This window comes from Triturus cristatus, chromosome 1_1 (assembly GCF_964204655.1).
Source record: "Triturus cristatus chromosome 1_1, aTriCri1.1, whole genome shotgun sequence".
NCBI lineage: Eukaryota > Metazoa > Chordata > Amphibia > Caudata > Salamandridae > Triturus > Triturus cristatus.
Genome location: NC_140579.1, coordinates 21,722,239 through 21,793,240, shown reverse-complemented (window position 1 = coordinate 21,793,240; position 71,002 = coordinate 21,722,239).

Here is a 71,002-nt window from a genome sequence, read left to right as displayed (position 1 = left end):
TTTCCACTCATGCTGAAGTAGTGCAGAGGATTAAGATGCTTGCTGCAAAGAACATGTCCTTGAGTGTTCATAAATTTTCAGGCGACAATAAAAATGTAAAGGTAACTTTGGCGATTAAAGTTGCTGTTGGAGAGAGATGGGAGTTTTATCTAGAGCCTGTTTCTACCTGCTGCAAAGAACATGCTCTTGTGTGTTCAGAGGTTTTCAGGCAACAATAAAAATGTAAAGAAATCTTTAGCGATTAAGGTGCCTGCAGGACGGAAAAGGAAGATTTATCTCGTGGCTGTTTCCACTGATGCTAAAGGATTACAGAGGATTAAGATGCCTGCTGCAAAGAACATGTCCTTGTGTATCAAGAGGCTATTAGGCAACAATAAAAATGTAAAGGTAGTTTTGGCGATTAATGGTCCTGCTCTTGAGTGATGGCAGGTTTATCTAGTGGCTGTTTCCACTCATGTTAAAGTAGCGCAGAGGATTAAGGTGCCTGCTGCAAAGAACATGCTCTTGTGTGTTCAGAGGTTTTAAGACAATAATAAAAATGTAAAGGTAACCTTGGCGATTAAAGTTCCTGTTGGAGAGAAATGGAAGTTTTATCCAGTGGCTGTTTCCACTCATGCTGAAGTAGTGCAGAGGATTAAGATGTCTGCTGCAAAGAACATGTCCTTGAGTGTTCATAAGTTTTCAGGTGACAATGAAAATGTAAAGGTAACTTTGGCGATTCAAGTTGCTGTTGGAGAGAGATGGGAGTTTTATCTACAGCCTAATACCTGCTGCAAAGAACATGCTCTTGTGTGTTCAGAGGTTTTCAGGCAACAATAAAAATGTAAAGGTAACTTTGGGGATTAAAGTTCGTGCGCGAAAGAGATGGAAGTTTTATCTAGTGGCTGTTTCCACTCATGCTGAAGTAGCACAGAGGATTAAGATGCCTGCTGCAAAGAACATGTCCTTGTGTGTTCAGAGGTTTTCAAGCAACAATAAAAATGTATAAGTAACTTTGGCGATTAAAGTTCCTGGGGGAAAGAGATGGAAGTTTTATCTAGTGGCTGTTTCCACTCATGCTGAAGTAGCGCAGAGGATTAAGATACCTGCTACAAAGAACATGCTCTTGTGTGTTCAGAGGTTAACAGGCAACAATAAAAATGTAAAGGTATCTTTAGCGATTAAGGTGCCTGCAGGACGGAAAAGGAAGATTTATCTCGTGGCTGTATCCACTGATGCTAAAGGATCACAGAGGATTAAGATGCCTGCTGCAAAGAATATGTCCTTGTGTATCAAGAAGATTTCAGGCTACAATAAAAATGTAATGGTAGTTTTGGCGAATAAAGTTCCTGCAGGGAAGAGATGGAAGTTGTATCTAGTGGCTGTTTCCACTCATGTTAAAGTACCGCAGAGGATTAAGGTGCCTGCTGCAAAGAACATGCTCTTGTGTGTTCATAAGTTTTCAGGCGACAATAAAAATGTAAGGAGAACTTTGGCGATTAATGTTCCTGCTGGAGAGAGATGGGAGTTTAATTTAATGCCTGTTTCCAGTGATTCTAAAGTAACGCAGAGGATTAAGATGCCTGCAGCAAAGAACATGTCCTTGTGTGTTCAGAGGTTTTCAGGCAACAATAAAAATGTAAAGGCAACTTTGGCGATTAAAGTTCCTGGGGGAAAGAGATGGAAGTTTTATCTAGTGGCTGTTTCCACTCATGCTGAAGGAGCGTAGAGGATTAAGCTACCTGCTGCAAAGAACATGCTCTTGTGTGTTCAGAGGTTTACAGGCAACAATAAAAATGTAAAGGTAACTTTGGCGATTAAAGTTCCTAGGGGAAAGAGAAGGAAGTTTTATCTCGTGGCTGTTTCCACTGATGCTAAAGGATCACAGAGGATTAAGGTGCCTGCTGCAAAGAACATGTCCTTGTGTACCAAGAGGTTTTCAGGCGATAATAAAAATGGAAAGGTAACCTTGGCAATTAATGTTTCTGTGGGAGAGAGATCGGAAGTTTTATCTAGTGGCTGTTCCACTCATGCTAAAGTAACACAGAGGATTAAGATGCCTGCTGCAAAGAACATGCCCTTATGTGTTCAGAGGTTTTCAGGCAACAATAAAAATGTAAAGGTAGTTTTGGCGATTAATGTTCCTGCTGGAGACAGATGGGAGTTTTACCTAGTGGCTGTTTCCACTCATGTTAAAGTAGTGCAGAGGATTAAGGTGCCTGCTGCAAAGAACATGTCCTTGTGTGTTCAGAGGTATTCAGGCAACAATAAAAATGTAACGGTAACTTTAGCGATTAATGTTACTGCTGGAGACAGATGGGAGTTTTATCTAGTGGCAGCTTCCACTCATGCTAAAGTAGCGCTGAGGATTAATGTGCCTGCTGCAAAGAACCTTGTGTGTCTGTAAGTTTTTAGGCAACAATAAAAATGGAAAGGTAGCGTTGGCGATTTATGTTCCTGCTGGAGAGAGATGGAAATTTTATCTAGTGGCTGTTTCCACTCATGCTGAAGTAGCGCAGAGGATTAAGATGCCTGCTGCAAAGAACATGCTGTTGTGTATTCAGAGGTTTTCAGGCAACAGTAAAAATGTAAAGGTAACTTTGGCGATTAAGGTTCCTGCAGGACGGAAATGGAGGTTTTATCTTGTGGCTGTTATCACTGATGCTAAAGGATCCCAGAGGATTAAGATGCCTGCTGCAAAGAACATGTCCTTGTGTATAGAGAGGTTTTCAGGCAACAATAAAAATGTAAAGGTAACTTTTGCGATTAATGTTCCTGCTGGAGAAAGATGGGAGTTTTATCTAGTGGCTGTTTCCACTCATGCTGAAGTAGCGCAGAGGATTAACATGCCTGCTGCAAAGAACATGTCCTTGTGTATAGAGAGGTTTTCAGGCAACAATAAAAATGTAAAGGTAACGTTTGCGATTAATGTTCCTACTGGAGAAAGATGGGAGTTTTATCTAATGGCTGTTTCCACTCACGTTACAGTAGCGCAGAGGATTAAGGTGCCTGCTGCAAAGAACCTTGTGTGTCTGCAAGTTTTTAGGCAACAATAAAAATGTAAAGGTAACTTTGGCGATTAATGTTCCTGCTGGAGAGAGATGGAAGTTTTATCTAGTGGCTGTTACCACTCATGCTAAAGTAGTGCAGAGGATTAAGATACCTGCTGCAAAGAACATGTCCTTCTCTGTTCATACGTTTTCAGGTGACAAAAAAAATGTAAGAGGAACTTTGGCGATTAATGTTTCTGTTTTAGAGAGATAGAAGTTTTATCTAGTGGCTGTTTCCACTCATGCAGAAGTAGCACAGAGGATTAAGATGCCTGCTGCATAGAAAATGAATTTGTGTGTTCAGAGTTTTTCAGGCAACAATAATAATTTAAAGGTAACTTTGGCGATTAAAGTTCCTGTTCGAGAGAGATAGAAGTTTTATCTAGTGGCTGTTTCCACTCATGCTGAAGTAGCGCAGAGGATTAAGATGCCTGCTGCGAAGAACATGCTCTTGTGTGTTCAGAGGTTTTCAGGCAACTGTAAAAATGTAAAGGTAACATTGGCGATTAAGGTTCCTGCAGGACGGAAAAGGAAGTTTTATTTCGTGGCTGTTTCCACTGATGCTAAAGGATCACAGAGGATTAAGATGCCTGCTGCAAAGAACATGTCCTTATGCATCAAGATGTTTTCAGGCGCCAATAAAAATGTAAAGGTAACCATGGCAATTAATGTTTCTGTGGGAGAGAGATCGGAAGTTTATCTAGTGGCTGATTCCACTCATGCTAAAGTAGCGCAGAGGATTAAGATGCCTGCTGCAAAGAACATGTCCTTGTGTGTTCAGAGGTTTTCAGACAACAATAAAAATGTCAAGGTAACTTTGGCAATTAATGTTCCTGCTGGAGAGAGATGGGAGTTTTATCTAGTGGCGGTTTCCACTGATGCTAAAGGATCACAGAGGATTAAGGTGCCTGCTGCAAAGAACATGTCCTTGTGTATCAAGAAGTTTTCAGGCGACAATAAAAATGTAATGCTAGTTTTGGCGATTAATGGTCCTGCTCTTGAGTGATGGCAGGTTTATCTAGTGGCTGTTTCCACTCATGTTAAAGTACCTCAGAGGATTAAGGTGCCTGCTGCAAAGAACATGCGCCTGTGTGTTCATAAGTTTTCAGGCAATAATAAAAATGTAAAGGTAACTTTGGCAAAGAAAGTTCCTGCGGGAAAGAGATGGAAGTTTTATCTAGTGGCTGTTTCCACTCATGCTGAAGTAGTTTAGAGGATTAAGATGCTTGCTGCAAAGCACATGTCTTTGAGTGTTCATACGTTTTCAGGCGACAATAAAAATGTCAAGGTAACTTTGACGATTAATGTTCCTGCTGGAGAGAGATGGGAGTTTTATCTAGTGGCTGTTTCCACTCACGTTAAAGTAGCACAGAGGAATAAAATGCCTGCTGCAAATAACATTCTCTTGTGTGTTCAGAGGTTTTCAGGCAATAGTAAAAATGTAAAGATAACATTGGCGATTAAGGTTCCTGCAGGACGGAAAAATTGAAGTTTTATCTCGTGGCTGTTTCCACTGATGCTAAAGGATCACAGAGGATTAAGATACCTCCTGCAAAGAACATGCTCTTGTGTGCTCAGAGGTTTGCAGGCGACAATAAAAATGTAAAGGTAGCCTCGGCAATTAATGTTTCTGTGGGAGAGAGATCGGAAGTTTTATCTAGTGGCTGTTCCACTCATGCTAAAGTAACACAGCGGATTAAGAAGACTGCTGCAAAGAACATGTCCTTATGTATTCAGAGGTTTTCAGGCAACAGTAAAAATGTAAAGGTAACTTTAGCGATTAAAGTTCCTGTTGGAGAGAGATGGGAGTTTTATCTAGAGCCTGTTTCCACTCATGCTGAAGTAGTGCAGAGGATTAAGATGCCTGCTGCAAAGAACATGCTCTTGTGTGTTCAGAGGTTTTCAGGCAACAGTAAAAACTGTAATGGTAACTTTGGCGATTAAGGTTCCTGCAGGACGGAAATGGAGGTTTTATCTTGTGGCTGTTTCCACTGATGCTAAAGGATCACAGAGGATTAAGATGCCTGCTGCAAAGAACATGTCCTTGTGTATAGAGAGGTTTTCAGGCGACAAAGAAAATGTAACGGTAACCTCGGCTATTAATGTTTCTGTGGGAGAGAGATCGAAAGTTTTATCTAGTGGCTGTTTCCACTCATGATAAAGTAGCGCAGAGGATTAAGATGCCTGCTGCAAAGAAGATAGTCTTGTGTGTTCAGAGGTTTTCAGGCAACAATAAAAATGTAAAGGTAACTTTGGCGATTAAAGTTCCTGGGGGAAAGAGATGGAAGTTTTGTCTAGTGGCTGTTTCCACTCATGCTGAAGTAGCGCAGAGAATTAAGATGCCTGCTGCAAAGAACATGTCCTTGTGTATAGAGAGGTTTTCAGGCGACAAAGAAAATGTAAAGGTAACCTCGGCTATTAATGTTTCTGTGGGTGAGAGATCGGAAGTTTTACCTAGTGGCTGTTTCCACTCATGTAAAAGTAGCGCAGAGAATTAAGATGCCTGCTGCAAAGAACATTTCTTAGTGTGTTCAGAGGTTTTCAGGCGACAAAAAAATGTAAAGATATCTTTGGCGATTAATGTTCCTGCTGGAGAAAGATGGGAGTTTTATCCAGTGGCTGTTTCCACTCACGTTAAAGTAGCGCAGAGGATTAAGGTGCCTGCTGCAAAGAAGCTTGTGTGTCTGCAAGTTTTTAGGCAACAATAAAAATGTAAAGGTAACTTTGGCAATTAATGTTCCTGCTGGAGAGAGGTGGCAGTTTTATCTAGTGGCTTTTACCACTCATGCTAAAGTAGTGCAGAGGATTAAGATGCCTGCTGCAAAGAACATGTCCTTCTGTGTTCATACGTTTTCAGGTGACAATAAAAATGTAAGAGGAACTTTGGCGATTAATGTTCCTGTTGGAGAGAGATAGAAGTTTTATCTAGTGGCTGCTTCCACTCATGCTGAAGTAGCGCAGAGGATTCAGATGCCTGCTGCATAGAACATGAATTTGTGTGTTCAGAGTTTTTCAGGCAACAATAAAAATGTAAAGATATCTTTGGCGATTAATGTTCCTGCTGGAGAGAGATGGGAGTTTTATCTAGTGGCTGTTTCCACTCATGTTAAAGTAGCGCAGAGGATTACGGTGCCTGCTGCAAAGAACATGTCCTTGTGTATCTGTAAGTTTTTAGGCAACAATAAAAATGTAAAGGTAACTTTGGCGATTAATGTTCCTGCAGCAGACAGATAGTTGTTTTATTCAGTGGCTGTTTCCACTGAAGCTAAAGTTTCGCAGAAGATTAAAATGCCTGTTGCAAAGACCATTTCCTTGTGTGTTCAGAGGTTTTCATGCGACATCAAAAATGTAAAGGGCACTTTGGCGATTAATGTTCCTGCTGGAGAGACATGGGAGTTTAATTTACTGGCTGTTTCCAGTGATGCTAAAGTAGAGCAGAGGATTAGGATGCATGTCTGCTGCAAAGAACATGTCCTCGTCTGTTCAGAGACTTTCAGGCAACAATAAAAATGTAAAGGTAACTTTGGCAATTAAAGTTCCTGTCGGAGAGAGATGGGAGTTTTATCTAGAGCCTGTTTCCACTCATGCTGAAGTAGCACAGAGGATTAAGATACCTGCTGCAAAGAACATGCTATTGTGTGTTCAGAGGTTTTCAGGCAACAATAAAAATGTAAAGGTATCTTTAGCGATTAAGGTTCCTGCAGGACGGAAATGTAAGTTTTATCTCATGGCTGTTTCCACTGATGCTAAAGGATCACAGAGGATTAAGACGCCTGCTGCAAAGAACATGTCCTTGTGTATCAAGAGGTTTTCAGGCGACAATAAAAATGGAAAGGTAAACTCGGCAATTAATGTTTCTGTGGGAGAGAGATCGGAAGTTTTAACTAGAGCCTGTTTCCACTCATGCTAAAGTAGCGCAGAGGATTAAGGTGCCTGCTGCATAGAACATGTCCTTATGTGTCTGTAAGTTTTTAGGCAACAATAAAAATGTCAAGGTAACTTTGGCGATTAATGTTCCTGCTGGAGAGAAATGGAAGTTTTATCTAGTGGCTGTTTCCACTCATGCTGATGTAGCGCAGAGGATTAAGATGCCTGCTGCAAAGAACATGCTCTTGTGTGTTCAGAGGTTTTCAGGCAATAATAAAAATGTAAAGGTAACTTTGGCGATTAAAGTTCCTGCGCGAAAGAGATAGAAGTTTTATCTAGTGGCTGTTTCTACTCATGCTGAAGTAGCAGAGAGGATTAAGATGCCTGCTGCAAAGAACATGTCCTTGTGTGTTCAGAGGTTTTCAGGCAACAATAAAAATGTAAAGGTAACTTTGGCGATTAATGTTCCTGCTGGAGAGAAATGGGAGTTTTATCTAGTGGCTGTTTCCACTCACGTTAAAGTAGCCCAGAGGATTAAAATGCCTGCTGCAAAGAACATGCTCCTTTGTGTTCGGAGGTTTTCAGGCAACAGTAAAAATGTAAAGATAACATTGGCGATTAAGGTGCCTGCAGGACAGAAATTGAAGTTTTATCTCGTGGCTGTTTCCACTGATGCTAAAGGATCACGGAGGATTAACATGCCTGCTGCAAAGAACATGCTCTTGTGTGTTCAGAGGTTTTCAGACAACAATAAAAATGTAAAGGTAACTTCGGCAATTAATGTTTTTGTGGGAGAGAGATCAGAAGTTTTATCTAGTGGCTGATTCCACTCATGCTAAAGTAACACAGAGGATTAAGATGCCTGCTGCAAAGAACATGTCCTTGTGTGTTCAGAGGTTTTCAGGCAACAGTAAAAATGTAAAGGTAACTTTGGCGATTAATGTTCCTGCTGGAGAGAGATGGGAGTTTTATCTAGTGGCTGTTTCCACTCAGTTTAAAGTAGCGCAGAGGATTAAGGTGCCTGCTGCGAAGAACATGCTCTTGTGTGTTCAGAGGTTTTCAGGCAACAATAAAAATATGAAGGTAACTTTGGCGATTAAAGTTCCAGTTGGAGAGAGATGGAAGTTTTATCTAGTGGCTGTTTCCACTCATGCTGATGTAGCGCAGAGGATTAAGATGCTTGCTGCAAAGAACATGCTCTTGTGTGTTCAGAGGTTTTCAGGTAATAATAAAAATGTAAAGGTAACTTTGGCGATTAAAGTTCCTGTTGGAGAGCTCGTTTCCACTCATGCTGAAGTAGTGCAGAGGATTTAGATGACTGCTGCAAAGAACATGTCCTTGTGTGTTCAGAGGTTTTCAGGCAACAATAAAAATGTAAAGGTAACTTTGGCGATTAAAGTTCCTGGGGGAAAGAGATGGAAGTTTTGTCTAGTGGCTGTTTCCACTCATGCTGAAGTAGCGCAGAGAATGAAGATGCCTGCTGCAAAGAACATGTCCTTGTGTATAGAGAGGTTTTCAGGCGACAAAGAAAATGTAAAGGTAACCTCGGCTATTAATGTTTCTGTGGGGGAGAGATCGGAAGTTTTACCTAGTGGCTGTTTCCACTCATGCTAAAGTAGCGCAGAGGATTAAGATGCCTGCTGCAAAGAACCTTGTGTACTGTAAGTTTTAGGCAACAATAAAAATGCAAATGTAGCTTTGGCGATTTATGTTCCATGCTGGAGAGAGATGGAAATTTTATCTAGTGGCTGTTTCCACTCATGCTGAAGTAGCGCAGAGGATTAAGATGTCTGCTGCAAAGAACATGCTCTTGTGTGTTCAGAGGTTTTCAGGCAACAGTAAAAATGTATAGGTAACTTTGGCGATTAAAGTTCCTGTTGGAGAGAGATGGAAGTTTTATCTAGTGGCTGTTTCCACTCATGCTGATGTAGTGCAGAGGATTAAGATGCCTGCTGCAAAGTACATGTCCTTGTGTGTTCAGAGGTTTTCAGGCAACAATAAAAATGTAAAGGTAACTTTGGCGATTAAAGTTCCTGGGGGAAAGAGACGGAAGTTTTGTCTAGTGGTTGTTTCCACTCATGCTGAAGTAGCGCAGAGGATTAAGATGCCTGCTGCAAACGACATGTCCTTGTGTATAGAGAGGTTTTCAGTAGGCCTGGGCGAATCACTACGCTACGCTCGCGTAGTTTGCGAAGTTCGCGCTACTTCGCACTACGCGAACTGCACGTAGTACAGTGCGAACACGCGTAGCGTAGTGTTGCGTAGTGCTGCGGTCATTTTTTGCTTGCTCGCGGTCCTCAACGTCAAGTTGGCGACCGCGAGCAAGCAAAATGACATCCTGGCGAGACTTTTTCCCTGTTCGCGATCGCAAGCATGGAAAATAAACCTCCCGGCGAGATTCCCAACGCGAGGAGGTCAGGTTTCTCATTGCGAGGGGTCACGTATGCTCGCGACCGCTCGCGATGAGAAACTACCAGTTCGCGTTGAGAAAGCTGCCGCTCGAGTAAAAATCTACTCGAGCAGCAGAAAACTACAGCTCGCACTGTGCAAGATGCCATTTTCAATGATTGCACAGTGCCGGTTGCTTGTCCGCACTGTGCAATCATTGAAAACAACATCTTGCACAGTGCGAACATGTTACTACGCAGTTCGCGAAGTGCTACGCGTAGCTCGCGTGGTGCGAACTTCACTTTGCGTAGCTTCGCGAAGTGCTACTTCGCGAACTACGCCCACCCTTAGTTTTCAGTCGACTATTAATGTTTCTGTGGGGGAGAGATCGGAAGTTTTACCTAGTGGCTGTTTCCACTCATGCTAAAGTAGTGCAGAGGATTAAGAAGCCTGCTGCAAAGAACATGCTCTTGTGTGTTCAGAGGTTTTCAGGCAACCGTAAAAACTGTAAAAGTAACTTTTGCGATTAAGGTTCCTGCTGGAGAAAGATGGGAGTTTTATCTATTGGCTATTTCCACTCATGCTGAAGTAGCGCAGAGGATTAAGGTGCCTGCTGCAAAGAATCTTGTGTGTCTGCAAGTTTTTAGGCAACAATAAAAATTGTAAAGGTAACTTTGGCGATTAATTTTCCTGCTGGAGAGAGATGGCAGTTTTATCTAGTGGCTTTTCCCACTCATGCTAAAGTAGTGCAGAGGATTAAGATGCCTGCTGCAAAGAACATGTCCTTCTCTGTTCATACAGTTTCAGGTGACAATAAAAATGTAAGAGGAACTTTGGTGATTAATGTTCCTGTTAGAGAGAGATAGAAGTGTTATCTAGTGGCTGTTTCCACTCATGCTGAAGTAGCGCAGAGGATTAAGATGCCTGCTGCATAGAACATGAATTTGTGTGTTCAGAGTTTTTCAGGCAACAATAAAAATATAAAGGCAACTTTGGCGATTAAAGTTCCTGTTGGAGAGAGATAGAAGTTTTATCTAGTGGCTGTTTCCACTCATGCTGAAGCAACGCAGAGGATTAAGATGCCTGCTGTGAAGAACATGTCCTTGTGTGTCTCTAGGTTTTCAGGCAAAAATATAAATATAAAGGTAACTTTGTAAATTAATGTTCCTGCAGGAGACAGATGGGAGTTTTATCTATTGGCTGTTTCCACTCATGTTAAAGTAGCGCAGAGAATTAAGATGCCTGCTGCAAAGTACATTTCTTAGTGTGTTCAGAGGTTTTCAGGCGACAATAAAAATGTAAAGATATCTTTGGTGATTAATGTTCCTGCTGGAGAGAGATGAGAGTTTTATCTAGTGGCTGTTTCCACTCATGTTAAAGTAGCGCAGAGGATTACGGTGCCTGCTGCAAAGAACATGTCCTTGTGTATCTGTAAATTTTTAGGCAACCATAAAAATGTAAAGGTAACTTTGGCGATTAATGTTCCTGCAGGAGACAGATAGGAGTTTTATTCAGTGGCTATTTCCACTGAAGCTAAAGTTTCACAGAGGATTAAGATGCCTGTTGCAAAGACCATTTCCTTGTGTGTTCAGAGGTTTTCAGGCGACAACAAAAATGTAAAGGGCACTTTGGCGATTAATGTTCCTGCTGGAGAGAGATGGGAGTTTAATTTAGTGGCTGTTTCCAGTGATGCTGAAGTAGAGCAGAGGATTAGGATGCATGTCTGCTGCAAAGAACATGTTCTCGTCTGTTCAGAGACTTTCAGGCAACAATAAAAATGTAAAGGTAACTTTGGCAATTAAAGTTCCTGTCGGAGAGAGATGGGAGTTTTATCTAGAGCCTGTTTCCACTCATGCTGAAGTAGTGCAGAGGATTAAGATGTCTGCTGCAAAGAACATGTCCTTGTGTGTTCAGAGGTTTTCAGGCAACAATAAAAATGTAAAGGTAACTTTGGCGATTAAAGTTCCTGCAGGACGGAAATGTAAGTTTTATCTCGTGGCTGTTTCCACTGATGCTAAAGGAACACAGAGGATTAAGACGCCTGCTGCAAAGAACATGTCCTTGTGTACCAAGAGGTTTTCAGGCGACAATAAAAATGTAAAGGTAAACACGGCAATTAATGTTTCTGTGGGAGAGAGATCAGAAGTTTTAACTAGAGCCTGTTTCCACTCATGCTAAAGTAGCTCAGAGGATTAAGGTGCCTGCTGCAAAGAACATGCTCTTGTGTGTTCAGAGGTTTTCAGGCAATAATAAAAATGTAAAGGTAACTTTGGCGATTAAAGTTCCTGCGCGAAAGAGATAGAAGTTTTATCTAGTGGCTGTTTCTACTCATGCTGAAGTAGCACAGAGGATTAAGATGCCTGCTGCAAAGAACATGTCCTTGTGTGTTCAGAGGTTTTCAGGAAACAATAAAAATGTAAAGGTAACTTTGGCGATTAATGTTCCTGCTGGAGAGAAATGAGAGTTTTATCTAGTGGCTGTTTCCACTCACGTTAAAGTAGCCCAGAGGATTAAAATGCCTGCTGCAAAGAACATGCTCTTTTGTGTTCAGAGGTTTTCAGGCAACAGTAAAAATGTAAAGATAACATTGGCGATTAAGTTTCCTGCAGGACGGAAATTGAAGTTTTAGCTCGTGGCTGTTTCCACTGATGCTAAAGGATCACGGAGGATTAACATGCCTGCTGCAAAGAACATGCTCCTGTGTGTTCAGAGGTTTTCAGGCGACAATAAAAATGTAAAGGTAACCTCGGCAATTAATGTTTTTGTGGGAGAGAGATCAGAAGATTTATCTAGTGGCTGTTTCTACTCATGCTAATGTGGCGCAGATGATTAAGATGCCTGCTGCAAAGAACATGTCCTTGTGTGTTCAGAGGTTTTCAGGCAACAGTAAAAATGTAAAGGTAACTTTGGCGATTAATGTTCCTGCTGGAGAGAGATGGGAGTTTTATCTAGTGGCTGTTTCCACTCACGTTAAAGTAGCGCAGAGGATTAAGGTACCTGCTGCAAAGAACATGCTCTTGTGCGTTCAGAGGTTTTCAGGCAACAATAAAAATATGAAGGTAACTTTGGCGATTAAAGTTCCTGTTGGAGAGAGATGGAAGTTTTATCTAGTGGCTGTTTCCACTCATGCTCAGGTAGCACAGAGGATTAAGATGCCTGCTTCAAAGAACATGCTCTTGTGTGTTCAGAGGTTTTCAGGCAACAGTAAAAATGTAAAGGTAACTTTGGCGAATAAAGTTCCTGCGGGAAAGAGATGGAAGTATTATCTAGTGACTGTTTCCACTCATGCTGAAGTAGTGCAGAGTATTAAGATGCCTGCTGCAAAGAACATGTCCTTGTGTGTTCAGAGGTTTTCAAGCAACAATAAAAATGTATAGGTAACTTTGGCGATTAAAGTTCCTGTTGGAGAGCTTGTTTCCACTCATGCTGAAGTAGTGCAGAGGATTAAGATGCCTGCTGCAAAGAACATGTCCTTGTGTGTTCAGAGGTTTTCAGGCAACAATAAAAATGTAAAGGTAACCTCGGCTATTAATGTTTCTGTGGGGGAGAGATCGGAAGTTTTACCTAGTGGCTGTTTCCACTCATGCTAAAGTAGCGCAGAGGATTAAGATGCCTGCTGCAAAGAACCTTGTGTGTCTGTAAGTTTTAGGCAACAATAAAAATGCAAAGGTAGCTTTGGCGATTTATGTTCCATGCTGGAGAGAGATGGAAATTTTATCTAGTGGCTGTTTCCACTCATGCTGAAGTAGCGCAGAGGATTAAGATGCCTGCTGCAAAGAAGATAGTCTTGTGTATTCAGAGGTTTTCAGGCAACAATAAAAATGTAAAGGTAACTTTTGCGATTAATGTTCCTGCTGGAGAAAGATGGGAGTTTTATCTATTGGCTGTTTCCACTCATGCTGAAGTAGCGCAGAGGATTAAGGTGCCTGCTGCAAAGAAGCTTGTGTGTCTGCAAGTTTTTAGGCAACAATAAAAATGTAAAGGTAACTTTGGCGATAAATGTTCCTGCTGGAGAGAGATGGAAGTTTTATCTAGTGGCTTTTACCACTCATGCTAAAGTAGTGCAGAGGATTAAGATGCCTGCTGCAAAGAACATGTCCTTCTGTGTTCATACGTTTTCAGGTGACAATAAAAATGTAAGAGGAACTTTGGCGATTAATGTTCCTGTTAGAGAGAGATAGAAGTTTTATCTAGTGGCTGTTTCCACTCATGCTGAAGTAGCGCAGAGGATTAAGATGCCTGCTGCAAAGAACATGTCCTTGTGTGTTCAGAGGTTTTCAGGCAACAATAAAAATGTAAAGGTAACTTTGGCGATTCATGTTCCTGCTGGAGAGAAATGGGAGTTTTATCTAGTGGATGTTTCCACTCACGTTAAAGTAGCGCAGAGGATTAAAATGCCTGCTGAAAAGAACATGCTCTTTTGTGTTCAGAGGTTTTCAGGCAACAATAAAAATATAAAGGTAACTTTGGCGATTAAAGTTCCTGTTGGAGAGAGATGGAAGTTTTATCTAGTGGCTGTTTCCACTCATGCTGATGTAGCGCAGAGGATTAAGATGCCTCCTGCAAAGAACATGCTCTTGTGTGTTCAGAGGTTTTCAGGTAATAATAAAAATGTAAAGGTAACTTTGGCGATTAAAGTTCCTGTTGGAGAGAGATGGAAGTTTTATCTAGTGGCTGTTTCCACTCATGCTGAGGTAGCACAGAGGATTAAGATGCCTGCTTCAAAGAACATGCTCTTGTGTGTTCAGAGGTTTTCAGGCAACAGTAAAAATGTAAAGATAACATTGGCGATTAAGGTTCCTGCAGGACGGAAATTGAAGTTTTATCTCGTGGCTGTTTCCACTGATGCTAAAGGATCACGGAGGATTAACATCCCTGCTGCAAAGAACATGCTCTTGTGTGTTCAGAGGTTTTCAGGCGACAATAAAAATGTAAAGGTAACCTCGGCAATTAATGTTTTTGTGGGAGAGAGATCAGAAGTTTTATCTAGTGGCTGTTTCCACTCATGCTAATGTAGCGCAGATGATTAAGATGCCTGCTGCAAAGAACATGTCCTTGTGTGTTCAGAGGTTTTCAGGCAACAGTAAAAATGTAAAGGTAACTTTGGCGATTAATGTTCCTGCTGGAGAGAGATGGGAGTTTTATCTAGTGGCTGTTTCCACTCACGTTAAAGTAGCGCAGAGGATTAAGGTGCCTGCTGCAAAGAACATGCTCTTGTGTGTTCAGAGGTTTTCAGGCAACAATAAAAATATAAAGGTAACTTTGGCGATTAAAGTTCCTGTTGGAGAGAGATGGAAGTTTTATCTAGTGGCTGTTTCCACTCATGCTGATGTAGCGCAGAGGATTAAGATGCCTGCTGCAAAGAACATGCTCTTGTGTGTTCAGAGGTTTTCAGGTAATAATAAAAATGTAAAGGTAACTTTGGCGATTAAAGTTCCTGTTGGAGAGAGATGGAAGTTTTATCTAGTGGCTGTTTCCACTCATGCTGAGGTAGCACAGAGGATTAAGATGCCTGTTTCAAAGAACATGCTCTTGTGTGTTCAGAGGTTTTCAGGCAACAGTAAAAATGTAAAGGTAACTTTGGCGAATAAAGTTCCTGCGGGAAAGAGATGGAAGTTTTATCTACTGGCTGTATCCACTCATGCTGAAGTAGTGCAGAGGATTAAGATGCCTGCTGCAAAGAACATGTCCTTGTGTGTTCAGAGGTTTTCAAGCAACAATAAAAATGTATAGGTAACTTTGGCGATTAAAGTTCCTGCGCGAAAGAGATAGAAGGTTTATCTAGTGGCTGTTTCTACTCATGCTGAAGTAGCACAGAGGATTAAGATGCCTGCTGCAAAGAACATGTCCTTGTGTGTTCAGAGGTTTTCAGGCAACAGTAAAAATGTAAAGGTAACTTTGGCGATTAATGTTCCTGCTGGAGAGAGATGGGAGTTTTATCTAGTGGCTGTTTCCACTCACGTTAAAGTAGCGCTGCGGATTAAGGTGCCTGCTGCAAAGAACATGCTCTTGTGCGTTCAGAGGTTTTCAGGCAACAATAAAAATATAAAGGTAACTTTGGCGATTAAAGTTCCTGTTGGAGAGAGATGGAAGTTTTATCCAGTGGCTGTTTCCACTCATGCTAATGTAGCGCAGAGGATTAAGATGCCTGCTGCAAAGAACATGCTCTTGTGTGTTCAGAGGTTTTCAGGCAATAATAAAAATGTAAAGGTAACTTTGGCGATTTAGTTCCTGCGCGAAAGAGATAGAAGTTTTATCTAGTGGCTGTTTCTCCTCATGCTGAAGTAGCACAGAGGATTAAGATGCCTGCTGCAAAGAACATGTCCTTGTGTGTTCAGAGGTTTTCAGGCAATAATAAAATGTAAAGGTAAATTTGGGGATTAATGTTCCTGCTGGAGAGAAATGGGAGTTTTATCTAGTGGCTGTTTCCACTCACGTTAAAGTAGCGCAGAGGATTAAAATGCCTGCTGCAAAGAACATGCTCTTTTGTTTTCAGAGGTTTTCAGGCAACAGTAAAAATGTAAAGATAACATTGGCGATTAAGGTTCCTGCAGGACGGAAATTGAAGTTTTATCTCGTGGCTATTTCCACTGATGCTAAAGGATCACAGAGGATTAACATGCCTGCTGCAAAGAACATGCTCTGTGTGTTCAGAGGTTTTCAGGCGACAATAAAAATGTAAAGGTAACCTCGGCAATTGATGTTTTTGTGGGAGAGAGATCAGAAGTTTTATCTAGTGGCTGTTTCCACTCATGCTAAAGTAGCACAGACGATTAAGATGCCTGCTGCAAAGAACATGTCCTTATGTGTTCAGAGGTTTTCAGGCAACAGTAAAAATGTAAAGGTAACTTTGGCGATTAATGTTCCTGCTGGAGAGAGATGGGAGTTTTATCTAGTGGCTGTTTCCACTCACGTTAAAGTAGTACAGAGGATTAAGGTGCCTGCTGCAAAGAACATGCTCTTGTGTGTTCAGAGGTTTTCAGGTAATAACAAAAATGTAAAGGTAACTTTGGCGATTAAAGTTCCTGTTGGAGAGAGATGGAAGTTTTATCTAGTGGCTGTTTCCACTCATGCTGATGTAGCGTGGAGGATTAAGATGCCTGCTGCAAAGAACATGCTCTTGTGTGTTCAGAGGTTTTCAGGTAATAACAAAAATGTAAAGGTAACTTTGGCGATTAAAGTTCCTGTTGGAGAGAGATAGAAGTTGTATCTAGTGGCTGTTTCCACTCATGCTGAGGTAGCACAGAGGATTAAGATGCCTGCTTCAAAGAACATGCTCTTGTGTGTTCAGAGGTTTTCAGGCAACAGTAAAAATGTAAAGGTAACTTTGGCGATTAATGTTCCTGCTGGAGAGAGATGGGAGTTTTATCTAGTGGCTGTTTCCACTCACGTTAAAGTAGCGCAGAGGATTAAGGTACCTGCTGCAAAGAACATGCTCTTGTGTGTTCAGAGGTTTTCAGGCAACAATAAAAATATAAAGGTAACTTTGGCGATTAAAGTTCCTGTTGGAGAGAGATGGAAGTTTTATCTAGTGGCTGTTTCCACTCATGCTGATGTTGCGCAGAGGATTAAGATGCCTACTGCAAAGAACATGCTCTTGTGTGTTCAGAGGTTTTCAGGTAATAATAAAAATGTAAAGGTAACTTTGGCGATTAAAGTTCCTGTTGGAGAGAGATGGAAGTTTTAGCTAGTGGCTGTTTCCACTCATGCTGAGGTAGCACAGAGGATTAAGATGCCTGCTGCAAAGAACATGTCCTTGTGTGTTCAGAGGGTTTCAGGCAACAATAAAAATGTAAAGGTAACTTTGGTGATTAATGTTCCTGCTGGAGAGAAATGGGAGTTTTATCTAGTGGCTGTTTCCACTCACGTTAAAGTAGCCCAGAGGATTAAAATACCTGCTGCAAAGAACATGCTCTTTTGTTTTCAGAGGTTTTCAGGCAACAGTAAAAATGTAAAGATAACATTGGCGATTAAGGTTCCTGCAGGACGGAAATTGAAGTTTTATCTCCTGGCTGTTTCCACTGATGCTAAAGGATCACGGAGGATTAACATGCCTGCTGCAAAGAACATGCTCTTGTGTGTTCAGAGGTTTTCAGGCGACAATAAAAATGTAAAGGTAACCTCGGCAATTAATGTTTTTGTGGGAGAGAGATCAGAAGTTTTATCTAGTGGCTGTTTCTACTCATGCTAATGTAGCACAGATGATTAAGATGCCTGCTGCAAAGAACATGTCCTTGTGTACCAAGAGGTTTTCAGGCGACAATAAAAATGTAAAGGTAAACACGGCAATTAATGTTTCTGTGGGAGAGAGATCAGAAGTTTTAACTAGAGCCTGTTTCCACTCATGCTAAAGTAGCTCAGAGGATTAAGGTGCCTGCTGCAAAGAACATGCTCTTGTGTGTTCAGAGGTTTTCAGGCAATAATAAAAATGTAAAGGTAACTTTGGCGATTAAAGTTCCTGCGCGAAAGAGATAGAAGTTTTATCTAGTGGCTGTTTCTACTCATGCTGAAGTAGCACAGAGGATTAAGATGCCTGCTGCAAAGAACATGTCCTTGTGTGTTCAGAGGTTTTCAGGAAACAATAAAAATGTAAAGGTAACTTTGGCGATTAATGTTCCTGCTGGAGAGAAATGAGAGTTTTATCTAGTGGCTGTTTCCACTCACGTTAAAGTAGCCCAGAGGATTAAAATGCCTGCTGCAAAGAACATGCTCTTTTGTGTTCAGAGGTTTTCAGGCAACAGTAAAAATGTAAAGATAACATTGGCGATTAAGTTTCCTGCAGGACGGAAATTGAAGTTTTAGCTCGTGGCTGTTTCCACTGATGCTAAAGGATCACGGAGGATTAACATGCCTGCTGCAAAGAACATGCTCCTGTGTGTTCAGAGGTTTTCAGGCGACAATAAAAATGTAAAGGTAACCTCGGCAATTAATGTTTTTGTGGGAGAGAGATCAGAAGATTTATCTAGTGGCTGTTTCTACTCATGCTAATGTGGCGCAGATGATTAAGATGCCTGCTGCAAAGAACATGTCCTTGTGTGTTCAGAGGTTTTCAGGCAACAGTAAAAATGTAAAGGTAACTTTGGCGATTAATGTTCCTGCTGGAGAGAGATGGGAGTTTTATCTAGTGGCTGTTTCCACTCACGTTAAAGTAGCGCAGAGGATTAAGGTACCTGCTGCAAAGAACATGCTCTTGTGCGTTCAGAGGTTTTCAGGCAACAATAAAAATATGAAGGTAACTTTGGCGATTAAAGTTCCTGTTGGAGAGAGATGGAAGTTTTATCTAGTGGCTGTTTCCACTCATGCTCAGGTAGCACAGAGGATTAAGATGCCTGCTTCAAAGAACATGCTCTTGTGTGTTCAGAGGTTTTCAGGCAACAGTAAAAATGTAAAGGTAACTTTGGCGAATAAAGTTCCTGCGGGAAAGAGATGGAAGTATTATCTAGTGACTGTTTCCACTCATGCTGAAGTAGTGCAGAGTATTAAGATGCCTGCTGCAAAGAACATGTCCTTGTGTGTTCAGAGGTTTTCAAGCAACAATAAAAATGTATAGGTAACTTTGGCGATTAAAGTTCCTGTTGGAGAGCTTGTTTCCACTCATGCTGAAGTAGTGCAGAGGATTAAGATGCCTGCTGCAAAGAACATGTCCTTGTGTGTTCAGAGGTTTTCAGGCAACAATAAAAATGTAAAGGTAACCTCGGCTATTAATGTTTCTGTGGGGGAGAGATCGGAAGTTTTACCTAGTGGCTGTTTCCACTCATGCTAAAGTAGCGCAGAGGATTAAGATGCCTGCTGCAAAGAACCTTGTGTGTCTGTAAGTTTTAGGCAACAATAAAAATGCAAAGGTAGCTTTGGCGATTTATGTTCCATGCTGGAGAGAGATGGAAATTTTATCTAGTGGCTGTTTCCACTCATGCTGAAGTAGCGCAGAGGATTAAGATGCCTGCTGCAAAGAAGATAGTCTTGTGTATTCAGAGGTTTTCAGGCAACAATAAAAATGTAAAGGTAACTTTTGCGATTAATGTTCCTGCTGGAGAAAGATGGGAGTTTTATCTATTGGCTGTTTCCACTCATGCTGAAGTAGCGCAGAGGATTAAGGTGCCTGCTGCAAAGAAGCTTGTGTGTCTGCAAGTTTTTAGGCAACAATAAAAATGTAAAGGTAACTTTGGCGATAAATGTTCCTGCTGGAGAGAGATGGAAGTTTTATCTAGTGGCTTTTACCACTCATGCTAAAGTAGTGCAGAGGATTAAGATGCCTGCTGCAAAGAACATGTCCTTCTGTGTTCATACGTTTTCAGGTGACAATAAAAATGTAAGAGGAACTTTGGCGATTAATGTTCCTGTTAGAGAGAGATAGAAGTTTTATCTAGTGGCTGTTTCCACTCATGCTGAAGTAGCGCAGAGGATTAAGATGCCTGCTGCAAAGAACATGTCCTTGTGTGTTCAGAGGTTTTCAGGCAACAATAAAAATGTAAAGGTAACTTTGGCGATTCATGTTCCTGCTGGAGAGAAATGGGAGTTTTATCTAGTGGATGTTTCCACTCACGTTAAAGTAGCGCAGAGGATTAAAATGCCTGCTGAAAAGAACATGCTCTTTTGTGTTCAGAGGTTTTCAGGCAACAATAAAAATATAAAGGTAACTTTGGCGATTAAAGTTCCTGTTGGAGAGAGATGGAAGTTTTATCTAGTGGCTGTTTCCACTCATGCTGATGTAGCGCAGAGGATTAAGATGCCTCCTGCAAAGAACATGCTCTTGTGTGTTCAGAGGTTTTCAGGTAATAATAAAAATGTAAAGGTAACTTTGGCGATTAAAGTTCCTGTTGGAGAGAGATGGAAGTTTTATCTAGTGGCTGTTTCCACTCATGCTGAGGTAGCACAGAGGATTAAGATGCCTGCTTCAAAGAACATGCTCTTGTGTGTTCAGAGGTTTTCAGGCAACAGTAAAAATGTAAAGATAACATTGGCGATTAAGGTTCCTGCAGGACGGAAATTGAAGTTTTATCTCGTGGCTGTTTCCACTGATGCTAAAGGATCACGGAGGATTAACATCCCTGCTGCAAAGAACATGCTCTTGTGTGTTCAGAGGTTTTCAGGCGACAATAAAAATGTAAAGGTAACCTCGGCAATTAATGTTTTTGTGGGAGAGAGATCAGAAGTTTTATCTAGTGGCTGTTTCCACTCATGCTAATGTAGCGCAGATGATTAAGATGCCTGCTGCAAAGAACATGTCCTTGTGTGTTCAGAGGTTTTCAGGCAACAGTAAAAATGTAAAGGTAACTTTGGCGATTAATGTTCCTGCTGGAGAGAGATGGGAGTTTTATCTAGTGGCTGTTTCCACTCATGCTGATGTAGCGCAGAGGATTAAGATGCCTGCTGCAAAGAACATGCTCTTGTGTGTTCAGAGGTTTTCAGGTAATAATAAAAATGTAAAGGTAACTTTGGCGATTAAAGTTCCTGTTGGAGAGAGATGGAAGTTTTATCTAGTGGCTGTTTCCACTCATGCTGAGGTAGCACAGAGGATTAAGATGCCTGTTTCAAAGAACATGCTCTTGTGTGTTCAGAGGTTTTCAGGCAACAGTAAAAATGTAAAGGTAACTTTGGCGAATAAAGTTCCTGCGGGAAAGAGATGGAAGTTTTATCTACTGGCTGTATCCACTCATGCTGAAGTAGTGCAGAGGATTAAGATGCCTGCTGCAAAGAACATGTCCTTGTGTGTTCAGAGGTTTTCAAGCAACAATAAAAATGTATAGGTAACTTTGGCGATTAAAGTTCCTGCGCGAAAGAGATAGAAGGTTTATCTAGTGGCTGTTTCTACTCATGCTGAAGTAGCACAGAGGATTAAGATGCCTGCTGCAAAGAACATGTCCTTGTGTGTTCAGAGGTTTTCAGGCAACAGTAAAAATGTAAAGGTAACTTTGGCGATTAATGTTCCTGCTGGAGAGAGATGGGAGTTTTATCTAGTGGCTGTTTCCACTCACGTTAAAGTAGCGCTGCGGATTAAGGTGCCTGCTGCAAAGAACATGCTCTTGTGCGTTCAGAGGTTTTCAGGCAACAATAAAAATATAAAGGTAACTTTGGCGATTAAAGTTCCTGTTGGAGAGAGATGGAAGTTTTATCCAGTGGCTGTTTCCACTCATGCTAATGTAGCGCAGAGGATTAAGATGCCTGCTGCAAAGAACATGCTCTTGTGTGTTCAGAGGTTTTCAGGCAATAATAAAAATGTAAAGGTAACTTTGGCGATTTAGTTCCTGCGCGAAAGAGATAGAAGTTTTATCTAGTGGCTGTTTCTCCTCATGCTGAAGTAGCACAGAGGATTAAGATGCCTGCTGCAAAGAACATGTCCTTGTGTGTTCAGAGGTTTTCAGGCAATAATAAAATGTAAAGGTAAATTTGGGGATTAATGTTCCTGCTGGAGAGAAATGGGAGTTTTATCTAGTGGCTGTTTCCACTCACGTTAAAGTAGCGCAGAGGATTAAAATGCCTGCTGCAAAGAACATGCTCTTTTGTTTTCAGAGGTTTTCAGGCAACAGTAAAAATGTAAAGATAACATTGGCGATTAAGGTTCCTGCAGGACGGAAATTGAAGTTTTATCTCGTGGCTATTTCCACTGATGCTAAAGGATCACAGAGGATTAACATGCCTGCTGCAAAGAACATGCTCTGTGTGTTCAGAGGTTTTCAGGCGACAATAAAAATGTAAAGGTAACCTCGGCAATTGATGTTTTTGTGGGAGAGAGATCAGAAGTTTTATCTAGTGGCTGTTTCCACTCATGCTAAAGTAGCACAGACGATTAAGATGCCTGCTGCAAAGAACATGTCCTTATGTGTTCAGAGGTTTTCAGGCAACAGTAAAAATGTAAAGGTAACTTTGGCGATTAATGTTCCTGCTGGAGAGAGATGGGAGTTTTATCTAGTGGCTGTTTCCACTCACGTTAAAGTAGTACAGAGGATTAAGGTGCCTGCTGCAAAGAACATGCTCTTGTGTGTTCAGAGGTTTTCAGGTAATAACAAAAATGTAAAGGTAACTTTGGCGATTAAAGTTCCTGTTGGAGAGAGATGGAAGTTTTATCTAGTGGCTGTTTCCACTCATGCTGATGTAGCGTGGAGGATTAAGATGCCTGCTGCAAAGAACATGCTCTTGTGTGTTCAGAGGTTTTCAGGTAATAACAAAAATGTAAAGGTAACTTTGGCGATTAAAGTTCCTGTTGGAGAGAGATAGAAGTTGTATCTAGTGGCTGTTTCCACTCATGCTGAGGTAGCACAGAGGATTAAGATGCCTGCTTCAAAGAACATGCTCTTGTGTGTTCAGAGGTTTTCAGGCAACAGTAAAAATGTAAAGGTAACTTTGGCGATTAATGTTCCTGCTGGAGAGAGATGGGAGTTTTATCTAGTGGCTGTTTCCACTCACGTTAAAGTAGCGCAGAGGATTAAGGTACCTGCTGCAAAGAACATGCTCTTGTGTGTTCAGAGGTTTTCAGGCAACAATAAAAATATAAAGGTAACTTTGGCGATTAAAGTTCCTGTTGGAGAGAGATGGAAGTTTTATCTAGTGGCTGTTTCCACTCATGCTGATGTTGCGCAGAGGATTAAGATGCCTACTGCAAAGAACATGCTCTTGTGTGTTCAGAGGTTTTCAGGTAATAATAAAAATGTAAAGGTAACTTTGGCGATTAAAGTTCCTGTTGGAGAGAGATGGAAGTTTTAGCTAGTGGCTGTTTCCACTCATGCTGAGGTAGCACAGAGGATTAAGATGCCTGCTGCAAAGAACATGTCCTTGTGTGTTCAGAGGGTTTCAGGCAACAATAAAAATGTAAAGGTAACTTTGGTGATTAATGTTCCTGCTGGAGAGAAATGGGAGTTTTATCTAGTGGCTGTTTCCACTCACGTTAAAGTAGCCCAGAGGATTAAAATACCTGCTGCAAAGAACATGCTCTTTTGTTTTCAGAGGTTTTCAGGCAACAGTAAAAATGTAAAGATAACATTGGCGATTAAGGTTCCTGCAGGACGGAAATTGAAGTTTTATCTCCTGGCTGTTTCCACTGATGCTAAAGGATCACGGAGGATTAACATGCCTGCTGCAAAGAACATGCTCTTGTGTGTTCAGAGGTTTTCAGGCGACAATAAAAATGTAAAGGTAACCTCGGCAATTAATGTTTTTGTGGGAGAGAGATCAGAAGTTTTATCTAGTGGCTGTTTCTACTCATGCTAATGTAGCACAGATGATTAAGATGCCTGCTGCAAAGAACATGTCCTTGTGTACCAAGAGGTTTTCAGGCGACAATAAAAATGTAAAGGTAAACACGGCAATTAATGTTTCTGTGGGAGAGAGATCAGAAGTTTTAACTAGAGCCTGTTTCCACTCATGCTAAAGTAGCTCAGAGGATTAAGGTGCCTGCTGCAAAGAACATGCTCTTGTGTGTTCAGAGGTTTTCAGGCAATAATAAAAATGTAAAGGTAACTTTGGCGATTAAAGTTCCTGCGCGAAAGAGATAGAAGTTTTATCTAGTGGCTGTTTCTACTCATGCTGAAGTAGCACAGAGGATTAAGATGCCTGCTGCAAAGAACATGTCCTTGTGTGTTCAGAGGTTTTCAGGAAACAATAAAAATGTAAAGGTAACTTTGGCGATTAATGTTCCTGCTGGAGAGAAATGAGAGTTTTATCTAGTGGCTGTTTCCACTCACGTTAAAGTAGCCCAGAGGATTAAAATGCCTGCTGCAAAGAACATGCTCTTTTGTGTTCAGAGGTTTTCAGGCAACAGTAAAAATGTAAAGATAACATTGGCGATTAAGTTTCCTGCAGGACGGAAATTGAAGTTTTAGCTCGTGGCTGTTTCCACTGATGCTAAAGGATCACGGAGGATTAACATGCCTGCTGCAAAGAACATGCTCCTGTGTGTTCAGAGGTTTTCAGGCGACAATAAAAATGTAAAGGTAACCTCGGCAATTAATGTTTTTGTGGGAGAGAGATCAGAAGATTTATCTAGTGGCTGTTTCTACTCATGCTAATGTGGCGCAGATGATTAAGATGCCTGCTGCAAAGAACATGTCCTTGTGTGTTCAGAGGTTTTCAGGCAACAGTAAAAATGTAAAGGTAACTTTGGCGATTAATGTTCCTGCTGGAGAGAGATGGGAGTTTTATCTAGTGGCTGTTTCCACTCACGTTAAAGTAGCGCAGAGGATTAAGGTACCTGCTGCAAAGAACATGCTCTTGTGCGTTCAGAGGTTTTCAGGCAACAATAAAAATATGAAGGTAACTTTGGCGATTAAAGTTCCTGTTGGAGAGAGATGGAAGTTTTATCTAGTGGCTGTTTCCACTCATGCTCAGGTAGCACAGAGGATTAAGATGCCTGCTTCAAAGAACATGCTCTTGTGTGTTCAGAGGTTTTCAGGCAACAGTAAAAATGTAAAGGTAACTTTGGCGAATAAAGTTCCTGCGGGAAAGAGATGGAAGTATTATCTAGTGACTGTTTCCACTCATGCTGAAGTAGTGCAGAGTATTAAGATGCCTGCTGCAAAGAACATGTCCTTGTGTGTTCAGAGGTTTTCAAGCAACAATAAAAATGTATAGGTAACTTTGGCGATTAAAGTTCCTGTTGGAGAGCTTGTTTCCACTCATGCTGAAGTAGTGCAGAGGATTAAGATGCCTGCTGCAAAGAACATGTCCTTGTGTGTTCAGAGGTTTTCAGGCAACAATAAAAATGTAAAGGTAACCTCGGCTATTAATGTTTCTGTGGGGGAGAGATCGGAAGTTTTACCTAGTGGCTGTTTCCACTCATGCTAAAGTAGCGCAGAGGATTAAGATGCCTGCTGCAAAGAACCTTGTGTGTCTGTAAGTTTTAGGCAACAATAAAAATGCAAAGGTAGCTTTGGCGATTTATGTTCCATGCTGGAGAGAGATGGAAATTTTATCTAGTGGCTGTTTCCACTCATGCTGAAGTAGCGCAGAGGATTAAGATGCCTGCTGCAAAGAAGATAGTCTTGTGTATTCAGAGGTTTTCAGGCAACAATAAAAATGTAAAGGTAACTTTTGCGATTAATGTTCCTGCTGGAGAAAGATGGGAGTTTTATCTATTGGCTGTTTCCACTCATGCTGAAGTAGCGCAGAGGATTAAGGTGCCTGCTGCAAAGAAGCTTGTGTGTCTGCAAGTTTTTAGGCAACAATAAAAATGTAAAGGTAACTTTGGCGATAAATGTTCCTGCTGGAGAGAGATGGAAGTTTTATCTAGTGGCTTTTACCACTCATGCTAAAGTAGTGCAGAGGATTAAGATGCCTGCTGCAAAGAACATGTCCTTCTGTGTTCATACGTTTTCAGGTGACAATAAAAATGTAAGAGGAACTTTGGCGATTAATGTTCCTGTTAGAGAGAGATAGAAGTTTTATCTAGTGGCTGTTTCCACTCATGCTGAAGTAGCGCAGAGGATTAAGATGCCTGCTGCAAAGAACATGTCCTTGTGTGTTCAGAGGTTTTCAGGCAACAATAAAAATGTAAAGGTAACTTTGGCGATTCATGTTCCTGCTGGAGAGAAATGGGAGTTTTATCTAGTGGATGTTTCCACTCACGTTAAAGTAGCGCAGAGGATTAAAATGCCTGCTGAAAAGAACATGCTCTTTTGTGTTCAGAGGTTTTCAGGCAACAATAAAAATATAAAGGTAACTTTGGCGATTAAAGTTCCTGTTGGAGAGAGATGGAAGTTTTATCTAGTGGCTGTTTCCACTCATGCTGATGTAGCGCAGAGGATTAAGATGCCTCCTGCAAAGAACATGCTCTTGTGTGTTCAGAGGTTTTCAGGTAATAATAAAAATGTAAAGGTAACTTTGGCGATTAAAGTTCCTGTTGGAGAGAGATGGAAGTTTTATCTAGTGGCTGTTTCCACTCATGCTGAGGTAGCACAGAGGATTAAGATGCCTGCTTCAAAGAACATGCTCTTGTGTGTTCAGAGGTTTTCAGGCAACAGTAAAAATGTAAAGATAACATTGGCGATTAAGGTTCCTGCAGGACGGAAATTGAAGTTTTATCTCGTGGCTGTTTCCACTGATGCTAAAGGATCACGGAGGATTAACATCCCTGCTGCAAAGAACATGCTCTTGTGTGTTCAGAGGTTTTCAGGCGACAATAAAAATGTAAAGGTAACCTCGGCAATTAATGTTTTTGTGGGAGAGAGATCAGAAGTTTTATCTAGTGGCTGTTTCCACTCATGCTAATGTAGCGCAGATGATTAAGATGCCTGCTGCAAAGAACATGTCCTTGTGTGTTCAGAGGTTTTCAGGCAACAGTAAAAATGTAAAGGTAACTTTGGCGATTAATGTTCCTGCTGGAGAGAGATGGGAGTTTTATCTAGTGGCTGTTTCCACTCACGTTAAAGTAGCGCAGAGGATTAAGGTGCCTGCTGCAAAGAACATGCTCTTGTGTGTTCAGAGGTTTTCAGGCAACAATAAAAATATAAAGGTAACTTTGGCGATTAAAGTTCCTGTTGGAGAGAGATGGAAGTTTTATCTAGTGGCTGTTTCCACTCATGCTGATGTAGCGCAGAGGATTAAGATGCCTGCTGCAAAGAACATGCTCTTGTGTGTTCAGAGGTTTTCAGGTAATAATAAAAATGTAAAGGTAACTTTGGCGATTAAAGTTCCTGTTGGAGAGAGATGGAAGTTTTATCTAGTGGCTGTTTCCACTCATGCTGAGGTAGCACAGAGGATTAAGATGCCTGTTTCAAAGAACATGCTCTTGTGTGTTCAGAGGTTTTCAGGCAACAGTAAAAATGTAAAGGTAACTTTGGCGAATAAAGTTCCTGCGGGAAAGAGATGGAAGTTTTATCTACTGGCTGTATCCACTCATGCTGAAGTAGTGCAGAGGATTAAGATGCCTGCTGCAAAGAACATGTCCTTGTGTGTTCAGAGGTTTTCAAGCAACAATAAAAATGTATAGGTAACTTTGGCGATTAAAGTTCCTGCGCGAAAGAGATAGAAGGTTTATCTAGTGGCTGTTTCTACTCATGCTGAAGTAGCACAGAGGATTAAGATGCCTGCTGCAAAGAACATGTCCTTGTGTGTTCAGAGGTTTTCAGGCAACAGTAAAAATGTAAAGGTAACTTTGGCGATTAATGTTCCTGCTGGAGAGAGATGGGAGTTTTATCTAGTGGCTGTTTCCACTCACGTTAAAGTAGCGCTGCGGATTAAGGTGCCTGCTGCAAAGAACATGCTCTTGTGCGTTCAGAGGTTTTCAGGCAACAATAAAAATATAAAGGTAACTTTGGCGATTAAAGTTCCTGTTGGAGAGAGATGGAAGTTTTATCCAGTGGCTGTTTCCACTCATGCTAATGTAGCGCAGAGGATTAAGATGCCTGCTGCAAAGAACATGCTCTTGTGTGTTCAGAGGTTTTCAGGCAATAATAAAAATGTAAAGGTAACTTTGGCGATTTAGTTCCTGCGCGAAAGAGATAGAAGTTTTATCTAGTGGCTGTTTCTCCTCATGCTGAAGTAGCACAGAGGATTAAGATGCCTGCTGCAAAGAACATGTCCTTGTGTGTTCAGAGGTTTTCAGGCAATAATAAAATGTAAAGGTAAATTTGGGGATTAATGTTCCTGCTGGAGAGAAATGGGAGTTTTATCTAGTGGCTGTTTCCACTCACGTTAAAGTAGCGCAGAGGATTAAAATGCCTGCTGCAAAGAACATGCTCTTTTGTTTTCAGAGGTTTTCAGGCAACAGTAAAAATGTAAAGATAACATTGGCGATTAAGGTTCCTGCAGGACGGAAATTGAAGTTTTATCTCGTGGCTATTTCCACTGATGCTAAAGGATCACGGAGGATTAACATGCCTGCTGCAAAGAAAATGCTCTGTGTGTTCAGAGGTTTTCAGGCGACAATAAAAATGTAAAGGTAACCTCGGCAATTGATGTTTTTGTGGGAGAGAGATCAGAAGTTTTATCTAGTGGCTGTTTCCACTCATGCTAAAGTAGCACAGACGATTAAGATGCCTGCTGCAAAGAACATGTCCTTATGTGTTCAGAGGTTTTCAGGCAACAGTAAAAATGTAAAGGTAACTTTGGCGATTAATGTTCCTGCTGGAGAGAGATGGGAGTTTTATCTAGTGGCTGTTTCCACTCACGTTAAAGTAGTACAGAGGATTAAGGTGCCTGCTGCAAAGAACATGCTCTTGTGTGTTCAGAGGTTTTCAGGTAATAACAAAAATGTAAAGGTAACTTTGGCGATTAAAGTTCCTGTTGGAGAGAGATGGAAGTTTTATCTAGTGGCTGTTTCCACTCATGCTGATGTAGCGTGGAGGATTAAGATGCCTGCTGCAAAGAACATGCTCTTGTGTGTTCAGAGGTTTTCAGGTAATAACAAAAATGTAAAGGTAACTTTGGCGATTAAAGTTCCTGTTGGAGAGAGATAGAAGTTGTATCTAGTGGCTGTTTCCACTCATGCTGAGGTAGCACAGAGGATTAAGATGCCTGCTTCAAAGAACATGCTCTTGTGTGTTCAGAGGTTTTCAGGCAACAGTAAAAATGTAAAGGTAACTTTGGCGATTAATGTTCCTGCTGGAGAGAGATGGGAGTTTTATCTAGTGGCTGTTTCCACTCACGTTAAAGTAGCGCAGAGGATTAAGGTACCTGCTGCAAAGAACATGCTCTTGTGTGTTCAGAGGTTTTCAGGCAACAATAAAAATATAAAGGTAACTTTGGCGATTAAAGTTCCTGTTGGAGAGAGATGGAAGTTTTATCTAGTGGCTGTTTCCACTCATGCTGATGTTGCGCAGAGGATTAAGATGCCTACTGCAAAGAACATGCTCTTGTGTGTTCAGAGGTTTTCAGGTAATAATAAAAATGTAAAGGTAACTTTGGCGATTAAAGTTCCTGTTGGAGAGAGATGGAAGTTTTAGCTAGTGGCTGTTTCCACTCATGCTGAGGTAGCACAGAGGATTAAGATGCCTGCTGCAAAGAACATGTCCTTGTGTGTTCAGAGGGTTTCAGGCAACAATAAAAATGTAAAGGTAACTTTGGTGATTAATGTTCCTGCTGGAGAGAAATGGGAGTTTTATCTAGTGGCTGTTTCCACTCACGTTAAAGTAGCCCAGAGGATTAAAATACCTGCTGCAAAGAACATGCTCTTTTGTTTTCAGAGGTTTTCAGGCAACAGTAAAAATGTAAAGATAACATTGGCGATTAAGGTTCCTGCAGGACGGAAATTGAAGTTTTATCTCCTGGCTGTTTCCACTGATGCTAAAGGATCACGGAGGATTAACATGCCTGCTGCAAAGAACATGCTCTTGTGTGTTCAGAGGTTTTCAGGCGACAATAAAAATGTAAAGGTAACCTCGGCAATTAATGTTTTTGTGGGAGAGAGATCAGAAGTTTTATCTAGTGGCTGTTTCTACTCATGCTAATGTAGCACAGATGATTAAGATGCCTGCTGCAAAGTACATGTCCTTGTGTGTTCAGAGGTTTTCAGGCAACAGTAAAAATGTAAAGGTAACTTTGGCGATTAATGTTCCTGCTGGAGAGAGATGGGAGTTTTATCTAGTGGCTGTTTCCACTCACGTTAAAGTAGCGCAGAGGATTAAGGTGCCTGCTGCAAAGAACATGCTCTTGTGTGTTCAGAGGTTTTCAGGCGACAATAAAAATGTAAAGGTAACCTCGGCAATTGATGTTTTTGTGGGAGAGAGATCAGAAGTTTTATCTAGTGGCTGTTTCCACTCATGCTAAAGTAGCGCAGACGATTAAGATGCCTGCTGCAAAGAACATGTCCTTATGTGTTCAGAGGTTTTCAGGCAACAGTAAAAATGTAAAGGTAACTTTGGCGATTAATGTTCCTGCTGGAGAGAGATGGGAGTTTTATCTAGTGGCTGTTTCCACTCACGTTAAAGTAGTGCAGAGGATTAAGGTGCCTGCTGCAAAGAACATGCTCTTGTGTGTTCAGAGGTTTTCAGGTAATAACAAAAATGTAAAGGTAACTTTGGCGATTAAAGTTCCTGTTGGAGAGAGATGGAAGTTTTATCTAGTGGCTGTTTCCACTCATGCTGATGTAGCGTGGAGGATTAAGATGCCTGCTGCAAAGAACATGCTCTTGTGTGTTCAGAGGTTTTCAGGTAATAACAAAAATGTAAAGGTAACTTTGGCGATTAAAGTTCCTGTTGGAGACAGATAGAAGTTGTATCTAGTGGCTGTTTCCACACATGCTGAGGTAGCACAGAGGATTAGGATGCCTGCTTCAAAGAACATGCTCTTGTGTGTTCAGAGGTTTTCAGGCAACAGTAAAAATGTAAAGGTAACTTTGGCGAATAAAGTTCCTGCGGGAAAGAGATAGGAGTTTTATCTAGTGGCTGTTTCTACTCATGCTGAAGTAGTACAGAGGATTAAGATACCTGCTGCAAAGAACATGTCCTTGTGTGTTCAGAGGTTTTCAGGCAACAATAAAAATGTAAAGGTAACCTCGGCAATTAATGTTTTTGTGGGAGAGAGATCAGAAGTTTTATCTAGTGGCTGTTTCTACTCATGCTAATGTAGCACAGATGATTAAGATGCCTGCTGCAAAGTACATGTCCTTGTGTGTTCAGAGGTTTTCAGGCAACAGTAAAAATGTAAAGGTAACTTTGGCGATTAATGTTCCTGCTGGAGAGAGATGGGAGTTTTATCTAGTGGCTGTTTCCACTCACGTTAAAGTAGCGCAGAGGATTAAGGTGCCTGCTGCAAAGAACATGCTCTTGTGTGTTCAGAGGTTTTCAGGCAACAATAAAAATATAAAGGTAACTGTGGCGATTAAAGTTCCTGTTGGAGAGAGATGGAAGTTTTATCTAGTGGCTTTTTCCACTCATGCTGATGTAGCACAGAGGATTAAGATGCTTGCTGCAAAGAACATGCTCTTGTGTGTTGAGAGGTTTTCAGGTAATAATAAAAATGTAAAGGTAACTTTGGCGATTAAAGTTCCTGTTGGAGAGAGATGGAAGTTTTATCTAGTGGCTGTTTCCACTCATGCTGAGGTAGCACAGAGGATTAAGATGCCTGCTTCAAAGAACATGCTCTTGTGTGTTCAGAGGTTTTCAGGCAACAGTAAAAATGTAAAGGAAACTTTGGCGAATAAAGTTCCTGCAGGAAAGAGATGGAAGTTTTATCTATTGGCTGTTTCCACTCATGCTGAAGTAGTGCAGAGTATTAAGATGCCTGCTGCAAAGAACATGTCCTTGTGTGTTCAGAGGTTTTCAGGCGACAATAAAAATGTAAAGGTAACCTCGGCAATTAATGTTTTTGTGGGAGAGAGATCAGAAGATTTATCTAGTGGCTGTTTCTACTCATGCTAATGTGGCGCAGATGATTAAGATGCCTGCTGCAAAGAACATGTCCTTGTGTGTTCAGAGGTTTTCAGGCAACAGTAAAAATGTAAAGGTAACTTTGGCGATTAATGTTCCTGCTGGAGAGAGATGGGAGTTTTATCTAGTGGCTGTTTCCACTCACGTTAAAATAGCGCAGAGGATTAAGATGCCTGCTGCAAAGAACATGTCCTTGTGTGTTCAGAGGTTTTCAGGCAAAAATAAAAATGTAAAGGTAACTTTGGCGATTAAAGTTCCTGGGGGAAAGAGATGGAAGTTTTGTCTAGTGGCTGTTTCCACTCATGCTGAAGTAGCGCAGAGGATTAAGATGCCTGCTGCAAAGAACATGTCCTTGTGTATAGAGAGGTTTTCAGGCGCCAAAGAAAATGTAAAGGTAACCTCGGCTATTAATGTTTCTGTGGGGGAGAGATAGGAAGTTTTACCTAGTGGCTGTTTCCACTCATGCTAAAGTAGCGCAGAGGATTAAGATGCCTGCTGCGAAGAGTGTTACAACAAACAAATGATGGACGGAATGCTGACAATGCATACATTCTCCCCCAGTCAAGAGATCTGGGTTAAATCCATCGTTCTTTTGCCCACTACACCACCCCAGTTCAGACATGGCCATATGCAAATCAGTCTTGACCCTGTGCCTCATGGGAACAGTCCAGCCCGAACTGCCAAGCCATGTCTTCCCTGGACCTGAATCAAGCATCCTAGGACCGGTTTCTGGCTATCAGCCGTCATCAGCCAGGATAGCTTGACTCCAGTGGCGTAGTGAGCACGGGTCCCACGTCTGGGAATACCCATCCCACTTAGGGCGAAAAGTGTTACAACAAACAAATGATGGACGGAATGCTGACAATGCATACATTCTCCCCCAGTCAAGAGATCTGGGTTAAATCCATCGTTCTTTTGCCCACTACACCACCCCAGTTCAGACATGGCCATATGCAAATCAGTCTTGACCCTGTGCCTCATGGGAACAGTCCAGCCCGAACTGCCAAGCCATGTCTTCCCTGGACCTGAATCAAGCATCCTAGGACCGGTTTCTGGCTATCAGCCGTCATCAGCCAGGATAGCTTGACTCCAGTGGCGTAGTGAGCACGGGTCCCACGTCTGGGAATACCATCCCACTTAGGGCGAAAAGTGTTACAACAAACAAATGATGGACGGAATGCTGACAATGCATACATTCTCCCCCAGTCAAGAGATCTGGGTTAAATCCATCGTTCTTTTGCCCACTACACCACCCCAGTTCAGACATGGCCATATGCAAATCAGTCTTGACCCTGTGCCTCATGGGAACAGTCCAGCCCGAACTGCCAAGCCATGTCTTCCCTGGACCGGAATCAAGCATCCTAGGACCGGTTTCTGGCTATCAGCCGTCATCAGCCAGGATAGGTTGACTCCAGTGGCGTAGTGAGCACGGGTCCCACGTCTGGGAATACCCATCCCACTTAGGACAAAAAGTGTTACAACAAACAAATGATGGACGGAATGCTAACAATGCATACATTCTCCCCCAGTCAAGAGATCTGGGTTAAATCCATCGTTCTTTTGCCCACTACACCACCCCAGTTCAGACATGGCCATATGCAAATCAGTCTTGACCCTGTGCCTCATGGGAACAGTCCAGCCCAAACTGCCAAGCCATGTCTTCCCTGGACCGGAATCAAGCATCCTAGGACCGGTTTCTGGCTATCAGCCGTCATCAGCCAGGATAGCTTGACTCCAGTGGCGTAGTGAGCACGGGTCCCACGTCTGGGAATACCCATCCCACTTAGGGCGAAAAGTGTTACATCAAACAAATGATGGACGGAATGCTGACAATGCATACATTCTCCCCCAGTCTAGAGATCTGGGTTAAATCCATCGTTCTATTGCCCACTACACCACCCCAGTTCAGACATGGCCATATGCAAATCAGTCTTGACCCTGTGCCTCATGGGAAAGAGTCCAGCCCGAACTGCCAAGCCATGTCTTCCCTGGACCGGAATCAAGCATCCTAGGACCGGTTTCTGGCTATCAGCCGTCATCAGCCAGGATAGCTTGACTCCAGTGGCGTAGTGAGCACGGGTCCCACGTCTGGGAATACCCATCCCACTTGTTGTTTTTGCATTTGTCACCCCGAGTGGGAAGGGTATGCTCAGACGTGAGTCCCTTGCTCTCCATGCCACTGGAATCAGGCTATCCTGGCTGACGAGGGCTGAAAGCCCGAAACCGGTCCTAGGATGCTTGTTTCCAGTCCAGGGAGGACCTGGCTTGGCAGTTCGGGCTGGACTGTTCCCATGGGGCACAGGGTCAAGACTGATTTGCATATGGCTGGGTTCAAACTGGAATGGCATGGTGAGCAAAAAAACGATGGATTTAGGCCCAGATCTCTGTACGGGGGTGAATGTATGACATTGTTCTGCATTCTGTCCATCAATTGTTGTTTTTGCATTTGTCACCCCGAGTGGGAAGGGTATGCTCAGACGTGAGTCCCTTGCTCTCCATGCCACTGGAATCAGGCTATCCTGGCTGACGAGGGCTGAAAGCCCGAAACCGGTCCTAGGATGCTTGTTTCCAGTCCAGGGAGGACCTGGCTTGGCAGTTCGGGCTGGACTGTTCCCATGGGGCACAGGGTCAAGACTGATTTGCATATGGCTGGGTTCAAACCGGAATGGCATGGTGAGCAAAAAAGCGATGGATTTAGGCCCAGATCTCTGTGCTGGGGTGAATGTATGACATTGTTCTGCATTCTGTCCATCAATTGTTGTTTTTGCATTTGTCACCCCGAGTGGGAAGGGTATGCTCAGACGTGAGTCCCTTGCTCTCCATGCCACTGGAATCAGGCTATCCTGGCTGACGAGGGCTGAAAGCCCGAAACCGGTCCTAGGATGCTTGTTTCCAGTCCAGGGAGGACCTGGCTTGGCAGTTCGGGCTGGACTGTTCCCATGGGGCACAGGGTCAAGACTGATTTGCATATGGCTGGGTTCAAACTGGAATGGCATGGTGAGCAAAAAAACGATGGATTTAGGCCCAGATCTCTGTACTGGGGTGAATGTATGACATTGTTCTGCATTCTGTCCATCAATTGTTGTTTTTGCATTTGTCACCCCGAGTGGGAAGGGTATGCTCAGACGTGAGTCCCTTGCTCTCCATGCCACTGGAATCAGGCTATCCTGGCTGACGAGAGCTGAAAGCCCGAAACCGGTCCTAGGATGCTTGTTTCCAGTCCAGGGAGGACCTGGCTTGGCAGTTCGGGCTGGACTGTTCCCATGGGGCACAGGGTCAAGACTGATTTGCATATGGCTGGGTTCAAACTGGAATGGCATGGTGAGCAAAAAAACGATGGATTTAGACCCAGATCTCTGTACTGGGGTGAATGTATGACATTGGTCTGCATTCTGTCCATCAATTGTTGTTTTTGCATTTGTCACCCCGAGTGGGAAGGGTATGCTCAGACGTGAGTCCCTTGCTCTCTATGCCACTGGAATCAGGCTATCCTGGCTGACGAGGGCTGAAAGCCCGAAACCGGTCCTAGGATGCTTGTTTCCAGTCCAGGGAGGACCTGGCTTGGCAGTTCGGGCTGGACTGTTCCCATGGGGCACAGGGTCAAGACTGATTTGCATATGGCTGGGTTCAAACTGGAATGGCATGGTGAGCAAAAAAACGATGGATTTAGGCCCAGATCTCTGTACTGGGGTGAATGTATGACATTGTTCTGCATTCTGTCCATCAATTGTTGTTTTTGCATTTGTCACCCCGAGTGGGAAGGGTATGCTCAGACGTGAGTCCCTTGCTCTCCATGCCACTGGAATCAGGCTATCCTGGCTGACGAGGGCTGAAAGCCCGAAACCGGTCCTAGGATGCTTGTTTCCAGTCCAGGGAGGACCTGGCTTGTCAGTTCGGGCTGGACTGTTCCCATGGGGCACAGGGTCAAGACTGATTTGCATATGGCTGGGTTCAAACTGGAATGGCATGGTGAGCAAAAAAACGATGGATTTAGGCCCAGATCTCTGTACTGGGGTGAATGTATGACATTGTTCTGCATTCTGTCCATCAATTGTTGTTTTTGCATTTGTCACCCCGAGTGGGAAGGGTATGCTCAGACGTGAGTCCCTTGCTCTCCATGCCACTGGAATCAGGCTATCCTGGCTGACGAGGGCTGAAAGCCCGAAACCGGTCCTAGGATGCTTGTTTCCAGTCCAGGGAGGACCTGGCTTGGCAGTTCGGGCTGGACTGTTCCCATGGGGCACAGGGTCAAGACTGATTTGCATATGGCTGGGTTCAAACTGGAATGGCATGGTGAGCAAAAAAACGATGGATTTAGGCCCAGATCTCTGTACTGGGGTGAATGTATGACATTGTTCTGCATTCTGTCCATCAATTGTTGTTTTTGCATTTGTCACCCCGAGTGGGAAGGGTATGCTCAGACGTGAGTCCCTTGCTCTCCATGCCACTGGAATCAGGCTATCCTGGCTGACGAGGGCTGAAAGCCCGAAACCGGTCCTAGGATGCTTGTTTCCAGTCCAGGGAGGACCTGGCTTGGCAGTTCGGGCTGGACTGTTCCCATGGGGCACAGGGTCAAGACTGATTTGCATATGGCTGGGTTCAAACTGGAATGGCATGGTGAGCAAAAAAACGATGGATTTAGGCCCAGATCTCTGTACTGGGGTGAATGTATGACATTGTTCTGCATTCTGTCCATCAATTGTTGTTTTTGCATTTGTCACCCCGAGTGGGAAGGGTATGCTCAGACGTGAGTCCCTTGCTCTCCATGCCACTGGAATCAGGCTATCCTGGCTGACGAGGGCTGAAAGCCCGAAACCGGTCCTAGGATGCTTGTTTCCAGTCCAGGGAGGACCTGGCTTGGCAGTTCGGGCTGGACTGTTCCCATGGGGCACAGGGTCAAGACTGATTTGCATATGGCTGGGTTCAAACTGGAATGGCATGGTGAGCAAAAAAACGATGGATTTAGGCCCAGATCTCTGTACTGGGGTGAATGTATGACATTGTTCTGCATTCTGTCCATCAATTGTTGTTTTTGCATTTGTCACCCCGAGTGGGAAGGGTATGCTCAGACGTGAGTCCCTTGCTCTCCATGCCACTGGAATCAGGCTATCCTGGCTGACGAGGGCTGAAAGCCCGAAACCGGTCCTAGGATGCTTGTTTCCAGTCCGGGGAGGACCTGGCTTGGCAATTCGGGCTGGACTGTTCCCATGGGGCACAGGGTCAAGACTGATTTGCATATGGCTGGGTTCAAACTGGAATGGCATGGTGAGCAAAAAAACGATGGATTTAGGCCCAGATCTCTGTACTGGGGTGAATGTATGACATTGTTCTGCATTCTGTCCATCAATTGTTGTTTTTGCATTTGTCACCCCGAGTGGGAAGGGTATGCTCAGACGTGAGTCCCTTGCTCTCCATGCCACTGGAATCAGGCTATCCTGGCTGACGAGGGCTGAAAGCCCGAAACCGGTCCTAGGATGCTTGTTTCCAGTCCGGGGAGGACCTGGCTTGGCAATTCGGGCTGGACTGTTCCCATGGGGCACAGGGTCAAGACTGATTTGCATATGGCTGGGTTCAAACTGGAATGGCATGGTGAGCAAAAAAACGATGGATTTAGGCCCAGATCTCTGTACTGGGGTGAATGTATGACATTGTTCTGCATTCTCTCCATCAATTGTTTTTGCATTTGTCACCCCGAGTGGGAAGGATATGCTCAGACGTGAGTCCCTTGCTCTCCATGCCACTGGAATCAGGCTATCCTGGCTGACGAGGGACCGGTCCTAGGATGCTTGTTTCCAGTCCAGGGAGGACCTGGCTTGGCAGTTCGGGCTGGACTGTTCCCATGGGGCACAGGGTCAAGACTGATTTGCATATGGCTGGGTTCAAACTGGAATGGCATGGTGAGCAAAAAAACGATGGATTTAGGCCCAGATCTCTGTACTGGGGTGAATGTATGACATTGTTCTGCATTCTGTCCATCAATTGTTGTTTTTGCATTTGTCACCCCGAGTGGGAAGGGTATGCTCAGACGTGAGTCCCTTGCTCTCCATGCCACTGGAATCAGGCTATCCTGGCTGACGAGGGCTGAAAGCCCGAAACCGGTCCTAGGATGCTTGTTTCCAGTCCAGGGAGGACCTGGCTTGGCAGTTCGGGCTGGACTGTTCCCATGGGGCACAGGGTCAAGACTGATTTGCATATGGCTGGGTTCAAACTGGAATCAATCAATCAATCAATCATGGCATTTATATCGCGCACTACTCACCCGAAAGGTTCTCAAGGCGCTAGGGGAGGGGGGTCTGCTACTGCTCGAACAGCCAGGTCTTGAGCTGTTTCCTGAAGGCGAGGTGGTCCCGGGTCTGCCGCAGGTGGACCGGCAGGGAGTTCCATGTCTTTGCCGCCTGGTAAGAGAAGGATCTTCCTCCGGCGGTGGCTCTCTGGAAGCGGGGGACGACGGCGAGGGCGAGGTTCGCGGACCGTAGCTGGCGGGTGGGCGAGTAGAAGGTCAGGTGGTCGTTGAGGTACCTTAGGCCCAGGTCGTGGAGGGATTTGTGTGCGTGGGTGAGGAGTCTGAACGTGATCCTTTTGTTGACCCGGAGCCAGTGCAGGTCTCTGAGGTGGCTCGAGATGTGGCTGCGTCGAGGGATGTCCAGGATGAGTCGAGCGGAGGCGTTCTGGATGCGCTGGAGTCTTTTCTGAAGCTTGGCTGTTGTTCCGGCGTAGAGGGTGTTTCCATAGTCCAGTCCGCTGGTGACGAGGGCCTGGGTGACTGTTTTCCTCGTCTCGGTCGGGATCCATTGGAAGATCTTGCGGAGCATGCGGAGTGTGAGGAAACAGGATGAGGAGACGGAGTTGACTTGTCTGGTCATCGAAAGAGTGGAGTCCAGGATGAAGCCCAGGTTGCGTGCGTGGTCCGTTGGTTTGGGTGCGGTGCCTAGGGCCGGGGGCCACCAGGAGTCGTCCCACGCGGAGGGTGATGGTCCCAGGATCAGGACTTCTGTCTTGTCCGTGTTCAGCTTTAGGCGGCTGTCTTTCATCCATTCGGCGACGTCTTTCATCCCTTCGTGGAGGTTTGCTTTGGCGGTGTCGGGGTCTCTGGTGAGGGAGAGGATCAGCTGGGTGTCGTCGGCGTAGGAGATGATGTTCAGGTTGTGTTGGCGAGCGATGGCCGCTAGAGGTTTCATGTAGATGTTGAAGAGCGTAGGGCTGAGCGATGATCCTTGCGGGACGCCGCAGATGATCGTGGTGGCCTCCGAGCGGTACAGAGGCAGGCGTACTCTCTGTGTTCTTCCGGAGAGGTATGAGGTGATCCAGTCTAGGGCCTTCCCTTGGATGCCGGTGTCGTGGGGGCGTTGTACTAGGGTGCGGTGACAGACAGTACCGAATGCCGCGGAGAGGTCTAGGAGGATGAGTGCTGCTGTTTCACCTTTGTCGAGCAGGGCTCGGATGTCGTCCGTGGCTGCGATGAGAGCGGTCTCGGTGCTGTGGTTGGTTCTGAATCCGGACTGTGACGGGTCGAGGGATCCGTTCGTCTCGAGGAAGGCGGCCAGTTGCTTGTTGACGACCTTTTCGATGACTTTGGCCGGGAAGGGAAGGAGCGAGATGGGGCGGAAGTTCTTGAGGTCGGTTGGGTCCGCTGTTGGTTTCTTCAGCAGGGCGCTGAGCTCGGCGTGCTTCCAGCTCTCCGGGAAGGTTGCTGTGTTGAAGGAGGCGTTGATGATGTCTCGGAGGTGGGGTGCGATGGTGGGGGCCGCTTTGTTGAAGACATGGTGGGGGCACGGGTCGGTCGGGGATCCGGAGTGGATGGTGTTCATGATGCGAGTTGTGTCTTCAGGGGTCACCTCAGTCCATGTCCGGAGGATGGCGGCTGGGAGTGTGGGTTCGAACGATGGGTGCAGGGGGTGAGCGCCGAAGCTGCTGTGAATGTCGGCGATCTTGCGGTGGAAGTATGAGGCGAGGGAGTCGCAGAGGTCCTGTGAGGGGGCGATGTCGTTGTTGCCGGTGCTGGGGTTGGAGAATTCCTTGACGATGTTGAAGAGCTCCTTGCTGTCATAGGCGTTCTTGTCCAGTCGTTCCTTCAGAGATTTCTTCTTTGTGGTGCGGATGAGCTGGTGATGCCTGCGGGTTGCGAGTTCGAGGGCGGCCATGTTGTCGGTGGTCTTGTCGAGGAGCCAGGCCTTCTCCAGGGTGCGGCAGGCCTTCTTGGAGTCCTTGAATTCGTCGGTGAACCAGGGGGCCTTCTTGCTTCTGGGCCTGGTGAGTGGGTCCTTCAGTGGGGCGAGGTTGTCGGCGCTAGTGGACAGCCACTGCGTGAAGTTGCGGGCTGCTGTGTTAGGATCCGGTGTCCTGGCCGGAGGGTTCTGGCTGAGGGAGGCGGTGAGCTGGTCGGCGGTGATCTTGCTCCAGTTTCTGTGTGGAACCTGCCTCGGGTGGTGGTGGGCCGTGTTCTTTGCGAAGCTGAAGTGGACGCAGCTGTGGTCGGTCCAGTGGAGTCCGGTGGAGTGACTGAAGGAGACGTGCTTGCGGGAGGAGAAGATAGGATCGAGCGTGTGGCCGGCGTAGTGCGTGGGGGTGTTGACCAGTTGCTTCAGTCCGAGGTTGGCCAGGTTGTCCAGCAGGGTGGTGGAGTTGCGGTCGTTGGTGTTCTCCAGGTGGAAGTTGAGGTCCCCGAGGAGGATGTAGTCGGTGGAGGGGAGGGCGTGTGGGCTGATGAAGTCCGTGATGTCATCGCAGAACTGTGCGCGCGGTCCCGGGGGTCTGTAGATGAGGGTGCCTCTGAGGGTCGTCTTGGGGTCGGTGTGGATCTGGAAGTGGAGGTGTTCGGCAGCTCCAAATGTGCCGATGGAGTCAGCCGAGATGCGAATGGTGCTCTTGTGTACGATGGCGATGCCTCCTCCGGTCTGGTTGATGCGGTCTTTCCTGATGATCTTGTAGCCGTCCGGGATGGCTATGGCGATATCGGGGGCTGAGGAGGCGTTCATCCAGGTTTCCGTGAGGAAGGCGACGTCAGGGGATGCGTTGTCGAGGAGGTTCCAGAGCTCAACGGCGTGTCTGTGGACGGAGCGGGTGTTCAGAAGGATGCACTTCAGGTGATTACTGCTTCCAGTCCCGGTGGGTGTGGTGCAGGATCGGAGGCAGGAGAAGTTGCAGGAGCGGCAGACGAAGGGTCCATGGGTGCGTCGAGGGGTCGCTCGGTAGCATCCGGGAGTTCGGGTGGTGTTGAGAGCGAAGAGCGTGGCGAAGTCGTAGGTCCTGCGGGGGGGCTGGCGGGTGCGGGGACCAGGGGGTCTGGCGCTGGGCGCGGTCCGGGCGCGGACGGGCGCAGACGGGCTTACCTTTGGCGCACCTTTGGCGCACATAAGGCGCTCCCGCTGCGCGCGTCCGCTGCGCGGTCGCGGAGGGGGCGTCATAAATAAGGAGCCGGGAGGGAGGGTCAGCGGGAGGCGGGAGCGGGGTGGCCAATGGGTAGGGAGGGGGGGGCGGGACTGAAGGAGGAGGCGGGAGTGGGAGTGTGCGCCTGGGGCAGCGGCGCCGAGAAAAAACGGCGGGAAAACCGGCGGGAAGCGACGGAGCCCAAGGAGTGACCAGGTAAGTGGCGGTGGTCAGCGGGCGTGAGGAGTGAAGGTAGCGGCGTGGGTAGCGACCAGGAAGCAGCAGGCGTTACCTGGGAGGCGGAGGCGAGATGCAGGCAGCGGCGTCAGGTAGGTGGTGAGGTGCGGCAAACAGGCGTCAGGCAGCGGAGGCAGGTAGGTAGCAGCAGTGGGAGGGAGCGTCCGTCTGTGTAGGCACAGGGGGGGGAATGGCATGGTGAGCAAAAAAACGATGGATTTAGGCCCAGATCTCTGTACTGGGGTGAATGTATGACATTGTTCTGCATTCTGTCCATCAATTGTTGTTTTTGCATTTGTCACCCCGAGTGGGAAGGGTATGCTCAGACGTGAGTCCCTTGCTCTCCATGCCACTGGAATCAGGCTATCCTGGCTGACGAGAGCTGAAAGCCCGAAACCGGTCCTAGGATGCTTGTTTCCAGTCCAGGGAGGACCTGGCTTGGCAGTTCGGGCTGGACTGTTCCCATGGGGCACAGGGTCAAGACTGATTTGCATATGGCTGGGTTCAAACTGGAATGGCATGGTGAGCAAAAAAACGATGGATTTAGGCCCAGATCTCTGTACTGGGGTGAATGTATGACATTGTTCTGCATTCTGTCCATCAATTGTTGTTTTTGCCTGCTGCAAAGAACCTTGTGTGTCTGTAAGTTTTAGGCAACAATAAAAATGCAAAGGTAGCTTTGGCGATTTATGTTCCATGCTGGAGAGAGATGGAAATTTTATCTAGTGGCTGTTTCCACTCATGCTGAAGTAGCGCAGGGGATTAAGATGCCTGCTGCAAAGAAGATAGTCTTGTGTGTTCAGAGGTTTTCAGGCAACAATAAAAATGTAAAGGTAACTTTTGCGATTAATGTTCCTGCTGGAGAAAGATGGGAGTTTTATCTATTGGCTGTTTCCACTCATGCTGAAGTAGCGCAGAGGATTAAGGTGCCTGCTGCAAAGAAGCTTGTGTGTCTGCAAGTTTTTAGGCAACAATAAAAATGTAAAGGTAACTTTGGCGATAAATGTTCCTGCTGGAGAGAGATGGCAGTTTTATCTAGTGGCTTTTACCACTCATGCTAGAGTAGTGCAGAGGATTAAGATGCCTGCTGCAAAGAACATGTCCTTGTGTGTTCAGAGGTTTTCAGGCAACAATAAAAATGCAAAGGTAACTTTGGCGATTAATGTTCCTGCTGGAGAGAAATGGGAGTTTTATCCAGTGGCTGTTTCCACTCACGTTAAAGTAGCGCAGAGGATTAAAATGCCTGCTGAAAAAAACATGCTCTTGTGTGTTCAGAGGTTTTCAGGCAACAATAAAAATATAAAGGTAACTTTGGCGATTAAAATTCCTGTTGGAGAGAGATGGAAGTTGCATCTAGTGGCTGTTTCCACTCATGCTGATGTAGCGCAGAGGATTAAGATGCCTGCTGCAAAGAACACGCTCTTGTGTGTTCAGAGGTTTTCAGGTAATAATAAAAATGTAAAGGTAACTTTGGCGATTAAAGTTCCTGTTGGAGAGAGATGGAAGTTTTATCTAGTGGCTGTTTCCACTCATGCTGAGGTAGCACAGAGGATTAAGATGCCTGCTTCAAAGAACATGCTCTTGTGTGTTCAGAGGTTTTCAGGCAACAGTAAAAATGTAAAGATAACATTGGCGATTAAGGTTCCTGCAGGACGGAAATTGAAGTTTTATCTCGTGGCTGTTTCCACTGATGCTAAAGGATCACGGAGGATTAACATGCCTGCTGCAAAGAACATGCTCTTGTGTGTTCAGAGGTTTTCAGGCGACAGTAAAAATGTAAAGGTGACCTTGGCAATTAATGTTTTTGTGGGAGAGAGATCAGAAGTTTTATCTAGTGGATGTTTCCACTCATGCTAAAGTAGCGCAGACGATTAAGATGTCTGCTGCAAAGAACATGTCCTTGTGTGTTCAGAGGTTTTCAGGCAACAGTAAAAATGTAAAGGTAACTTTGGCGATTAATGTTCCTGCTGGAGAGAGATGGGAGTTTTATCTAGTGGCTGTTTCCATTCACGTTAAAGTAGCACAGAGGATTAAGGTGCCTGCTGCAAAGAACATGCTCTTGTGTGTTCAGAGGTTTTCCGTCAACAATAAAAATATAAAGGTAACTTTGGCGATTAAAGTTCCTGTTGGAGAGAGGTGGAAGTTTTATCTAGTGGCTGTTTCCACTCATGCTGATGTAGCGCAGAGGATTAAGATGCCTGCTGCAAAGAACATGCTCTTGTGTGTTCAGAGGTTTTCAGGTAATAATAAAAATGTAAAGGTAACTTTGGCGATTAAAGTTCCTGTTGGAGAGAGATGGAAGTTTTATCTAGTGGCTGTTTCCACTCATGCTGAAGTAGTGCAGAGGATTAAGATGCCTGCTGCAAAGTACATGTCCTTGTGTGTTCAGAGGTTTTCAGGCAACAATAAAAATGTAAAGGTAACTTTGGCGATTAAAGTTCCTGGGGGAAAGAGACGGAAGTTTTGTCTAGCGGCTGTTTCCACTCATGATAAAGTAGCGCAGAGGATTAAGATGCCTGCTGCAAAGAACATGCTCTTGTGTGTTCAGAGGTTTTCAGGCAACAGTAAAAACTGTAAAGGTAACTTTGGCGATTAAGGTTCCTGCAGGATGGAAATGTAAGTTTTATCTCGTGGCTGTTTCCACTGATGCTAAAGGATCACAGAGGATTAAGATGCCTGCTGCAAAGAACATGTCCTTGTGTATAGAGAGGTTTTCAGGCGACAAAGAAAATGTAAAGGTAACCTCGGTTATTAATGTTTCTGTGGGAGAGAGATCGAAAGTTTTATCTAGTGGCTGTTTCCACTCATGATAAAGTAGCGCAGAGGATTAAGATGCCTGCTGCAAAGAAGATAGTCTTGTGTGTTCAGAGGTTTTCAGGCAACAATAAAAATGTAAAGGTAACTTTTGCGATTAATGTTCCTGCTGGAGAAAGATGGGAGTTTTATCTATTGGCTGTTTCCACTCATGCTGAAGTAGCACAGAGGATTAAGGTGCCTGCTGCAAAGAAGCTTGTGTGTCTGCAAGTTTTTAGGCAACAATAAAAATGTAAAGGTAACTTTGGCGATTAATGTTCCTGCTGGAGAGAGATGGCAGTTTTATCTAGTGGCTTTTACCACTCATGCTAAAGTAGCACAGAGGATTAAGATGCCTGCTGCAAAGAACATGCTCTTGTGTGTTCAGAGGTTTTCAGGCAATAATAAAAATGTAAAGGTAACTTTGGCGATTAAAGTTCCTGCGCGAAAGAGATAGAAGTTTTATCTAGTGGCTTTTTCTACTCATGCTGAAGTAGCACAGAGGATTAAGATGCCTGCTGCAAAGAACATGCTCTTTTGTTTTCAGAGGTTTTCAGGCAACAGTAAAAATGTAAAGATAACATTGGCGATTAAGGTTCCTGCAGGACGAAAATTGAAGTTTTATCTCCTGGCTGTTTCCACTGATGCTAAAGGATCATGGAGGATTAACATGCCTGCTGCAAAGAACATGCTCTTGTGTGTTCAGAGGATTTCAGGCGACAATAAAAATGTAAAGGTAACCTCGGCAATTAATGTTTTTGTGGGAGAGAGATCAGAAGTTTTATCTAGTGGCTGTTTCTACTCATGCTAATGTAGCACAGATGATTAAGATGCCTGCTGCAAAGAACATGTCCTTGTGTGTTCAGAGGTTTTCAGGCAACAGTAAAAATGTAAAGGTAACTTTGGCGATTAATGTTCCTGCTGGAGAGAGATGGGAGTTTTATCTAGTGGCTGTTTCCACTCACGTTAAAGTAGCGCAGAGGATTAAGGTGCCTGCTGCAAAGAACATGCTCTTGTGTGTTCAGAGGTTTTCAGGCAACAATAAAAATATAAAGGTAACTTTGGCGATTAAAGTTCCTGTGGGAGAGAGATGGAAGTTTTATCTAGTGGCTTTTTCCACTCATGCTGATGTAGCGCAGAGGATTAAGATGCTTGCTGCAAAGAACATGCTCTTGTGTGTTCAGAGGTTTTCAGGTAATAATAAAAATGTAAAGGTAACTTTGGCGATTAAAGTTCCTGTTGGAGAGAGATGGAAGTTTTATCTAGTGGCTGTTTCCACTCATGCTGAGGTAGCACAGAGGATTAAGATGCCTGCTTCAAAGAACATGCTCTTGTGTGTTCAGAGGTTTTCAGGCAACAGTAAAAATGTAAAGGTAACTTTGGCGAATAAAGTTCCTGTGGGAAAGAGATGGAAGTTTTATCTAGTGGCTGTTTCCACTCATGCTGAAGTAGTGCAGAGTATTAAGATGCCTGCTGCAAAGAACATGTCCTTGTGTGTTCAGAGGTTTTCAAGCAACAATAAAAATGTATAGGTAACTTTGGCGATTAAAGTTCCTGTTGGAGAGCTTGTTTCCACTCATGCTGAAGTAGTGCAGAGGATTAAGATGCCTGCTGCAAAGAACATGTCCTTGTGTGTTCAGAGGTTTTCAGGCAAAAATAAAAATGTAAAGGTAACTTTGGCGATTAAAGTTCCTGGGGGAAAGAGATGGAAGTTTTGTCTAGTGGCTGTTTCCACTCATGCTGAAGTAGCGCAGAGGATTAAGATGCCTGCTGCAAAGAACATGTCCTTGTGTATAGAGAGGTTTTCAGGCGACAAAGAAAATGTAAAGGTAACCTCGGCTATTAATGTTTCTGTGGGGGAGAGATAGGAAGTTTTACCTAGTGGCTGTTTCCACTCATGCTAAAGTAGCGCAGAGGATTAAGATGCCTGCTGCAAAGAACCTTGTGTGTCTGTAAGTTTTAGGCAACAATAAAAATGCAAAGGTAGCTTTGGCGATTTATGTTCCATGCTGGAGAGAGATGGAAATTTTATCTAGTGGCTGTTTCCACTCATGCTGAAGTAGCGCAGAGGATTAAGATGCCTGCTGCAAAGAAGATAGTCTTGTGTGTTCAGAGGTTTTCAGGCAACAATAAAAATGTAAAGGTAACTTTTGCGATTAATATTCCTGCTGGAGAAAGATGGGAGTTTTATCTATTGGCTGTTTCCACTCATGCTGAAGTAGCGCAGGGGATTAAGGTGCCTGCTGCAAAGAAGCTTGTGTGTCTGCAAGTTTTTAGGCAACAATAAAAATGTAAAGGTAACTTTGGCGATAAATGTTCCTGCTGGAGAGAGATGGCAGCTTTATCTAGTGGCTTTTACCACTCATGCTAAAGTAGTGCAGAGGATTAAGATGCCTGCTGCAAAGAACATGTCCTTGTGTGTTCAGCGGTTTTCAGGCAACAATAAAAATGTAAAGGTAACTTTGGCGATTAATGTTCCTGCTGGAGAGAAATGGGAGTTTTATCTAGTGGCTGTTTCCACTCACGTTAAAGTAGCGCAGAGGATTAAAATGCCTGCTGAAAAGAACATGCTCTTTTGTGTTCAGAGGTTTTCAGGCAACAATAAAAATATAAAGGTAACTTTGGCGATTAAAGTTCCTGTTGGAGAGAGATGGAAGTTTTATCTAGTGGCTGTTTCCACTCATGCTGATGTAGCGCAGAGGATTCAGATGCCTGCTGCAAAGAACATGCTCTTGTGTGTTCAGAGGTTTTCAGGTAATAATAAAAATGTAAAGGTAACTTTGGCGATTAAAGTTCCTGTTGGAGAGAGATGGAAGTTTTATCTAGTGGCTGTTTCCACTCATGTTGAGGTAGCACAGAGGATTAAGATGCCTGCTTCAAAGAACATGCTCTTGTGTGTTCAGAGGTTTTCAGGCAACAGTAAAAATGTAAAGATAACATTGGCGATTAAGGTTCCTGCAGGACGGAAATTGAAGTTTTATCTCGTGGCTGTTTCCACTGATGCTAAAGGATCACGGAGGATTAACATGCCTGCTGCAAAGAACATGCTCTTGTGTGTTCAGAGGTTTTCAGGCGACAATAAAAATGTAAAGGTGACCTCGGCAATTAATGTTTTTGTGGGAGAGAGATCACAAGTTTTATCTAGTGGCTGTTTCCACTCATGCTAAAGTAGCGCAGACGATTAAGATGTCTGCTGCAAAGAACATGTCCTTGTGTGTTCAGAGGTTTTCAGGCAACAGTAAAAATGTAAAGGTAACTTTGGCGATTAAAGTTCCTGTTGGATAGAGGTGGAAGTTTTATCTAGTGGCTGTTTCCACTCATGCTGATGTAGCGCAGAGGATTAAGATGCCTGCTGCAAAGAACATGCTCTTGTGTGTTCAGAGGTTTTCAGGTAATAATAAAAATGTAAAGGTAACTTTGGCGATTAAAGTTCCTGTTGCAGAGAGATGGAAGTTTTATCTAGTGGCTGTTTCCACTCATGCTGAAGTAGTGCAGAGGATTAAGATGCCTGCTGCAAAGTACATGTCCTTGTGTGTTCAGAGGTTTTCAGGCAACAATAAAAATGTAAAGGTAACTTTGGCGATTAAAGTTCCTGGGGGAACGAGACGGAAGTTTTGTCTAGCGGCTGTTTCCACTCATGCTGATGTAGCGCAGAGGATTAAGATGCCTGCTGCAAAGAACATGCTCTTGTGTGTTCAGAGGTTTTCAGGTAATAATAAAAATGTAAAGGTAACTTTGGCGATTTATGTTCCATGCTGGAGAGAGATGGAAATTTTATCTAGTGGCTGTTTCCACTCAGGCTGAAGTAGCGCAGAGGATTAAGATGCCTGCTGCAAAGAACATGTCATTGTGTATAGAGAGGTTTTCAGGCGACAAAGAAAATGTAAAGGTAACCTCGGCTATTAATGTTTCTGTGGGGGAGAGATCGGAAGTTTTACCTAGTGGCTGTTTCCACTCATGCTAAAGTAGCGCAGAGGATTAAGATGCCTGCTGCAAAGAACCTTGTGTGTCTGTAAGTTTTAGGCAACAATAAAAATGCAAAGGTAGCTTTGGCGATTTATGTTCCATGCTGGAGAGAGATGGAAATTTTATCTAGTGGCTGTTTCCACTCATGCTGAAGTAGCGCAGAGGATTAAGATGCCTGCTGCAAAGAAGATAGTCTTGTGTATTCAGAGGTTTTCAGGCAACAATAAAAATGTAAAGGTAACTTTTCCGATTAATGTTCCTGCTGGAGAAAGATGGGAGTTTTATCTATTGGCTGTTTCCACTCATGCTGAAGTAGCGCAGAGGATTAAGGTGCCTGCTGCAAAGAAGCTTGTGTGTCTGCAAGTTTTTAGGCAACAATAAAAATGTAAAGGTAACTTTGGCGATTAATGTTCCTGCTGGAGAGAGATGGCAGTTTTATCTAGTGGCTTTTACCACTCATGCTAAAGTAGTGCAGAGGATTAAGATGCCTGCTGCAAAGAACATTTCCTTCTGTGTTTATACGTTTTCAGGTGACAATAAAAATGTAAGAGGAACTTTGGTGATTAATGTTCCTGTTAGAGAGAGATAGAAGTGTTATCTAGTGGCTGTTTCCACTCATGCTGAAGTAGCGCAGAGGATTAAGATGCCTGCTGCATAGAACATGAATTTGTGTGTTCAGAGTTTTTCAGGCAACAATAAAAATATAAAGGTAACTTTGGCGATTAAAGTTCCTGCGGGAAAGAGATGGAAGTTTTATCTAGTGGCTGTTTCCACTCATGCTGAAGTAGCGCAGAGGATTAAGATACCTGCTGCAAAAAACATGCTATTGTGTGTTCAGAGGTTTTCAGGCAACAATAAAAATGTAAAGGTATCTTTAGCGATTAAGGTTCCTGCAGGACGGAAATGTAAGTTTTATCTCGTGGCTGTTTCCACTGATGCTAAAGGATCACAGAGGATTAAGACGCCTGCTGCAAAGAACATGTCCTTGTGTATCAAGAGGTTTTCAGGCAACAATAAAAATGTAAAGGTAAACTCGGCAATTAATGTTTCTGTGGGAGAGAGATCGGAAGTTTTAACTAGAGCCTGTTTCCACTCATGCTAAAATAGCGCCGAGGATTAAGGTGCCTGCTGCATAGAACATGTCCTTATGTGCCTGTAAGTTTTTAGGCAACAATAAAAATGTCAAGGTAACTTTGGCGATTAATGTTCCTGCTGGAGAGAAATTGAAGTTTTATCTAGTGGCTGTTTCCACTCATGCTGATGTAGCGCAGAGGATTAAGATGCCTGCTGCAAAGAACATGTCCTTGTGTGTTCAGAGGTTTTCAGGCAATAATAAAAATGTAAAGGTAACTTTGGCTATTAAAGTTCCTGCGCGAAAGAGATAGAAGTTTTATCTAGTGGCTCTTTCTACTCATGCTGAAGTAGCACAGAGGATTAAGATGCCTGCTGCAAAGAACATGTCCTTGTGTGTTCAGAGGTTTTCAGGCAACAATAAAAATGTAAAGGTAACTTTGGCGATTAATGTTCCTGCTGGAGAGAAATGGGAGTTTTATCTAGTGGCTGTTGCCACTCACGTTAAAGTAGCCCTGAGGATTAAAATGCCTGCTGCAAAGAACATGCTCTTTTGTTTTCAGAGGTTTTCAGGCAACAGTAAAAATGTAAAGATAACATTGGCGATTAAGGTTCCCGCAGGACGGAAATTGAAGTTTTATCTCCTGGCTGTTTCCACTGATGCTAAAGGATCACGGAGGATTAACATGCCTGCTGCAAAGAACATGCTCTTGTGTGTTCAGAGGTTTTCAGGCGACAATAAAAATGTAAAGGTAACCTCGGCAATTAATGTTTTTGTGGGAGAGAGATCAGAAGTTTAATCTAGTGGCTGTTTCTACTCATACTAAAGTAGCGCAGACGATTAAGATGCCTGCTGCAAAGAACATGTCCTTGTGTGTTCAGAGGTTTTCAGGCAACAGTAAAAATGTAAAGGTAACTTTGGCGATTAATGTTCCTGCTGGAGAGAGATGGGAGTTTTATCTAGTGGCTGTTTCCACTCACGTTAAAATAGCGCAGAGGATTAAGGTGCCTGCTGCAAAGAACATGCTCTTGTGTGTTCAGAGGTTTTCAGGTAATAATAAAAATGTAAAGGTAACTTTGGCGATTAAAGTTCCTGTTGGAGAGAGATGGAAGTTTTATCTAGTGGCTGTTTCCACTCATGCTGAGGTAGCACAGAGGATTAAGATGCCTGCTTCAAAGAACATGCTCTTGTGTGTTCAGAGGTTTTCAGGCAACAGTAAAAATGTAAAGGTAACTTTGGCGAATAAAGTTCCTGCGGGAAAGAGATGGAAGTTTTATCTAGTGGCTGTATCCACTCATGCTGAAGTAGTGCAGAGGATTAAGATGCCTGCTGCAAAGAACATGTCCTTGTGTGTTCAGAGGTTTTCAAGCAACAATAAAAATGTATAGGTAACTTTGGCGATTAAAGTTCCTGTTGGAGAGCTTGTTTCCACTCATGCTGAAGTAGCACAGAGGATTAAGATGCCTGCTGCAAAGAACATGTCCTTGTGTGTTCAGAGGTTTTCAGGCAACAATAAAAATGTAAAAGTAACTTTGGCGATTAAAGTTCCTGGGGGAAAGAGATGGAAGTTTTGTCTAGTGGCTGTTTCCACTCATGCTGAAGTAGCGCAGAGGATTAAGGTGCCTGCTACAAAAAAGCTTGTGTGTCTGCAAGTTTTTAGGCAACAATAAAAATGTAAAGGTAACTTTGGCGATTAATGTTCCTGCTGGAGAGAGATGGCAGTTTAATCTAGTGGCTGTTTCCAGTGATGCTAAAGTAGAGCAGAGGATTAGGATGCATGTCTGCTGCAGAGAACATGCCCTCGTCTGTTCAGAGACTTTCAGGCAACAATAAAAATGTAAAGGTAACTTTGGCAATTAAAGTTCCTGTCGGAGAGAGATAGGAGTTTTATCTAGAGCCTGTTTCCACTCATGCTGAAGTAGTGCAGAGGATTAAGATGTCTGCTGCAAAGAACATGTCCTTGTGTGTTCAGAGGTTTTCAGGCAACAATAAAAATGTAAAGGTAACTTTGGCGATTAAAGTTCCTGCGGGAAAGAGATGGAAGTTTTATCTAGTGGCTGTTTCCACTCATGCTGAAGTAGCGCAGAGGATTAAGATACCTGCTGCAAAGAACATGTCCTTGTGTGTTCAGAGGTTTTCAGGCAACAATAAAAATGTAAAGGTAACTTTGGCGATTAATGTTCCTGCTGGAGAGAAATGGGAGTTTTATCTAGTGGCTGTTGCCACTCACGTTAAAGTAGCCCAGAGGATTAAAATGCCTGCTGCAAAGAACATGCTCTTTTGTTTTCAGAGGTTTTCAGGCAACAGTAAAAATGTAAAGATAACATTGGCGATTAAGGTTCCCGCAGGACGGAAATTGAAGTTTTATCTCCTGGCTGTTTCCACTGATGCTAAAGGATCACGGAGGATTAACATGCCTGCTGCAAAGAACATGCTCTTGTGTGTTCAGAGGTTTTCAGGCGACAATAAAAATGTAAAGGTAACCTCGGCAATTAATGTTTTTGTGGGAGAGAGATCAGAAGTTTAATCTAGTGGCTGTTTCTACTCATACTAAAGTAGCGCAGACGATTAAGATGCCTGCTGCAAAGAACATGTCCTTGTGTGTTCAGAGGTTTTCAGGCAACAGTAAAAATGTAAAGGTAACTTTGGCGATTAATGTTCCTGCTGGAGAGAGATGGGAGTTTTATCTAGTGGCTGTTTCCACTCACGTTAAAATAGCGCAGAGGATTAAGGTGCCTGCTGCAAAGAACATGCTCTTGTGTGTTCAGAGGTTTTCAGGTAATAATAAAAATGTAACGGTAACTTTGGCGATTAAAGTTCCTGTTGGAGAGAGATGGAAGTTTTATCTAGTGGCTGTTTCCACTCATGCTGAGGTAGCACAGAGGATTAAGATGCCTGCTTCAAAGAACATGCTCTTGTGTGTTCAGAGGTTTTCAGGCAACAGTAAAAATGTAAAGGTAACTTTGGCGAATAAAGTTCCTGCGGGAAAGAGATGGAAGTTTTATCTAGTGGCTGTATCCACTCATGCTGAAGTAGTGCAGAGGATTAAGATGCCTGCTGCAAAGAACATGTCCTTGTGTGTTCAGAGGTTTTCAAGCAACAATAAAAATGTATAGGTAACTTTGGCGATTAAAGTTCCTGTTGGAGAGCTTGTTTCCACTCATGCTGAAGTAGTGCAGAGGATTAAGATGCCTGCTGCAAAGAACATGTCCTTGTGTGTTCAGAGGTTTTCAGGCAACAATAAAAATGTAAAAGTAACTTTGGCGATTAAAGTTCCTGGGGGAAAGAGATGGAAGTTTTGTCTAGTGGCTGTTTCCACTCATGCTGAAGTAGCGCAGAGGATTAAGATGCCTGCTGCAAAGAACATGTCCTTGTGTATAGAGAGGTTTTCAAGCGACAAAGAAAATGTAAAGGTAACCTCGGCTATTAATGTTTCTGTGGGGGAGAGATAGGAAGTTTTACCTAGTGGCTGTTTCCACTCATGCTAAAGTAGCGCAGAGGATTAAGATGCCTGCTGCAAAGAACCTTGTGTGTCTGTAAGTTTTAGGCAACAATAAAAATGCAAAGGTAGCTTTGGCGATTTATGTTCCATGCTGGAGAGAGATGGAAATTTTATCTAGTGGCTGTTTCCACTCATGCTGAAGTAGCGCAGAGGATTAAGATGCCTGCTGCAAAGAAGATAGTCTTGTGTGTGCAGAGGTTTTCAGGCAACAATAAAAATGTAAAGGTAACTTTTGCGATTAATGTTCCTGCTGGAGAAAGATGGGAGTTTTATCTATTGGCTGTTTCCACTCATGCTGAAGTAGCGCAGAGGATTAAGGTGCCTGCTGCAAAGAAGCTTGTGTGTCTGCAAGTTTTTAGGCAACAATAAAAATGTAAAGGTAACTTTGGCGATAAATGTTCCTGCTGGAGAGAGATGGCAGTTTTATCTAGTGGCTTTTACCACTCATGCTAAAGTAGTGCAGAGGATTAAGATGCCTGCTGCAAAGAACATGTCCTTCTGTGTTCATACGTTTTCAGGTGACAATAAAAATGTAAGAGGAACTTTGGCGATTAATGTTCCTGTTAGAGAGAGATAGAAGTTTTATCTAGTGGCTGTTTCCACTCATGCTAAAGTAGCACAGAGGATTAAGATGCCTGCTGCAAAGAACATGTCCTTGTGTGTTCAGAGGTTTTCAGGCAACAATAAAAATGTAAAGGTAACTTTGGCGATTAATGTTCCTGCTGGAGAGAAATGGGAGTTTTATCTAGTGGCTGTTTCCACTCACGTTAAAGTAGCGCAGAGGATTAAAATGCCTGCTGAAAAGAACATGCTCTTTTGTGTTCAGAGGTTTTCAGGCAACAATAAAAATATAAAGGTAACTTTGGCGATTAAAGTTCCTGTTGGAGAGAGATGGAAGTTTTATCTAGTGGCTGTTTCCACTCATGCTGATGTAGTGCAGAGGATTAAGATGCCTGCTGCAAAGAACATGCTCTTGTGTGTTCAGAGGTTTTCAGGTAATAATAAAAATGTAAAGGTAACTTTGGCGATTAAAGTTCCTGTTGGAGAGAGATGGAAGTTTTATCTAGTGGCTGTTTCCACTCATGCTGAGGTAGCACAGAGGATTAAGATGCCTGCTTCAAAGAACATGCTCTTGTGTGTTCAGAGGTTTTCAGGCAACAGTAAAAATGTAAAGATAACATTGGCGATTAAGGTTCCTGCAGGACGGAAATTGAAGTTTTATCTCGTGGCTGTTTCCACTGATGCTAGAGGATCACGGAGGATTAACATGCCTGCTGCAAAGAACATGCTCTTGTGTGTTCAGAGGTTTTCAGGCGACAATAAAAATGTAAAGGTGACCTCGGCAATTAATGTTTTTGTGGGAGAGAGATCAGAAGTTTTATCTAGTGGCTGTTTCCACTCATGCTAAAGTAGCGCAGGCGATTAAGATGTCTGCTGCAAAGAACATGTCCTTGTGTGTTCAGAGGTTTTCAGGCAACAGTAAAAATGTAAAGGTAACTTTGGCGATTAATGTTCCTGCTGGAGAGAGATGGGAGTTTTATGTAGTGGCTGTTTCCATTCACGTTAAAGTAGCACAGAGGATTAAGGTGCCTGCTGCAAAGAACATGCTCTTGTGTGTTCAGAGGTTTTCCGTCAACAATAAAAATATAAAGGTAACTTTGGCGATTAAAGTTCCTGTTGGATAGAGGTGGAAGTTTTATCTAGTGGCTGTTTCCACTCATGCTGAAGTAGTGCAGAGGATTAAGATGCCTGCTGCAAAGTACATGTCCTTGTGTGTTCAGAGGTTTTCAGGCAACAATAAAAATGTAAAGGTAACTTTGGCGATTAAAGTTCCTGGGGGAAAGAGACGGAAGTTTTGTCTAGCGGCTGTTTCCACTCATGATAAAGTAGCGCAGAGGATTAAGATGCCTGCTGCAAAGAACCTTGTGTGTCTGTAAGTTTTTAGGCAACAATAAAAATACAAAGGTATCTTTGGCGATTTATGTTCCATGCTGGAGAGAGATGGAAATTTTATCTAGTGGCATTTTCCACTCAGGCTGAAGTAGCGCAGAGGATTAAGATGCCTGCTGCAAAGAACATGCTCTTGTGTGTTCAGAGGTTTTCAGGCAACAGTAAAAACTGTAAAGGTAACTTTGGCGATTAAGGTTCCTGCAGGATGGAAATGTAAGTTTTATCTCGTGGCTGTTTCCACTGATGCTAAAGGATCACAGAGGATTAAGATGCCTGCTGCAAAGAACATGTCCTTGTGTATAGAGAGGTTTTCAAGCAACAATAAAAATGTATAGGTAACTTTGGCGATTAAAGTTCCTGTTGGAGAGCTTGTTTCCACTCATGCTGAAGTAGTGCAGAGGATTAAGATGCCTGCTGCAAAGAACATGTCCTTGTGTGTTCAGAGGTTTTCAGGCAAAAATAAAAATGTAAAGGTAACTTTGGCGTTTAAAGTTCCTGGGGGAAAGAGATGGAAGTTTTGTCTAGTGGCTGTTTCCACTCATGCTGAAGTAGCGCAGAGGATTAAGATGCCTGCTGCAAAGAACATGTCCTTGTGTATAGAGAGGTTTTCAGGCGACAAAGAAAATGTAAAGGTAACCTCGGCTATTAATGTTTCTGTGGGGGAGAGATAGGAAGTTTTACCTAGTGGCTGTTTCCACTCATGCTAAAGTAGCGCAGAGAATTAAGATGCCTGCTGCAAAGAACCTTGTGTGTCTGTAAGTTTTAGGCAACAATAAAAATGCAAAGGTAACTTTGGCGATTTATGTTCCATGCTGGAGAGAGATGGAAATTTTATCTAGTGGCTGTTTCCACTCATGCTGAAGTAGCGCAGAGGATTAAGATGCCTGCTGCAAAGAAGATAGTCTTGTGTGTTCAGAGGTTTTCAGGCAACAATAAAAATGTAAAGGTAACTTTTGCGATTAATGTTCCTGCTGGAGAAAGATGGGAGTTTTATCTATTGGCTGTTTCCACTCATGCTGAAGTAGCGCAGAGGATTAAGGTGCCTGCTGCAAAGAAGCTTGTGTGTCTGCAAGTTTTTAGGCAACAATAAAAATGTAAAGGTAACTTTGGCGATAAATGTTCCTGCTGGAGAGAGATGGCAGTTTTATCTAGTGGCTTTTACCACTCATGCTAAAGTAGTGCAGAGGATTAAGATGCCTGCTGCAAAGAACATGTCCTTCTGTGTTCATACGTTTTCAGGTGACAATAAAAATGTAAGAGGAACTTTGGCGATTAATGTTCCTGTTAGAGAGAGATAGAAGTTTTATCTAGTGGCTGTTTCCACTCATGCTGAGGTAGCACAGAGGATTAAGATGCCTGCTTCAAAGAACATGCTCTTGTGTGTTCAGAGGTTTTCAGGCAACAGTAAAAATGTAAAGATAACATTGGCGATTAAGGTTCCTGCAGGACGGAAATTGAAGTTTTATCTCGTGGCTGTTTCCACTGATGCTAAAGGATCACGGAGGATTAACATTCCTGCTGCAAAGAACATGCTCTTGTGTGTTCAGAGGTTTTCAGGCACAATAAAAATGTAAAGGTGACCTCGGCAATTAATGTTTTTGTGGGAGAGAGATCAGAAGTTTTATCTAGTGGCTGTTTCCACTCATGCTAAAGTAGCGCAGGCGATTAAGATGTCTGCTGCAAAGAACATGTCCTTGTGTGTTCAGAGGTTTTCAGGCAACAGTAAAAATGTAAAGGTATCTTAGGCGATTAATGTTCCTGCTGGAGAGAGATGGGAGTTTTATGTAGTGGCTGTTTCCATTCACGTTAAAGTAGCACAGAGGATTAAGGTGCCTGCTGCAAAGAACATGCTCTTGTGTGTTCAGAGGTTTTCCGTCAACAATAAAAATATAAAGGTAACTTTGGCGATTAAAGTTCCTGTTGGATAGAGGTGGAAGTTTTATCTAGTGGCTGTTTCCACTCATGCTGATGTAGCGCAGAGGATTAAGATGCCTGCTGCAAAGAACATGCTCTTGTGTGTTCAGAGGTTTTCAGGTAATAATAAAAATGTAAAGGTAACTTTGGCGATTAAAGTTCCTGTTGGAGAGAGATGGAAGTTTTATCTAGTGGCTGTTTCCACTCATGCTGAAGTAGTGCAGAGGATTAAGATGGCTGCTGCAAAGTACATGTCCTTGTGTGTTCAGAGGTTTTCAGGCAACAATAAAAATGTAAAGGTAACTTTGGCGATTAAAGTTCCTGGGGGAAAGAGACGGAAGTTTTGTCTAGCCGCTGTTTCCACTCATGATAAAGTAGCGCAGAGGATTAAGATGCCTGCTGCAAAGAACCTTGTGTGTCTGTAAGTTTTTAGGCAACAATAAAAATACAAAGGTATCTTTGGCGATTTATGTTCCATGCTGGAGAGAGATGGAAACTTTATCTAGTGGCATTTTCCACTCAGGCTGAAGTAGCGCAGAGGATTAAGATGCCTGCTGCAAAGAACATGCTCTTGTGTGTTCAGAGGTTTTCAGGCAACAGTAAAAACTGTAAAGGTAACTTTGGCGATTAAGGTTCCTGCAGGATGGAAATGTAAGTTTTATCTCGTGGCTGTTTCCACTGATGCTAAAGGATCACAGAGGATTAAGATGCCTGCTGCAAAGAACATGTCCTTGTGTATAGAGAGGTTTTCAGGCGACAAAGAAAATGTAAAGGTAACCTCGGCTATTAATGTTTCTGTGGGAGAGAGATCGAAAGTTTTATCTAGTGGCTGTTTCCACTCATGATAAAGTAGCGCAGAGGATTAAGATGCCTGCTGCAAAGAAGATAGTCTAGTGTGTTCAGAGGTTTTCAGGCAACAATAAAAATGTAAAGGTAACTTTTGCGATTAATGTTCCTGCTGGAGAAAGATGGGAGTTTTATCTATTGGCTGTTTCCACTCATGCTGAAGTAGCACAGAGGATTAAGGTGCCTGCTGCAAAGAAGCTTCTGTGTCTGCAAGTTTTTAGGCAACAATAAAAATGTAAAGGTAACCTTGGCGATTAATGTTCCTGCTGGAGAGAGATGGCAGTTTTATCTAGTGGCTTTTACCACTCATGCTAAAGTAGTGCAGAGGATTAAGATGCCTGCTGCAAAGAACATTTCCTTCTGTGTTTATACGTTTTCAGGTGACAATAAAAATGTAAGAGGAACTTTGGTGATTAATGTTCCTGTTAGAGAGAGATAGAAGTGTTATCTAGTGGCTGTTTCCACTCATGCTGAAGTAGCGCAGAGGATTAAGATGCCTGCTGCATAGAACATGAATTTGTGTGTTAAGAGTTTTTCAGGCAACAATAAAAATATAAAGGTAACTTTGGCGATTAAAGTTCCTGCGGGAAAGAGATGGAAGTTTTATCTAGTGGCTGTTTCCACTCATGCTGAAGTAGCGCAGAGGATTAAGATACCTGCTGCAAAAAACATGCTATTGTGTGTTCAGAGGTTTTCAGGCAACAATAAAAATGTAAAGGTATCTTTAGCGATTAAGGTTCCTGCAGGACGGAAATGTGAGTTTTATCTCGTGGCTGTATCCACTGATGCTAAAGGATCACAGAGGATTAAGACGCCTGCTGCAAAGAACATGTCCTTGTGTATCAAGAGGTTTTCAGGCGACAATAAAAATGTGAAGGTAAACTCTGCAATTAATGTTTCTGTGGGAGAGAGATCGGAAGTTTTAACTAGAGCCTGTTTCCACTCATGCTAAAATAGCGCAGAGGATTAAGGTGCCTGCTGCATAGAACATGTCCTTATGTGTCTGTAAGTTTTTAGGCAACAATAAAAATGTCAAGGTAACTTTGGCGATTAATGTTCCTGCTGGAGAGAAATGGAAGTTTTATCTAGTGGCTGTTTCCACTCATGCTGATGTAGCGCAGAGGATTAAGATGCCTGCTGCAAAGAACATGCTCTTGTGTGTTCAGAGGTTTTCAGGCAATAATAAAAATGTAAAGGTAACTTTGGCTATTAAAGTTCCTGCGCGAAAGAGATAGAAGTTTTATCTAGTGGCTCTTTCTACTCATGCTGAAGTAGCACAGAGGATTAAGATGCCTGCTGCAAAGAACATGTCCTTGTGTGTTCAGAGGTTTTCAGGCAACAATAAAAATGTAGAGGTAACTTTCGCGATTAATGTTCCTGCTGGAGAGAAATGGGAGTTTTATTTAGTGGCTGTTGCCACTCACGTTAAAGTAGCCCAGAGGATTAAAATGCCTGCTGCAAAGAACATGCTCTTTTGTTTTCAGAGGTTTTCAGGCAACAGTAAAAATGTAAAGATATTATTGGCGATTAAGGTTCCTGCAGGACGGAAATTGAAGTTTTATCTCCTGGCTGTTTCCACTGATGCTAAAGGATCACGGAGGATTAACATGCCTGCTGCAAAGAACATGCTCTTGTGTGTTCAGAGGTTTTCAGGCGACAATAAAAATGTAAAGGTAACCTCGGCAATTAATGTTTTTGTGGGAGAGAGATCAGAAGTTTTATCTAGTGGCTGTTTCTACTCATACTAAAGTAGCGCAGACGATTAAGATGCCTGCTGCAAAGAACATGTCCTTGTGTGTTCAGAGGTTTTCAGGCAACAGTAAAAATGTAAAGGTAACTTTGGCGATTAATGTTCCTGCTGGAGAGAGATGGGAGTTTTATCTAGTGGCTGTTTCCACTCACGTTAAAATAGTGCAGAGGATTAAGGTGCCTGCTGCAAAGAACATGCTCTTGTGTGTTCAGAGGTTTTCAGGTAATAATAAAAATGTAAAGGTAACTTTGGCGATTAAAGTTCCTGTTGGAGAGAGATGGAAGTTTTATCTAGTGGCTGTTTCCACTCATGCTGAGGTAGCACAGAGGATTAAGATGCCTGTTTCAAAGAACATGCTCTTGTGTGTTCAGAGGTTTTCAGGCAACAGTAAAAATGTAAAGGTAACTTTGGCAAATAAAGTTCCTGCGGGAAAGAGATGGAAGTTTTATCTACTGGCTGTATCCACTCATGCTGAAGCAGTGCAGAGGATTAAGATGCCTGCTGCAAAGAACATGTCCTTGTGTGTTCAGAGGTTTTCAAGCAACAATAAAAATGTATAGGTAACTTTGGCGATTAAAGTTCCTGTTGGAGAGCTTGTTTCCACTCATGCTGAAGTAGTGCAGAGGATTAAGATGCCTGCTGCAAAGAACATGTCCTTGTGTGTTCAGAGGTTTTCAGGCAACAGTAAAAATTTAAAGGTAACTTTGGCGATTAAAGTTCCTGGGGGAAAGAGATGGAAGTTTTGTCTAGTGGCTGTTTCCACTCATGCTGAAGTAGCGCAGAGGATTAAGATGCCTGCTGCAAAGAACATGTCCTTGTGTATAGAGAGGTTTTCAGGCGACAAAGAACATGTAAAGGTAACCTCGGCTATTAATGTTTCTGTGGGGGAGAGATAGGAAGTTTTACCTAGTGGCTGTTTCCACTCATGCTAAAGTAGCGCAGAGGATTAAGATGCCTGCTGCAAAGAACCTTGTGTGTCTGTAAGTTTTAGGCAACAATAAAAATGGAAAGGTAGGTTTGGCGATTTATGTTCCATGCTGGAGAGAGATGGAAATTGTATCTAGTGGCTGTTACCACTCATGCTGAAGTAGCGCAGAGGATTAAGATGCCTGCTGCAAAGAAGATAGTCTTGTGTGTTCAGAGGTTTTCAGGCAACAATAAAAATGTAAAGGTAACTTTTGCGATTAATGTTCCTGCTGGAGAAAGATGGGAGTTTTATCTATTGGCTGTTTCCACTCATGCTGAAGTAGCGCAGAGGATTAAGGTGCCTGCTGCAAAGAAGCTTGTGTGTCTGCAAGTTTTTAGGCAACAATAAAAATGTAAAGGGAACTTTGGCGATAAATGTTCCTGCTGGAGAGAGATGGCAGTTTTATCTAGTGGCTTTTACCACTCATGCTAAAGTAGTGCAGAGGATTAAGATGCCTGCTGCAAAGAACATGTCCTTCTGTGTTCATACGTTTTCAGGTGACAATAAAAATGTAAGAGGAACTTTGGAGATTAATGTTCCTGTTAGAGAGAGATAGAAGTTTTATCTAGTGGCTGTTTCCACTCATGCTAAAGTAGCGCAGAGGATTAAGATGCCTGCTGCAAAGAACATGTCCTTGTGTGTTCAGAGGTTTTCAGGCAACAATAAAAATGTAAATGTAACTTTGGCGATTAATGTTCCTGCTGGAGAGAAATGGGAGTTTTATCTAGTGGCTGTTTCCACTCACGTTAAAGTAGCGCAGAGGATTAAAATGCCTGCTGAAAAGAACATGCTCTTTTGTGTTCAGAGGTTTTCAGGCAACAATAAAAATATAAAGGTAACTTTGGCGATTAAAGTTCCTGTTGGAGAGAGATGGAAGTTTTATCTAGTGGCTGTTTCCACTCATGCTGAGGTAGCACAGAGGATTAAGATGCCTGCTTCAAGGAACATGCTCTTGTGTGTTCAGAGGTTTTCAGGCAACAGTAAAAATGTAAAGATAACATTGGCGATTAAGGTTCCTGCAGGACGGAAATTGAAGTTTTATCTCGTGGCTGTTTCCACTGATGCTAAAGGATCACAGAGGATTAACATGCCTGCTGCAAAGAACATGCTCTTGTGTGTTCAGAGTTTTTCAGTCGACAATAAAAATGTAAAGGTGACCTCGGCAATTAATGTTTTTGTGGGAGAGAGATCAGAAGTTTTATCTAGTGGCTGTTTCCACTCATGCTAAAGTAGCGCAGACGATTAAGATGTCTGCTGCAAAGAACATGTCCTTGTGTGTTCAGAGGTTTTCAGGCAACAGTAAAAATGTAAAGGGAACTTTGGCCATTAATGTTCCTGCTGGAGAGAGATGGGAGTTTTATCTAGTGGCTGTTTCCATTCACGTTAAAGTAGCACAGAGGATTAATGTGCCTGCTGCAAAGAACATGCTCTTGTGTGTTCAGAGGTTTTCCGTCAACAATAAAAATATAAAGGTAACTTTGGCGATTAAAGTTCCTGTTGGAGAGAGGTGGAAGTTTTATCTAGTGGCTGTTTCCACTCATGCTGAGGTAGCACTGAGAATTAAGATGCCTGCTGCAAAGAAGATAGTCTTGTGTGTTCAGAGGTTTTCAGGCAACAATAAAAATGTAAAGGTAACTTTTGCGATTAATGTTCCTGCTGGAGAAAGATGGGAGTTTTATCTATTGGCTGTTTCCACTCATGCTGAAGTAGCGCAGAGGATTAAGGTGCCTGCTGCAAAGAAGCTTGTGTGTCTGCAAGTGTTTAGGCAACAATAAAAATGTAAAGGGAACTTTGGCGATAAATGTTCCTGCTGGAGAGAGATGGCAGTTTTATCTAGTGGCTTTTACCACTCATGCTAAAGTAGTGCAGAGGATTAAGATGCCTGCTGCAAAGAACATGTCCTTCTGTGTTCATACGTTTTCAGGTGACAATAAAAATGTAAGAGGAACTTTGGCGATTAATGTTCCTGTTAGAGAGAGATAGAAGTTTTATCTAGTGGCTGTTTCCACTCATGCTAAAGTAGCGCAGAGGATTAAGATGCCTGCTGCAAAGAACATGTCCTTGTGTGTTCAGAGGTTTTCAGGCAACAATAAAAATGTAAAGGTAACTTTGGCGATTAATGTTCCTGCTGGAGAAAGATGGGAGTTTTATCTATTGGCTGTTTCCACTCATGCTGAAGTAGCGCAGAGGATTAATGTGCCTGCTGCAAAGAACATGCTCTTGTGTGTTCAGAGGTTTTCCGTCAACAGTAAAAATGTAAAGGTAACTTTGGCGATTAATGTTCCTGCTGGAGAGAGGTGGCAGTTTTATCTAGTGGCTGTTTCCACTCATGCTGAAGTAGCGCAGAGGATTAAGATACCTGCTGCAAAGAACATGTCCTTGTGTGTTCAGAGGTTTTCAAGCAACAATAAAAATGTATAGGAAACTTTGGCGATTAAAGTTCCTGTTGGAGAGCTTGTTTCCACTCATGCTGAAGTAGTGCAGAGGATTAAGATGCCTGCTGCAAAGTACATGTCCTTGTGTGTTCAGAGGTTTTCAGGCAACAATAAAAATGTAAAGGTAACTTTGGCGATTAAAGTTCCTGGGGGAAAGAGACGGAAGTTTTGTCTAGCGGCTGTTTCCACTCATGCTGAAGTAGCGCAGAGGATTAAGATGCCTGCTGCAAACGACATGTCCTTGTGTATAGAGAGGTTTTCAGTCGACAAAGAAAATGTAAAGGTAACCTCGGCTATTAATGTTTCTGTGGGGGAGAGAGCGGAAGTTTTATCTAGTGGCTGTTTCCACTCATGATAAAGTAGCGCAGAGGATTAAGATGCCTGCTGCAAAGAACCTTGTGTGTCTGTAAGTTTTTAGGCAACAATAAAAATGCAAAGGTATCTTTGGCGATTTATGTTCCATGCTGGAGAGAGATGGAAATGTTATCTAGTGGCTGTTTCCACTCATGCTGAAGTAGCGCAGAGGATTAAGATGCCTGCTGCAAAGAACATGTCCTTGTGTGTTCAGAGGTTTTCAGGCAACAGTAAAAACTGTAAAGGTAACTTTGGCGATTAAGGTTCCTGCAGGATGGAAATGTAAGTTTTATCTCGTGGCTGTTTCCACTGATGCTAAAGGATCACAGAGGATTAAGATGCCTGCTGCAAAGAACATGTCCTTGTGTATAGAGAGGTTTTCAGGCGACAAAGAAAATGTAAAGGTAACCTCGGCTATTAATGTTTCTGTGGGAGAGAGATCGAAAGTTTTATCTAGTGGCTGTTTCCACTCACAATAAAGTAGCGCAGAGGATTAAGATGCCTGCTGCAAAGAAGATAGTCTTGTGTGTTCAGAGGTTTTCAGGCAACAATAAAAATGTAAAGGTAACTTTTGCGATTAATGTTCCTGCTGGAGAAAGATGGGAGTTTTATCTATTGGCTGTTTCCACTCATGCTGAAGTAGCACAGAGGATTAAGGTGCCTGCTGCAAAGAAGCTTATGTGTCTGCAAGTTTTTAGGCAACAATAAAAATGTAAAGGTAACTTTGGCGATTAATGTTCCTGCTGGAGAGAGATGGCAGTTTTATCTAGTGGCTTTTACCACTCATGCTAAAGTAGTGCAGAGGATTAAGATGCCTGCTGCAAAGAACATTTCCTTCTGTGTTTATACGTTTTCAGGTGACAATAAAAATGTAAGAGGAACTTTGGTGATTAATGTTCCTGTTAGAGAGAGATAGAAGTGTTATCTAGTGGCTGTTTCCACTCATGCTGAAGTAGCGCAGAGGATTAAGATGCCTGCTGCATAGAACATGAATTTGTGTGTTCAGAGTTTTTCAGGCAACAATAAAAATATAAAGGTAACTTTGGCGATTAAAGTTCCTGTTGGAGAGAGATAGAAGTTTTATCTAGTGGCTGTTTCCACTCATGCTGAAGCAACGCAGAGGATTAAGATGCCTGCTGCGAAGAACATGTCCTTGTGTGTCTCTAGGTTTTCAGGCAAAAATATAAATGTAAAGGTAACTTTGTAAATTAATGTTCCTGCATGAGACAGATGGGAGTTTTATCTATTGGCTGTTTCCACTCATGTTAAAGTGGCGCAGAGAATTAAGATGCCTGCTGCAAAGAACATTTCTTAGTGTGTTCAGAGGTTTTCAGGCGACAATAAAAATGTAAAGATATCTTTGGCGATTAATGTTCCTGCTGGAGAGAGATGAGAGTTTTATCTAGTGGCTGTTTCCACTCATGTTAAAGTAGCGCAGAGGATTACGGTGCCTGCTGCAAAGACCATGTCCTTGTGTATCTGTAAGTTTTTAGGCAACAATAAAAATGTAAACGTAACTTTGGCGATTAATGTTCCTGCAGGAGACAGATAGGAGTTTTATTCAGTGGCTGTTTCCACTGAAGCTAAAGTTTCGCAGAGGATTAAGATGCCTGTTGCAAAGACCATTTCCTTGTGTGTTCAGAGGTTTTCAGGCAACAATAAAAATGTAAAGGGCACTTTGGCGATTAATGTTCCTGCTGGAGAGAGATGGGAGTTTAATTTAGTGGCTGTTTCCAGTGATGCTGAAGTAGAGCAGAGGATTAGGATGCATGTCTGCTGCAAAGAACATGTCCTTGTCTGTTCAGAGACTTTCAGGCAACAATAAAAACGTAAAGGTAACTTTGGCAATTAAAGTTCCTGTTGGAAAGAGATGGGAGTTTTATCTAGAGCCTGTTTCAACTCATTCTGAAGTACCGCAGAGGATTAAGGTGCCCGCTGCAAAGAACATGCTCTTGTGTGTTCAGAGGTTTTCAGGCAACAATAAAAATGTATAAGTAAGTTTGGCGATTAAAGTTCCTGGGGGAAAGAGATGGAAGTTTTATCTAGTGGCTGTTTCCACTCATGCTGAAGTAGCGCAGAGGATTAAGATACCTGCTGCAAAGAACATGCTCTTGTGTGTTCAGAGGTTTTCAGGCAACAATAAAAATGTAAAGGTATCTTTAGCGAATAAGGTTCCTGCAGGACGGAAAAGGAAGTTTTATCTTGTGGCTATTTCCACTGATGCTAAAGGATCACGGAGGATTAACATGCCTGCTGCAAAGAACATGTCCTTGTGTATCAAGAAGTTTTCAGGCGACAATAAAAATGTAATGGTAGTGTTGGCGATTAATGGTCCTGCTCTTGAGTGATGGCAGGTTTATCTAGTGGCTGTTTCCACTCATCTTAAAGTACCGCAGAGGATTAAGGTGCCTGCTGCAAAGAACATGCTTTTGTATGTTCATAAGTTTTCAGGCAATAATAAAAATGTAAAGGTAACTTTGGCGAATAAAGTTCCTGCAGGAAAGAGATGGAAGTTTTATCTAGTGGCTGTTTCCACTCATGCTGAAGTAGTTTAGAGGAATAAGATGCTTGCGGCAAAGCACATGTCTTTGAGTGTTCATACGTTTTCAGGCGACAATAAAAATGTAAAGGTAACGTTTGCGATTAATGTTCCTGCTGGAGAAATATGGGAGTTTTATCTAGTGGCTGTTTCCACTCACGTTACAGTAGCGCAGAGGATTAAGGTGCCTGCTGCAAAGAACCTTGTGTGTCTGCAAGTTTTTAGGCAACAACAAAAATGTAAAGGTAACTTTGGCGATTAATTTACCTGCTGGAGAGAGATGGCAGTTTTATCTAGTGGCTGTTACCACTCATGCTAAAGTAGTGCAGAGGATTAAGATGCCTGCTGCAAAGAACATGTCCTCCTGTGTTCATACGTTTTCAGGTGACAATAAAAATGTAAGAGGAACTTTGGCGATTAATGTTTCTGTTTTAGAGAGATAGAAGTTTTATCTAGCAGCTGTTTCCACTCAAGCAGAAGTAGCACAGCGGATTAAGATGCCTGCTGCATAGAAAATGAATTTGTGTGTTCAGAGTTTTTCAGGCAACAATAAAAATGTAAAGGTAACTTTGGCGATTAAAGTTCCTGTTGGAGAGAGTTAGAAGTTTTATCTAGTGGCTGTTTCCACTCATGCTGAAGTAGCGCAGAGGATTAAGATGCCTGCTGCGAAGAACATGCTCTTGTGTGTTCAGAGGTTTTCAGGCAACAGTAAAAATGTAAAGGTAACATTGGCGATTAAGGTTCCTGCAGGACGGAAATAAAAGTTTTATCTCGTGGCTGTTTCCATTGATGCTAAAGGATCACAGACGATTAAGATGCCTGCTGCAAAGAACATGTCCTTGTGTGTCTCTAGGTTTTCAGGCAAAAATAAAAATGTAAAGGTAACTTTGTAAATTAATGTTGCTGCAGGAGACATATGGGAGTTTTATCTATTGGCTGTTTCCACTCATGTTAAAGTAGCGCAGAGGATTAAGATGCCTGCTGCAAAGAACATTTCTTTGTGTGTTCAGAGGTTTTCAGGCGACATTAAAAATGTAAAGATATCTTTGGCGATTAATGTTCCTGCTGGAGAGAGATGGGAGTTTTATCTAGTGGCTGTTTCCACTCATGTTAAAGTAGCGCAGGGGATTACGGTGCCTGCTGCAAAGAACATGCTTTTGTATGTTCATAAGTTTTCCGGCAATAATAAAAATGTAAAGGTAACTTTGGCGAATAAAGTTCCTGCGGGAAAGAGATGGAAGTTTTATCTAGTGGCTGTTTCCACTCATGCTGAAGTAGTTTAGAGGATTAAGATGCTTGCTGCAAAGCACATGTCTTTGAGTGTTCATACGTTTTCAGGCGACAATAAAAATGTCAAGGTAACTTTGGCGATTAATGTTCCTGCTGGAGAGAGATGGGAGTTTTATCTAGTGGCTGTTTCCACTCACGTTAAAGTAGCGCAGAGGATTAAAATGCCTGCTGCAAACAACATGCTCTTGTGTGTTCAGAGGTTTTTAGGCAATAGTAAAAATTTAAAGATAACATTGGCGATTAAGGTTCCTGCAGGACGGAAAAATTGAAGTTTTATCTCGTGGCTGTTTCCACTGATGCTAAAGGATCACGGAGGATTAAGATACCTACTGCAAAGAACATGCTCTTGTGTGCTCAGAGGTTTTCAGGCGACAATAAAAATGTAAAGGTCACCTCGGCAATTAATGTTTCTGTGGGAGAGAGATCGGAAGTTTTATCTAGTGGCTGTTCCGCTCATGCTAAAGTAACACAGAGGATTAAGATGCCTGCTGCAAAGAACATGTCCTTATGTGTTCAGAGGTTTTCAGGCAACAGTAAAAATGTAAAGGTAATTTTAGCGATTAAAGTTCCTGTTGGAGAGAGATGGGAGTTTTATCTAGAGCCTGTTTACACTCATGCTGAAGTAGCGCAGGGGATTTAAATGCCTGCTGCAAAGAGCATGTCCTTGTGTGTGCAGAGTGTTTCAGGCAACAATAAAAATGTAAAGGTAACTTTGGTGAATAAAGTTCGTGCGGGAAAGAGATGGAAGTTTTATCTAGTGGCTGTTTCCACTCATGCTGAAGTAGCGCAGAGGATTAAGACACCTGCTGCAAAGAACATGCTCCTGTGTGTTCATACGTTTTCAGGTGACAATAAAAATGTAAAGGTAACTTTGGAAATTAAGGTTCCTGCAGGACGGAAATGGAAGTTTTATCTAGTGGCTGTTTCCACTCATGCGGATGTAGCGCAGAGGATTAAGATACCTGCTGCAAAGAACATGCTCTTGTGTGTTCAGAGGTTTTCAGGTAATAATAAAAATGTAAAGGTAACTTTGGCCATTAAAGTTCCTGTTGGAAAGAGATGGAAGTTTTATCTAATGGCTGTTTCCACTCATGCTGAAGTAGTGCAGAGGATTAAGATGCTTGCTGCAAAGAACATGTCCTTGAGTGTTCATACGTTTTCAGGCGACAATAAAAATGTGAAGATAACTTTGGCGATTAAAGTTCCTGTTGGAGAGAAATGGGAGTTTTCTCTAGAGCCTATTTCCACTCATGCTGAAGTAGCGCAGAGGATTAAGATGCTTGCTGCAAAGAACATGTCCTTGTGTGTTCATACGTTTTCAGGCGACAATAAAAATGTAAAGATAACTTTGGCGATTAAAGTTCCTGTTGGAGAGAGATGGGAGTTTTCTCTAGAGCCTATTTCCACTCATGCTGAAGTAGCGCAGGGGATTAAAATGCCTGCTGCAAAGAACATGTCCTTGTGTGTTCAGAGGTTTTCAGGCAACAATAAAAATGTACAGGTAACTTTGGGGATTAAAGTTCCTGTTGGAGAGAGATGGGAGTTATATCTAGAGCTTGTTTCCACTCATGCTGAAGTAGTGTAGAGGATTAAGATGCCTGCTGCAAAGAAAATGTCCTTGTGTGTTCAGAGGTTTTGAGGCAACAATAAAAATGTAAAGGTAACTTTGGTGATTAAAGTTCCTGCGCGAAAGAGATGGAAGTTTTATCTAGTGGCTGTTTCTACTCATGCTGAAGTAGTGCAGAGGATTAAGATGCCTGCTACAAAGAACATGTCCTTGTGTATAGAGAGGTTTTCAGGCGACAAAGAAAATGTAAAGGTAACCTCGGCTATTAATGTTTCTGTGGGAGAGAGATCAGAAGTTGTATCTAGAGGCTGTTTCCACTCATGCTAAAGTAGCGCAGAGGATTAAGATGCCTGCTGCAAAGAACCTTGTGTGTCTATAAGTTTCTAGGCAACAATAAAAATGCAAAGGTAGCTTTGGCGATTTATGTTCCATGCTGGAGAGAGATGGAAATTTTATCTAGTGGCTGTTTCAACTCATGCTGAAGTAGCGCAGAGGATTAAGATGCCTGCTGCAAAGAACATGCTCTTGTGTGTTCAGAGGTTTTCAGGCAACAGTAAAAATGTAAAGGTAACTTTGGCGATTAAGGTTCCTGCAGGACGGAAATGGAGGTTTTATCTTGTGGCTGTTTCCACTGATGCTAAAGGATCACAGAGGATTAAGATGCCTGCTGCAAAGAACATGTCCTTGTGTATAGAGAGGTTTTCAGGCGACAAAGAAAATGTAAAGGTAACCTCGGCTATTAATGTTTCTGTGGGAGAGAGATCGGAAGTTTTATCTAGTGGCTGTTTCCCCTCATGCTAAAGTAGCGAAGAGGATTAAGATGCCTGCTGCAAGGAAGATAGTCTTGTGTGTTCAGAGGTTTTCAGGCAACAATAAAAATGTAAAGGTAACTTTTGCGATTAAAGTTCCTGCTGGAGAAAGATGGGAGTTTTATCTAGTGGCTGTTTCCACTCATGCTGAAGTAGCGCAGAGGATTAAGATGCCTGCTGCAAAGAACATGTCCTTGGGTGTTCAGAGGTTTTCAGGCAACAATAAAAATGTAAAGGTAACGTTTGCGATTAATGTTCCTGCTGGAGAAAGATGGGAGTTTTATCCAGTGGCTGTTTCCACTCACGTTAAAGTAGCGCAGAGGATTAAGGTGCCTGCTGCAAAGAAGCTTGTGTGTCTGCAAGTTTTTAGGCAACAATAAAAATGTAAAGGTAACTTTGGCGATTAATGTTCCTGCTGGAGAGAGGTGGCAGTTTTATCTAGTGGCTTTTACCACTCATGCTAAAGTAGTGCAGAGGATTAAGATGCCTGCTGCAAAGAACATGTCCTTATGTGTTCATACGTTTTCAGGTGACAATAAAAATGTAAGAGGAACTTTGGCGATTAATGTTCCTGTTGGAGAGAGATAGAAGTTTTATCTAGTGGCTGCTTCCACTCATGCTGAAGTAGCGCAGAGGATTCAGATGCCTGCTGCATAGAACATGAATTTGTGTGTTCAGAGTTTTTCAGGCAACAATAAAAATGTAAAGGTAACTTTGGCGATTAAAGTTCCTGCGCGAAAGAGAAGGAAGTTTTATCTAGGGGCTGTTTCCACTAATGCTGAAGTAGCGCAGAGGATTAAGATACCTGCTGCAAAGAACATGCTCTTGTGTGTTCAGAGGTTTTCCGGCAATAATAAAAATGTAAAGGTATCTTTGGCGAATAAAGTTCCTGCGGGAAAGAGATGGAAGTTTTATCTAGTGGCTGTTTCCACTCATGCTGAAGTAGTTTAGAGGATTAAGATGCTTGCTGCAAAGCACATGTCCTTGAGTGTTCATACGTTTTCAGGCGACAATAAAAACTGTCAAGGTAACTTTGGCAATTAATGTTCCTGCTGGAGAGAGATGGGAGTTTTATCTAGTGGCTGTTTGCACTCACGTTAAAGTAGCGCAGAGGATTAAAATGCCTGCTGCAAACAACATGCTCTTGTGTGTTCAGAGGTTTTCAGGCAATAGTAAAAATGTAAAGATAACATTGGCGATTAAGGTTCCTGCAGGGGCGAAAAATTGAAGTTTTATCTCGTGGCTGTTTCCACTGATGCTAAAGGATCACGGAGGATTAAGATACCTACTGCAAAGAACATGCTCTTGTGTGCTCAAAGGTTTTCAGGCGACAATAAAAATGTAAAGGTAACCTCGACAATTAATGTTTCTGTGGGAGAGAGATCGGAAGTTTTATCTAGTGGCTGTTCCACTCATGCTGAAGTAGCGCAGGGGATTTAAATGCCTGCTGCAAAGAACATGTCCTTGTGTGTTCAGAGGTTTTCAGGCAACAATAAAAATGTAAAGGTAAATTTGGCGAATAAAGTTCCTGCGGGAAAGAGATGGAAGTTTTATCTAGTGGCTGTTTCCACTCATGCTGAAGTAGCGCAGAGGATTAAGATGCTTGCTGCCAAGCACATGTCCTTGAGTGTTCATACGTTTTCAGGCAAAAATAAAAATGTAAAGGTAACTTTGGCGAATAAAGTTTGTGCGGAAAAGAGATGGAAGTTTTATCTAGTGGCTGTTTCCACTCATGCTGAAGTAGCGCAGAGGATTAAGGACACCTGCTGCAAAGAACATGCTCTTGTGTGTTCAGAGGTACAGCGGAACTAGATTTCACTTTACTAAAAAGTGTTGGAAGAGTTTATCTGGTAATGGGGAGGGGGCGTTTGTGAGGCAAACGGTGGGTGAGTCCAGAGTCTTTTTTTGGGGGGTAGAATTTGGTGCATGTATTGTACTTTATAGGGAACAGTAAATTTCGGAGATTTAAAGAAAAATGTTGCTAGATCATTGCAATGAGTGACTGTGTGTTCTGGGAAATTGCCGCCAATCGATGTGGTTAGGGATTTAAGAATTTGGAAACA